This window comes from Triticum urartu, chromosome 2 (genome assembly GCF_003073215.2).
Source record: "Triticum urartu cultivar G1812 chromosome 2, Tu2.1, whole genome shotgun sequence".
Classification (NCBI taxonomy): Eukaryota; Viridiplantae; Streptophyta; class Magnoliopsida; order Poales; family Poaceae; genus Triticum; species Triticum urartu.
Window position 1 is genome coordinate 694,564,403 of NC_053023.1, and position 72,089 is coordinate 694,636,491.

At 43.8% G+C, this 72,089-nt stretch overlaps 2 protein-coding genes across 3 annotated transcripts; one reads left to right on the forward strand and one right to left on the reverse strand.

The window, feature by feature from the left end:
* Positions 1 to 30,161: 30,161 nt before the first annotated feature.
* LOC125537967 lies at positions 30,162 to 43,627 on the reverse strand. The gene is made up of 5 exons (XM_048701287.1): positions 43,605 to 43,627; positions 42,471 to 42,972; positions 40,093 to 40,228; positions 30,612 to 30,671; positions 30,162 to 30,534 (listed from the first exon to the last, which is right to left on the reverse strand). The coding sequence occupies exons 1-4, from the start codon at positions 43,625 to 43,627 to the stop codon at positions 30,661 to 30,663; spliced, it is 672 nt and encodes a 223-aa protein (XP_048557244.1). The 3' UTR covers positions 30,162 to 30,534; positions 30,612 to 30,660.
* On the forward strand, positions 31,748 to 34,030 carry LOC125539823. 2 transcript variants are annotated; one of them, XM_048703339.1, is made up of 4 exons: positions 31,748 to 33,177; positions 33,278 to 33,382; positions 33,476 to 33,529; positions 33,669 to 34,030. In XM_048703339.1, exons 1-4 carry the CDS (start codon positions 33,030 to 33,032, stop codon positions 33,806 to 33,808), a joined length of 447 nt encoding a protein of 148 aa, XP_048559296.1. In that variant the 5' UTR covers positions 31,748 to 33,029; the 3' UTR covers positions 33,809 to 34,030. The 2 variants fall into 2 exon arrangements, with proteins under 2 accessions (XP_048559296.1, XP_048559297.1); XM_048703340.1 differs by having other exon boundaries at positions 33,482 to 33,529.
* Positions 43,628 to 72,089: the final 28,462 nt, after the last annotated feature.

Sequence of the window (72,089 nt, forward strand, 5' to 3'; positions counted from 1 at the left end):
GTCGAACAAATTTGAAGTGTTACTTAATTATTTGCTTGTTTGTTTCCAAAACGATTCAGTCTGGTTTAGTTATAATGAGATCATATGACTACGCCTTTTGGAGTAATATGTGTGAACCCGCAGAGCCAACAATTGGTATGTTGTAGCCTATCTATCCAGTGGTGGGCGCTATGGATCAACCGCCACTTCCACAATGGTTTTTGTGGCGGGTAGGAACTGTCGCCCGCCACAGGAAACCACATACCAGTGGCGGGTGGGCGCACGCCACTGATGTGGTTATAGTAGTGGCGGGAGATCGGTGGCGGGCGGCCCTGGGCGCCTCGCTTGCCACTACTAGCCTTTTTACGCCCGCCACTGCTAGGCATTCCTGCAGTAGTGTAAATCACACATTAACACTGTGTTATAACACCTAACTTCTGATGAATTATCTCAAAGTATAAAAAAACAAATTTGGGTCGATTCAGTATGATCGTGCTTCTAACGTCATACTTTCAATGTTGCTTTAGGACTATCGTTATACTTAGGAATATCCTAAGATCCAAAAAACATGATCACCAACAACATGTGAGCTAGTCTTAAAGGGGAGACTAGGAATCTTATATTACCGTTTATCATTCCACACGTGCATATGAGTTTTCCATCGAATCGCATATTTCAGGATCATAGCAATTATAGCATAGAATATAAACTCTTAATTATGAACAAAGAAATATAATAATACAATACTATTGCCTCTAGGGCATATTTCCAACATAATAAGGTTCTCCCCACCTACCTCTCATCCAGATAATGTGCCCAGCATCCTGAGTGGGCGTGTGGAGGTGTGTCTCCAGCGGATCTGTCCTTGGTGAATTGCTCGGTTATGGTCGTAGTTCGTCAATGTTCGTGTACCTACAAGTTGGACCCTTTCGATCTAGACTACTCTCAAAAGCGGCAGTTGTTATTCTGATGCGTTGGTCCTATGTGGCCCTAGCACGAAGACTTTCTGACTGTCTACTACAACAAGGTTTTCCTAGCTCCGACGATTGAGGGGCGATGATGGCAGCGCCTTCAACTCGCTTTAGTGCATGTAGTCGTTGCTATGTGGTCTACATATATGGATTATTTTTTATTATTTCTGGCATTCGTTGTACTGCCATGATTCAAGATGAATACATCAGAAGTTTTCCTCAAAAAAGGAAGATAGGATAGATTAACTACTCCATAGGATTATCTTAGTGATTCTGCTTCTAGCCCTAAAATTAATTTTAGCCAAATAAATTTGTTTCTACACTCCATCTTTCAATATATTGTTGTATTTACATTAGCATTACAATTTGGTATTTTAGGCTTACATTAAGCATTACACTTCGGAATTTTAGGGAGCCAACTTACACTTCGAAATTTTATAGGCTTAAGGAAAGGAAGGAGCCAACTTGGTCGAGGTTACGCTCCAACTTCCAGTATTTTCCAATATTGGAGGTATAGATAATTACCTTTGCATTGTAACGGGGACATATATATTATAGCAGGTCAAATATGAATCGTGTGTAACATATACCTTTAAGCTTCTGGCGCATATTAGCCTATCCCTTGGTGACTAGGGTTTCTCTTTCCCTACTCCATCATTTGGCAGCTGGGGTTTCTCTTTCCCTACTCCATCATTTAGTCGCTACGGCAAACTCTCCCCTCCAGACTTCGCTGATGAGCCTATGAATTCGCTTGCCCTCTGCTTGCCACTCTGGTGGCAGGGAGGGGAATCCCGGTGCCTCTGCTTTGGTTAATAGTTTAGGTTAGGGTTTTTTAATCCTTGTAGGTGCGGCGCTTGTTCTTTGAGTTTGTGTTCCAGGATGTGATCCTCCTCGAGTTCGTTCATCTAGATGTAGTCGATGGAGCTTCGACATAGATTCTTGCCATCTTCTTGGGGTGGTGAGGTTAGGGTTTCTCGTCGTGTGTCTAGATTTGGTGGCGGTTACTTCAGATCTATTCAAGGGTTCAATGACAACTGCGGCTCCAGGTTGCTGGTCCTTAGGGGCATGTGCATGAAGATTTCTCGGCTGTCATTGACAAGGTAAAGTCGGCTTCAATAGGGGAGCGGCGACAGCGGCACGTTGGCAACTCGTTCTGACAGCGGTAGTGATCGTTCAGTGGTCTCAGTACCTTGATGCAATTTTTATTATGTTTGAGGTGCTTTGTACTTCCGATGAACTTTAATAATAGATATGAATTATCTTTGCAAAAAAAGATTCTGAAACATATTAGGTGGCATTGTGGCTTCTTCTTCTTCCACAACTACCTTTGTCTCTCTGCCATACAAATCGAAGCTTGCAGCCTCTATCAATGACTCATCTATCTTGCAATCCCCCTTCCACTCGCACGTACACACTCCAAATTTGTAACACACACTATGAACATGAGGCAAACTTAAACAAGCATTTTTAAAGCTGCAACAAATCGAATGCCTAAGGATGGTCCTAAGCTGGTAGCGTGCCACACACCGTGCAACTTCAAACATCACCACCAAAATGTGTCATCGACGTGTACCATTTGAAAGAAAGTGTCCATATTGTTGAAAGTAATTGAGAGACAGATCGAGAGAGACATTCAACTGTATTCTTTATTGATGATTGACAAGCTATTTATACAATGGGAACAGTCACCTAACAGGGACGCGATAGTTTGTAAAGGCATCGTTCCAGGAACCGTCACCGTACGTGACGGTTAGGGAGCGGGGATTATCCCCTATAACCGCAAGGGTTATATTTCAACACTCCCCCTAATCACCGCTTGATTGCATTATAGTTTATCATCTAATAAAGTCTCTTCCAAAAACCCTGTGGAAAAAATATGAGGAGTAGTGTTTAATATGTTGCCAAAACTCCTTCAAACCCAGTGGGAAAATAAGGAGAAAATAATGAAACATATAATGGTTATTTCCTCTTTCAACTCAATATGAAGTATATTCATAGAATTAGGAGGACAATAAATATGTCATATATACTTTCCCAAAAACCCCAGTGGGGAAAACAGAAAGTATTACATATGATCTTGTGTCGATATTACCTCATTAAAAACCTTTATGAGAACCTATAAAGTAAACTCATGAAGGGAAAAAGAGTATAATATGATGCTTTGAACAGGAATAATTTAGGAAGATACTCCCCCTGATTCTTGCAAATTCCAAAGTCGTTGATACGTCCATTTTGCATCATGCTTTTATATAGATATTTATTGCATTATGGGCTATTATTACACGTTATGCCACAATACTTATGTATATTCTCTCTTATTTTACAAGGTTTACATGAAGAGGGAGAATGCCGGTAGCTGGAATTCTGGGCTGGAAAAGGAGCAAATATTAGAGACCTATTTTGCACAGCTCCAAAAGTCCTGAAACTTCATGGAAGTTATTTTTGGAATTAATAAAAAATACTGGTGAAAGAATCCACCAGAGGGGGCCCACACCTTGCCCACAAGGGTGGGGGGTGCGCCCCCCTGCCTCATGGGCCCCCTGGCAGGCCTCCGGTGCCCATCTTCTGCTATATGAAGTCTTTCGTCCGAGGAAAAATCATAAGCAAGCTTTCGGGAAGAAACTCCGCTACCACGAGGCGAAACCAATCTAGGGCTCCGGCAGAGCTGTTCTGCCGAGGAAACTTCCTTCCGGGAGGGGGAAATCATCGCCATCATCATCACCAATGATCCTGTCGTCGGGAGGGGGTCAATATCCATCAACATCTTCACCAACACCATCTCCTCTCAAACCCTATTTCATCTCTTGTATCCAATCTTTGTCCCAAAGCCTCAGATTGGTACTTGTGGGTTGCTACTAGTGTTGATTACTCCTTGTAGTTGATGCTAGTTGGTTTATTTGGTGGAAGATCATATGTTCAGATCCATTATGCATATTAATACCCCTCTGATTATGAACATGAATATGATTTGTGAGTAGTTACATTTGTTCTTGAGGACATGGGAGAAGTCTTGCTATAAGTAGTCATGTGAATTTGGTATTCGTTCGATATTTTGATGAGATGTATGTTGTCTTTCCTCTAGTGGTGTTATGTGAACATCGACTACATGACACTTCACCATTGTTTGGGCCTAGAGGAAGGCATTGGGAAGTAATAAGTAGATGATGGGTTGCCAGAGTGATAGAAGCTTAAACCCTAGTTTATGAGTTGCTTTCTAAGGGGCTGATTTGAATCCATATGTTTCATGCTATGGTTAGGTTTACCTTAATACTTCTTTTGTAGTTGCGGATGCTTGCAATAGGGGTTAATCATAAGTGTGATGCTTGTCCAAGAAAGGGCAGCACCCAGGCACCGGCCCACCCACATACCAAATTATCAAAGTAACAAACGCGAATCATATGAACGTGATGAAAACTAGCTTGACGATAATTCCCATGTGTCCTCGGGAGCGCTTTTCTCTATATAAGAGTTTGTCCAGGCTTGTACTTTGCTACAAAAAGGATTGGGCCATCTTGTTTACTTTCATTACTTGTTACCCGTTACAAACTACCTTATCATAAAACTATCTGTTACCGATAATTTCAGTGCTTGCAGAGAATACCTTACTGAAAACCGCTTGTCATTTCCTTCTGCTCCTCGTTGGGTTCGACACTCTTACTTATCAAAAGGAGTATGATGGATCCCCTACACTTGTGGGTCATCAAGACTCTTTTCTGGCACCGTTGTCGGGGAGTGAAGCGCCTTTGGCAGGTGGAATTTGGTAAGGAAAAATTTATATAGTGTGCTGAAATTTACTGTGAGTTGTTACTATGGAACATAATCCTTTGAGGGGCTTGTTCGGGGTATCTTCACCCCGACCAGTAGAGCAAAGAGTTCCTCCTCAACCTACTGAACCTAGTGAAAATGTTTACTTTGAAATTCCTTCGGGTATGATAGAGAAACTGCTAGCTAATCCTTTTGCAGGAGATGGGGCATTGCATCCCGATTTACACCTAATCTATGTGGATGAAGTTTGTGGATTATTTAAGCTTGCAGGTATGCCTGAGGATGTTATCAAGAAGAAGTTCTTCCCTTTATGTTTGAAGGGAGAGGCACTGACATGGTATAGGCTATGTGATGATATGGGATCATGGAACTGCAACCAATTGAAAATTCGAATTTCATCAGAAGTTTTATCCTATGCATCTTGTTCATCGTGATCGTAATTATATATATAATTTTTGGCCTCGCAAAGGAGAAAGCATCGCTCAGGCTTGGGGGAGGCTTAAGTCAATGTTATATTCATGCCCCAATCATGAGCTCTCAAGAGAAATGATTATTCAAAAAAATTATGCTCGACTTTCTCTCAATAATCGCTCCATGCTCGATACCTCTCGTACTGGATCTTTTATGATGAAGACTATTGAATTCAAATGGGATTTATTGGAAAGAATTAAATGCAACTCTAAAGATTGGGATCTCGGCGAAGGTAAGGAGTCAGGTATTACACCTAAGTTTGATTGTGTTAAATCTTTTATGGATACCGATGTTTTCCGTGAATTTAGCACTAAATATGGACTTGACTCTTATATAGTAGCGTCTTTCTGTGAATCCTTTGCTACTCATGTTGATCTCCCTAAGGAGAAGTGGTTTAAATATAATCTCCCCATTGAAGTAAAAGTAGTTGCACCTATTAAAGTTGAAGAAAAGACTATCACTTATGATGATCCTGTTGTTCCTACTTCTTATATTGAGAAACCACCTTTCCCTGTTAGAATAAAGGATCATGCTAAAGCTTCAACTGTAGTCAACAAAAGTAATATCAGGACACACAAACCCCCTGAGCAAGTTAAAGTTGAACTTAAAATTGCTATGGTTAAAGATCTCTTGGCTGATAATATTGATGGGCATGTTATTTACTTCTGTGATGAGACTGCTAGAATTGCTAAACCTGGTGCTAAAGATAAACATAGACCTGTGGTAGGCATGCCTGTTATTTCTGTTAAAATAGGAGATCATTGTTATCATGGCTTGTGTGATATGGGTGCTAGTGCTAGTGCAATACCTCATTCTTTATACGAAGAAATTATGCATGATATTGCACTTGCTGAGATAGAAGATATTGATGTTACCATTAAGCTTGCCAATAGAGATACTATTTCACCAATTGGGATTGTCACAGATGTTGAAGTCTTGTGTGGGAAGGTTAAATATCCTGCTGATTTTCTTGTTCTTGGTTCCCCACAAGATAGCTTTTGTCCCATTATATTTGGTAGACCCTTCTTGAACACTGTTAATGCTAGGATAGACTGCAAAAAGGATGTCGTTACTATTGGTTTGGGTGATATGTCTCATGAGTTTAATTTTGCTAAATTTAGTAGACAACCCCGTGATGAGTAATTGCCTAGTAAAGATGAAATTATTGATCTTGCTTATATTGTCGTACCTCCTAGTGATCCTTTAGAACAATATTTGCTAGACCATGAAAATGATACGTTTATGAATGAAAGAAGGGAAATAGATGAAGTATTCTTTAAATAGGGACCTATTCTGAAACACAGCTTGCCTGTTAAAATCCTAGGGGATCCTCCTCCACCCAAGGGTGATCCCGTGTTTGAGCTTAAACCATTGCCTGATACTCTTAAATATGCTTATCTTGATGAAAAGAAGATATATCCTGTTATTATTAGTGCTAACCTTTCAGAGCATGAAGAAGAGAAATTATTGAAAACTTTGAAGAAGCACAGTGTGCTACCTCTTTTAGCTCTATGTTGGTTTTCCCCGAAGAGGAAGGGATGATGCAGCAAAGTAGCGTAAGTATTTCCCTCAGTTTTTGAGAACCAAGGTATCAATCCAGTAGGAGGCTACGTGCGAGTCCCTCGCACCTGCACAAAACAAATAAATCCTCGCAACCAACAAAAATAGGGGTTGTCAATCCCTATAGGGCCACTTACGAGAGTGAGATCTGATAGATATGATAAGATAATATTTTTGGTATTTTTATGATAAAGATGCAAAGTAAAATAAAGGAAAAGTAAATAGCAAAGCAAATAACTAAGTAGTAGGAGATTGATATAATAAAGATAGACCCGGGGGCCATAGGTTTCACAAGTGGCTTCTCTCGAGAGCATAAGTATTCTACGGTGGGTGAACAAATTACTGTTGAGCAATTGACAGAATTGAGCATAGTTATGAGAATATCTAGGTATGATCATGTATATAAGCATCACGTCCGAGACAAGTAGACCGACTCCTGCTTGCATCTACTACTATTACTCCACTCATCGACCGCTATCCAGCATGCATCTAGAGTATTAAGTTAAAAACAGAGTAACACCTTAAGCAAGATGACATGATGTAGAGGGATAGATTCATGCAATATGAAGAAAACCCCATCTTGTTATCCTCGATGGCAACAATACAATACGTGCCTTGCTGCCCTTACTGTCACCGGGAAAGGACACCGCAAGATTGAACCCAAAGCTAAGCACTTCTCCCATTGCAAGAAAGATCAATCTAGTAGGCCAAACCAAACTGATAATTCGAAGAGACTTGCAAAGATAACCAATCAGACATAAAAGAATTCAGAGAAGATTCAAATATTATTCATAGATAGACTTGATCATAAACCCACAATTCATCGGTCTCGACAAACACACCGCAAAAAGAAGATTACATCGAATAGATCTCCACAAGAGAGGGGGAGAGCATTGTATTGAGATCCAAAAAGAGAGAATAAGACATCTAGCTACTAACTATGGACTTGTAGGTCTGAAGTAAACTACTCACACTTCATCGAAGAGGCTATGGTGTTGATGTAGAACCCCTCCGTGATCGATGCCCCCTCCGGCGAAGCTCCGGAACAGGCCCCAAGATGGGATCTCGTGGATACAGAAAGTTACGGTGGTGGAATTAGGGTTTTGGCTCCGTATCTGGTTGTTTGGGGGTACGTGGGTATATATAGGAGGAAGAAGTACGTCGGTGGAGCAACAGGGGGCCCACGAGGGTGGGGGCGTGCCTGGTAGGGTAGGGCGCGCCCCCTACCTCGTGGCCTCCTGTTACGTGCCTTGACGTAGGGTCCAAGTCTCTTGAGTTGTATTCGGTGAGAAAATAAGTTTCCCGAAGGTTTCATTCCGTCTGGACTCCGTTTGATATTCCTTTTCTTCGAAACCCTAAAACAGGCAAAAAACAGCAATTCTGGGCTGGGCCTCCGGTCAATAGGTTAGTCCCAAAAATAATATAAAAGTGGATAATAAAGCCCAATAATGTCCAAAATAGTAGATAATATAGGATGGAGCAATCAAAAATTATAGATACGTTGGAGACGTATCAAGCATCCCCAAGATTAATTCCTGCTCGTCCTCGACTAGGTAAATGATAAAAACAGAATTTTTATGCGGAGTGCTACTTGGCATAATTTTAATGTAATTCTTTTTAATTGTGGTATGAATATTTAGATCCGAAAGATTCAAGACAAAAGTTCATATTGACATAGAAAATAATAATACTTCAAGCATACTAATAAAGCAATTATATCTTCTCAAAATAATATGGCTAAAGAAAGTTATCCCTACAAAATCATATAGTCTGGCTATGCTCTATCTTCACCACACAAAATATTTAAATCATGCACAACCCCGATGTCAATCCAAGCAATTGTTTCATACTTTTGACATTCTCAAAACTTTTTCAATCTTCACGCAATACATGAGCGTGAGCCATGGATATAGCACTATAGGTGGAATAGAGTGGTGGTTGTGGAGAAGACAAAAAGGAGAAGATAGTCTCACATCAACTAGGCGTATCAACGGGCTATGGAGATGCCCATCAATAGATATCAATGTGAGTGAGTAGGGATTGCCATGCAACGGATGCACTAGAGCTATAAATATATGAAAGCTCAAAAAGAAACTAAGTAGGCGTGCATCCAACTTGCTTGCTCATGAAGACCTAGGGCAATTTGAGGAAGCCCATCATTGGAATATACAAGCCAAGTTCTATAATGAAAGATTCCCACTAGTATATGAAAGTCATGTAACATCCCAAATTTTCAATTTGGAATGTTATACATTAGGTCATCATGCATATCATATTTTATTTTGCTTTTGGTTTTGATCCTAGAAAATCCTAGGCAACTCAAGGACCCACGGAGAGAGTTGGGGATTTCGTTATTTACATATTTGAGTTTTCTCAAATTATGTAAACAGGATCATTTGATTTTATTTATTTTATCATCAATTATTTCTATTACAAAAATATGAGAGAGGGAATAAAATGACTTTCCCAAAATATAGAAATATTGAGGATTTAATAAAAAAATCAAATAAGTTTTTTTCGGAGTTTTTCGGTATTTTTATTTGAATTTAGGAAAAATGCGCGTTTTTCAAAGTTGTAGTTTGGGCCCAGATAAATGTTCACTTTATCGGGCTTGATTTTAGGAACCCGGCAAAATTTATTTCGTGATTTTTGGAGTCCGTTTAGTATTTCTTTTTATTTTTCTTCCGAGCGGATTTATAAAAAAACGGAAACCGACTTCGGGCCGTACCCGGCCAGGAAACCTCCGCCCGGGGCCTTTATATAGCGCCCGAGCCGGCCCGAGAGAGCCGAGCCAGCCCACCCCGCCGCCTAACCCTAACCGTAATCCGCCGCCGTCGCCGGAGCGCGCACCTTTCGAGGTTCGCCACCGCCTCGTTTTCCGTGTTGTTTAAAAAAAATCTGTTCGTCGTTTTTCTTTTTCGTTGGATTTTTCCGCGGTTATTTTCTGATCGCGATTTCCGATCCGATTTTCATTTTAGTATAACTTTTCGCTCGTTTATCAGAATCAGGCGATTCAAGCGCCTGGAGTTTCGTCTCGAAACCCTCTTTCCGAATAATCAACTTAAACAAGTTTTTGCTACTGTAAAATTTGCCCTAGATCCAGATTACTAGAACGAAGTTGTTTTGTTTCGCCGTTTGATCTCTTTTGCTTCGTTCGATTTGATTCTTTTTGCAAACCAGGGTTCTTAAGTTGAACTTTCTGGTTAGATCTTTCTATTTGAGTTTTGCCTGTGCATTAGATGAGTACTTATTGTATGCTTGTTGTTTGTCTGCGATAGAATACCCGAAGTGCGCCGCCTGTTACTTCGAATCTCTAGGTTACGCGGATCATCAGCAAGGCAAGTAACACTTTGACCATACCTTTTCTACAACCCAGTTTTATTGCATTAGATCAATCCTCACACATTGCATGATTAGGATCTAATTAAATTGTGGGATGGGAAGTAGATGAGGTAGTACCTATTACCTGTTTATTATCAAACCTTTGGGAGTTACTTCTACGTTTGCTTATTATGCCATGCTATGCTAGTAGACGTGGATTGGGTGAGTGAAATCCATGACAGATGTGAGATTGATAATTAAGGGTTTAACTAAGGTGGCAACCTAACACACATCTGGGTGGATTGAGGCACCTGGGGTTACCAGGACTTGCCTGTTTTTATTGGACCGCCACCCAGGCTCAAAGGGATCATGAGATTATTCATACTAGAAACTTCCGTGTGCAGCCACAAAGCCATTATGGGCTCTGGCATAGTTGACTAAGTTGTGCGAACTCTTACAGTGGTAGACTAGCAGATGTAGGGGTTGTAGGTGGTACAGTCTACCCGATCGTAAGGTGCTAGCGCTTCTGAAAGACTATGTCTCGGTCATCCGTCTTCTCAAACACCCTGTAGTGCGAGAAACCAAACGGAGGCGATCGAGTCTTGTGGGGAAAAGTGCACAAACCTCTGCAGAGTGTAATAAACTAATCATGATTAGCCGTGTCCCCGGTTATGGACATCTTGAGTATCTAGTACTTGGATTATCATGTGAATCTCAACATGTTACTCTAAATTAATTTTGTGGGATTTTAATGATGTTACCTAATTGGGATTGAGAATGCTGTCAACCATTCTCAATGTTTCACAACCACCATGATAGTAATTACTTTTATTCCTTTGATGTAGGGAAAAATTGGCTTTACGCAAAAACAGTAACCATAGAGCTTTCCACCAGCCAAATATGCATATAGTATAGTTGTTGCATTCCATTATTCTCTATGTGTTACCTTGCCAGCATATTCCATGTGCTGACCCGTTTTCGGGCTGCAACGTTAATGTTGCAGACTTTTCAAACGACGATTAAGGAGTTTTAGGTCATGGTTCTATACTCAATGATGCCGTTGGAGTTGATGGACTCACTTATCTTCCAAGCCTTCCGCTGTTATCGTCACTAGATGGCCTTAAGCCATATTTATTGTAATAAGTTCTCTTTTGAGACACTCGATGTAATAAGTGTGTGATTGCTACTCTGCTATAAATCCTCCGAGTACTGTGTGGTGTCAGCATTACTGATCCAGGGATGACACCGGAGCACAGAGATCAGACTGTTTGAGGTCTGTTCGCTACAAGTGGTAACATGAGAGACTATCTACTATGAAGATCATGGTGCTACTTTGAAGCACGAGTGTGGTAAAAGGATAGTAACATTGTCCCTTCTCTCTTTTTCTCTCATTTTTTTATCTTTTTTATTTGGGCCTTTTCTCTCTCTCTCTTTTTATGGCCTCTTTTCTTTCTCTTTTTTTTCGTCCGGAGTCTCATCCCGACTTGTGGGGGAATCATAGTCTCCATCATTCTTTCCTCACTGGGACAATGCTCTAATAATGATGGTCATCACACTTTTATTTTTCTTACAACTCAACAATTACAACTCGATACTTAGAACAAAATATGACTCTATGTGAATGCCTCTGGCGGTGTACCGGGATTATGCAATGATGCATGGATCATTGCATATTACTTAGAACAAAATATGCAATGATGCATGAGTGACAAGTATGAAAGAATTATGAACGGTGGCTTTGCCACAAATACTATGTCAACTACATGATCATGCTAAGCAATATGACAATGATGGAGTGTGTCATAATTAACAGAACGGTGGAAAGTTACATGGCAATATATCTCGGAATGGCTATGGAGATGCCATAATAGGTAGATATGGTGGCTGTTTTGAGGAAGGTATATGGTGGGTGTATGATAACGGCGCAAGGTGCGCGGTATTAGAGAGGCTAGCAAAGGTGGAAGGGTGAGAGTGTGTATAATCCATGGACTCAACATTAGTCATAAAGAACTCATGCACTTATTGCAAAAATCTACAAGTTATCAAAGCAAAGTATTACGCGCATGCTCCTAGGGGGATAGATTGGTAGGAAAAGACCATTGCTCATCCCCGACCGCCACTCATAAGGAAGACAATCAATAAATAAATCATGCTCCGACTTCATCACATAATGGTTCACCATACGTGCATGCTACGGGAATCACAAACTTCAACACAAGTATTTCTCAAATTCACAACTACTCAACTAGCATGACTTTAATATCACCATCTCCATATCTCAAAACAATTATCAAGTATCAAACTTATCATAGTATTCAACACACTCATAAGAAAGTTTTATTATTAATCTTGCATACCAAGCATATTAGGATTTTAAGCAAATTACCATGCTATTTAAGACTCTCAAAATAATCTAACTGAATCATGAGAGATCAATAGTTTCTATAAAAACAAATCCACCATCGTGCTCTAAAAGATATAAGTGAAGCACTAGAGCAAAATTATCTAACTCAAAAGATATAAGCGAAGCACATAGAGTATTCTAACAAATTCCAAATCATGTATGGCTCTCTCAAAAGGTGTGTACAGCAAGGATGATTGTGGTAAACTAACAAATAAAGACTCAAATAATACAAGACGCTCCAAGCAAAACACATATCATGTGGTAAATAAAAATATAGCTCCAAGTAAAGTTACCGATAGAAGTAGACGAAAGAGGGGATGCCTTCCGGGGCATCCCCAAGCTTTGGCTTTTAGGTGTCCTTAGATTATCTTGGGGGTGCCATGGGCATCCCCAAGCTTAGGCTCTTGCCACTCCTTGTTCCATAATCCATCCAATCTTTACCCAAAACTTGAAAACTTCACAACACAAAACTTAAAGTAGAAAATCTCGTGAGCTCCGTTAGCGAAAGGAAAAAAAATACCACTTCAAGGTACTGTAATTAACTCATTCTTTATTTATATGGGTGTTATAGTTACTGTATTCCAACTTCTCTATGGTTTATAAACTATTTTACTAGCCATAGATTCATCCAAATAAGCAAACAACACACGAAAAATAGAATCTGTCAAAAACAGAACAGTCTGTAGTAATCTGTAGCTAGCGCACGATCTGGAACCCCAAAAATTCTAAAATAAATTGATGGACGTGAGGAATTTATCTATTAATCATCTGCAAAAATAATTAACTAAATAGCACTTTCCAAATAAAAATGACAGCAGTTCTCGTGAGCGCTAAAGTTTCTGTTTTTTACAGCAAGTTCAACAAGACTTTCCCCAAGTCTTCCCGAAGGTTCTACTTGGCACAAACACTAATTAAACACAAAACACATGACCAAGACAGAGGCTAAATAATTTATTTATTACTAAACAGGAGCAAAAAGCAAGGAATATAAATAAAATTGGGTTGCCTCCCAACAAGCGCTATCGTTTAACACCCCTAGCTAGGCATAACACTCAAGAATAGATCTAGGTATTGCCATAATAGTAAGATAGATTATTAAAACTCATTTCATATTCTCTACGTTCAGCAGCAAGTTTTCTTTGAGGCAAGCAAAAGTAATCAAAAGGGCTAAATTTATTGGGACAAAAGTCTCCAAGATCAACCTTGGGAGGTATAGGTTCCTCCTTCGGTCCTTCATATTGCACAACCAATTCATCATTATAAGCATTCTTTTGACAGAACTTTGTGAGCCTATATTCAAGAGAATATCCCAATTCATTATTTCGAATAGCCAAATCATCATTAAGTTCAGAAATTCTATCAACTAAAACATTGGTAGGCACCCTTTTTCTAAGATTTTCATTGAAAGCAACATAGTCTAGAGATTGAAAACGCATTATTTCTTCTTGATCAAAGAGGATGGCCTCTATGGGAGGACGGCAAGTGTCCACCCTATAATGCCCAAAGATTTCTTTGGCCTCTTTTATTATGAATCAAAACTCATGAGCCAAAAAGATAGTAACGGCACGCTTAACAGAAGAATGCTCAATATTAGAAAATTCTAGGAAAATCCTTTGTATGGAAGGATGTATGTGCATGAATTGCCTTTCAAGTTCAACTATAAGCATGGCAATAGCGTCTGCAAGACTGCTAGTTCTATGAAGGATAGAACTACCCATAGAGGGTAAAGCACCGGCACAGGTAAAGAAATCTTGAATAACTCCTTTTCCGATAATATTACCACTACCAACACGGAATCTTTTTATATGTGAGATAGTGGGTTCTTTAGTAGGAGCATTAAAATTATTATTGACAATAGTATCCCCAACTTCAGACATAGAGGCAGAAGGTAATGAACTAGCCATAACGACAAGCAAACAAACTAACACACAAGCAAACAAAAAGCAAGCGGACAAAAGGAGGCAAATAGAGGAAGGAGAGGGAGGATAGAGAGAGAGGGCAAATAAAACGACAAGGGTGAAGTGGGGGAGGGGAAAACGAGAGGCAAATGGCAAATAATGTAATGCGGAAGATAAGGGTATGTGATGGGTACTTGGTATGTTGACTTTTGCATAGACCTCCCCGGCAACGGCGCCAGAAATCCTTCTTGCTACCTCTTTTAGCACTACGTTGGTTTTCCCCGAAGAGGAAGGGATGATGCAGCAAAGTAGCGTAAGTATTTCCCTCAGTTTTTGAGAACCAAGGTATCAATCCAGTAGGAGGCTATGCGCGAGTCCCTCGCACCTGCACAAAACAAATAAATCCTCGCAACCAACGCAAATAGGGGTTGTCAATCCCTATAGGGCCACTTACGAGAGTGAGATCTGATAGATATGATAAGATAATATTTTTGGTATTTTTATGATAAAGATGCAAAGTAAAATAAAGGCAAAGTAAATAGCAAAGCAAATAACTAAGTAGTAGGAGATTGATATGATAAAGATAGACTCGGGGGCCATAGGTTTCACTAGTGGCTTCTCTCGAGAGCATAAGTATTCTACGGTGGGTGAACAAATTACTGTTGAGCAATTGACAGAATTGAGCATAGTTATGAGAATATCTAGGTATGATCATGTATATAGGCATCACGTCCGAGACAAGTAGACCGACTCCTACCTGCATCTACTACTATTACTCCACTCATCGACCGCTATCCAGCATGCATCTAGAGTATTCAGTTAAAAACAGAGTAATGCCTTAAGCAAGATGACATGATGTAGAGGGATAGACTCATGCAATATGAAGAAAAACCCATCTTGTTATCCTCGATGGCAACAATACAATGCGTGCCTTGCTGCCCTTACTGTCACCGGGAAAGGACACCGCAAGATTGAACCCAAAGCTAAGCACTTCTCCCATTGCAAGAAAGATAATCTAGTAGGCCAAACCAAACTGATAATTCGAAGAGACTTGCAAAGATAACCAATCATACATAAAAGAATTCAGAGAAGATTCAAATATTATTCATAGATAGACTTGATCATAAACCCACAATTCATCGGTCTCAACAAACACACCGCTAAAAGAAGATTACATCGAATAGATCTCCACAAGAGAGGGGGAGAACATTGTATTGAGATCCAAAAAGAGAGAAGAAGCCATCTAGCTACTAACTATGGACCTGTAGGTCTGAAGTAAACTACTCACACTTCATCGGAGAGGCTATGGTGTTGATGTAGAAGCCCTCCGTGATCGATGCCTCCTCCGGCGGAGCTCCGGAACAGGCCCCAAGATGGGATCTCGTGGATATAGAAAGTTATGGCAGTGGAATTAGGGTTTTGGCTCCGTATCTGATCGTTTGGGGTACGTGGGTATATATAGGAGGAAGAAGTATGTCGGTGGAGCAACAGGGGGCGCGCCTGGTAGGGTAGGGTGCGCCCCCCTACCTCGTGGCCTCCTGTTACGTGCCTTGACGTAGGGTCCAAGTCTCCTGAGTTGTATTCGGTGAGAAAATCACTTTCCCGAAGGTTTCATTCCGTTTGGACTCCGTTTGATATTCCTTTTCTTCGAAACCCTAAAACAGGCAAAAAAAACAGCAATTCTGGGTTGGGCCTCCGGTTAATAGGTTAGTCCCAAAAATAATATAAAAGTGGATAATAAAGCCCAATAATGTCCAAAACAGTAGATAATATAGCATGGAGAAATCAAAAATTATAGATACGTTGGAGACGTATCACCGTGCTGCTATTGGATATACTCTTGATGATCTTAAGGGCATTAGTCCCACTCTATGTCAACACAAAATAAATTTGGAGAAAGACGCCAAACCAGTTATTGATCACCAACGACGGCTATATCCTAAGATGAAACAAGTGGTAAGAAAGGAAATATTAAAGCTCCTTGAAGCAGGTATAATTTATTCCGTTGCTGATAGTCAGTGGGTGAGTCATGTCCATTGTGTCCCTAAGAAGGGAGGTATTACTGTCGTTCCTAATGATAAAGATGAATTGATTCCGGAAAGAATTATTACAGGTTATAGGATGGTGATTGATTTCCACAAATTAAATAAAGCTACTAAAAAAGATCATTACCCTTTGCCATTCATTGATCAAATGCTAGAAAGATTATCCAAACATACACATTGTTGTTTTCTAGATGGTTACTCTGGTTTCTCTCAAATACCTGTGTCAGCTGATGACCAAGAATATACCACTTTTACTTGCCCTTTTGGTACCTTTGCTTATAGATGTATTCCTTTTGCTTTATGTAATGCACCTGCTACCTTTCAAAGATGCATGATGGCTATATTCTCTGACTTTTGTGAAAAGATTTGTGAGGTTTTCATGGATGATTTCTCTGTTTATGGATCCTCTTTTGATGATTTTTTGAGCAACCTTGATCGAGTTTTGCAGAGATATGAAGAAACTAACCTTGTCTTGAATTGGGAGAAGTGCCACTTTATGGTAAATGAAGGTATTGTCTTGGGGCATAAAATTTTTGAAAGAGGTATTGAAGTTGACAAAGCTAAAGTTGATGCTATTGAAAAGATGCCGTGTCCCAAGGACATTAAAGGTATAAGAAGTTTCCATGGTCATGCTGGTTTTTATAGGAGGTTCATTAAGGACTTCTCAAAAATTTCCCGGCCTATGACTAACTATTACAAAAAGATATACTTTTTGTCTTTGATGATGATTGAGTGGAAGCATTTGAAATACTTAAGAAAGCATTAATTTCTGTGCCTATTGTTCAGCCACCTGATTGGAATTTACCCTTTGAAATTATGTGTGATGCTAGTGATTATGTTGTAGGTGCTGTTCTAGGACAAAGAGTTGATAAGAAATTAAATGTTATCCAATATGCTAGTAAAACTCTAGACAATGCCCCGAGAAATTATGCTACTACTGAGAAATAATTTTTAGCAGTTGTATTTGCTTGTGATAAGTTCAGACCTTATATTGTTGATTCTAAAGTAACTATTCACACTGATCATGCTGCTATTAAATACCTTATGGAAAAGAAAGATGCTAAACCTAGAATTGTTAGATTGGTTCTCCTACTATAAGAATTTGATTTGCATATTATTGATAGAAAGGGAGCTGAGAACCCCGTTGCAGACAACTTGTCTAGGTTATAGAATGTTCTTGATGACCCACTACCTATTGATGATAGCTTTCCTGATGAACAATTAGCTGTCATAAATGCTTCTCGTACTGCTCCATGGTATGTTGATTATGCTAATTACATTGTTGCTAAATTTATACCACCTAGTTTCACATACCAGCAAAAGAAAAGGTTTTTCTATGATTTAAGACATTACTTCTGGGATGACCCACACCTTTATAAAGAAGGAGTAGATGGTGTTATTAGACGTTGTATACTTGAGCATGAATAGGAACAAATCCTACGCAAGTGTCACTCCGAAGCTTATGGAGGACACCACGCTAGAGATAGAACTGCACATAAGGTATTGCAATCCGGTTTTTATTGGCCTACTCTCTTCAAAGATGCCCGTAAGTTTGTCTTGTCTTGTGATGAATGTCAAAGAATTGGTAATATTAGTAGATGTCAAGAAATGCCTATGAATTATTCACTCGTTATTGAACCATTTGATGTTTGGGGCTTTGATTACATGGGACCATTTCCTTCCTCTAATGGGTATACACATATTTTAGTTGTTGTTGATTACGTTACTAAGTGGGTAGAAGCTATTCCAACTAGTAGTGCTGATCGTAACACCTCTATTAAGATGCTTAAAGAAGTTATTTTCCCGAGGTTTGGAATCCCTAGATATTTAATGATTGATGGTGGTTCACATTTTATTCATGGTGCCTTTCGTAAAATGCTTGCTAAGTATGATGTTAATCATAGAATTGCATCTCCATATCACCCACAGTCTAGTGGTCAAGTAGAATTGAGTAATAGAGAGCTCAAATTAATTCTACAAAAGACTGTTAATAGATCTAGAAAGAATTGGTCCAAGAAACTTGATGATGCATTATGGGCCTATAGAACTGCATATAAAAATCCTATGGGTATGTCTCCGTATAAAATGGTCTATGGGAAAGCATGTCACTTACCTCTTAAACTAGAACATAAGGCATATTGGGCCATTAAAGAGCTCAACTATGATTTCAAACTTGCCGGTGAGAAGAGGTTATTTGACATTAGCTCACTCGATGAATGGAGAACCCAGGCCTATGATAATGCCAAACTGTTTAAAGAAAAAGTTAAAAGATGGCATGACAAAAGGATACAAAAGCGTGAGTTTAATATAGGTGATTATGTGTTGCTATTCAACTCTCGTTTAAGTTTTTTGCAGGAAAACTTCTCTCTAAATGGGAAGGTCATTATATTATCGAGGAGGTCTATCGTTCAGGTGCCATAAAAATCAACAACCTCGAAGGCACAAATCCGAAGGTGGTGAACGGTCAAAGAATAAAACATTATATCTCAGGTAATCCTATAAATGTTGAAACTAATATTATTGAAACCGTAACCCCGGAGGAATACATAAGTGACACTTTCCAGAACGTTTCAGACTCCAAAAAGGAATAGGTATGTGGTACGCTAAGTAAACCGACTCCAAAACAGTTCTAATGGCAATTTTTCTCCGTTTTGGAATATTTATAAAAATAGGAAAATAAGAAGTAGTTCGGGAAGGACACGAGGCTTCCACGAGGGTAGAGGGCGCGCCCTACCCCCTGGGCGCGCCCCCTGCCTCATGGGCACCCCGTGTGCTCTCCGGACTCCTTTTTCTTGCACGATACTTCTTTTGGTCGGTAAAAATTCATTATATAATCTCCCAAAGGTTTTGACCACTGTACCACGCAAATATCCTCTATTTTCTTTTCAAGCTATTTTCTGCCAGGGTTGTAAAGGCCAGGCATCATGTCGTCCCCCTCCCCCAACAATGGTGACAATGATGCTTGGCTAATGAAGATAGAGCTGAAGAGAGAAGAACCTGGGAAGATCAACAAGGATGATGGGATCAAGAAGGCCATGGAGGACCAAGTTCCGGCAGCGGGCGACATCCTTCAACTTGATCACAATCTTCTTACCCCAACTGAGATCGAAGCTTTCAAGATGATTGAGTTAGATCGTATACAAAACAAGTATCTCACGCATGAAAATATTTTGTTGAAGGAGCATATCATCGCACTCAAGGGCATTATCCGTAAATTGGAGGACCTCCTACACTCGATGTGCGACTATCCATCATCACCTCCATCTCCATCACCGACAAGGGATACATAATCACATGGGTATGGGCACTCCCCTTAGCAACTACCAAGCTTGGGGGAGGTGCCCCGGTATAGTATCACCATCACACCCCTATCTTTACCTTTTTCTTAGTTTGATCCTTTTAGTAATATCTTGATCTAGTAGAATAAAGTTTTACTATGATTTAGTTTTGAGTTTTTCCTTATGATCCTTCTATGTAATCGAGTCCATGAGCTATATATAATAAAAATTAGTGTTGAGTCAAGGGCTTGATTACTTTGCTTTGATCTTCAGGGAATAAAAAGAAAAAGGGGGAAAGAATAAAAAGAAATAAAGAGATCATATTGATCTTATGGAGAGTAATGACTTCACATGTAAAGAGTATGATGATTCAAAGTTGTTGAGAGTTGATAAACTTAGTTTTGGTCATTGTTGCAATTAATAGGAAGTAATAAAGAAAGAGAGGTTTTCACATATAAATATACTATCTTGGACATCTTTTATGATTGTGAGCACTCATTATAATATGACATGCTAAAGAGTTGATGTTGGACAAGGAAGACAACGTAATGGGTTATGTTTTCTTATACCTGAAATAAAGTATATTGTCATGGATCATCCAACCATAAAAGCACATGACAACCTCTGCTTCCCTCTGCGAAGGGCCTATCTTTTACTTTTGTCTTATTCCTTATGCAAGAGTCATGGTGATCTTCACCTCTCCTTTTTATATTTTATCCTTTGGCAAACACATTGTGTTGGAAAGATCCTGATATATATATCCAATTGGATGTAAGTTAGCATGAATTATTATTTTTGACATTACCCTTGAGGTAAAAAGTTGGGAGGCAACACTATAAGCCCCTATCTTTCTCTGTGTCAGATTAAAACTCCATACCCATAAGTATTGCGTGAGTGTTAGCCATTGTGAAAGACTAAATGATAGTTGAGTATGTGGACTTGCTGAAAAGATCTTATATTGACTCTTTCCGATATTATGATAAATTGCAATCGCTTCAACGATTGAGATTATAGTTTGTTGGTTCTCAATGAAGTTTCTGATTCATACTTGATGTTGTGAATAGATTATCACTTGAGCATAAGAAATAATATGACAATATCCATATATGTTGCTGTTATAAGTATGATCATGATGCCCTCATGTCCATATTTTATTTTATCGACACCTCTCTCTCTCTAAACATGTGGACATATTTATCGGTATCGACTTACGCTTGAGGACAAGCGAGGTCTATGCTTGGGGGAGTTGATACGTCCATTTTGCATCATGCTTTTATATCGATATTTATTGCATTATGGGCTGTTATTACATGTTATTCCACAATACTTATGCCTATTCTCTCTTATTTTACAAGGTTTACATGAAGAGGGAGAGTGCCGGCAGCTGGAATTCTGGGCTGGAAAAGGAGCAAATATTAGAGACCTATTCTGCACAGCTCCAAAAGTCCTGAAACTTCACGGAACTTATTTTTGGAATTAATAAAAAATAATTGTGAAAGAATCCACCAGAGGGGGCCCACACCCTGGCCACAAGGGTGGGGGCGCGCCCTACCCCCCTTGGCGCACCACCTGCCTCGTGGACCCCTTGGTAGGCCTCCGGCACCCATCTTCTGCTATATGAAGTCTTTCATCCGAGGAAAAATCATAAGCAAGCTTTCGGGAAGAAACTCCACCGCCACGAGGCAGAACCTTGGCAGAACCAATCTAGGGCTTCGGCAGAGCTGTTCTGCCGGGGAAACATCCCTCCGGGAGGGGGAAATCATCGCCATCGTCATCACCAACGATCCTCTCGTTGGGGGGTGTCAATCTCCATCAACATCTTCACCAGCACCATCTCCTCTCAAACCCTAGTTCATCTCTTGTATCCAATCTTTGTCCCAAAGCCTCAGATTGGTACCTGCGGGTTGCTAGTAGTGTTGATTACTCCTTGTAGTTGATGCTAGTTGGTTTATTTGGTGGAAGATCATATGTTCAGATCCATTATGCATATTAATACCCCTCTGATTATGAACAGGAATATGATTTGTGAGTAGTTACGTTTGTTCCTGAGGACATGGGAGAAGTCTTGCTATAAGTAGTCATGTGAATTTGGTATTCGTTCGACATTTTGATGAGATGTATGTTGTCTTTCCTCTAGTGGTGTTATGTGAACATCGACTACATGACACTTCACCATTGTTTGGGCCTAGAGGAAGGCATTGGGAAGTAATAAGTAGATGATGGGTTGCTAGAGTGACAGAAGCTTAAACCCTAGTTTATGAGTTGCTTCGTAAGGGGCTGGTTTGGATCCATATGTTTCATGCTATGGTTAGGTTTACCTTAATACTTCTTTTGTAGTTGCGGATGCTTGCAATAGGGGTTAATCATAAGAGGGATGCTTGTCCAAGAAAGGGCAGCACCCATGCACCGGTCCACCCACATACCAAATTATCAAAGTAACGAACGTGAATCATATGAACGTGATGAAAACTAGCTTGACGATAATTCCCATGTGTCCTTGAGAGCACTTTTCTCTATATAAGAGTTTGTCCAGGCTTGTACTTTGCTACAAAAAGGATTGGGCCATCTTGTTGCACCTTGTTTACTTTCATTACTTGTTACCTGTTACAAATTACCTTATCATAAAACTATCTGTTACCGATAATTTCAGTGCTTGTAGAGAATATCTTACTGAAAACCGCGTGTCATTTCCTTCTGCTCCTCGTTGGGTTTGACACTCTTACTTATCGAAAGGACTACGATAGATCCCCTACACTTGTGGGTCATCAGCCGTCACATACCAATTCCATGAACACATTTCTGGAACATAGAAGTTGGTAGAGACCGGGTGAACAAATCAGTCGCATGATTTGACTTGCAAGATATGCAATATAGTGATATTGCTTATTATGTAACCTGTTTGCATCCAGGCAACACAAGAAACATTATCTTGAGATAATGGTTGGTGGATGTAGCCATGAGGTCAGTTTCGAAAACTCTTCATGAGAGGGCTACCACACCTAGTAGGAAGACTAAGCTTGTCTACGATCTAACATAGTGGGGATCTGATCGATGTATCCAATGATATGGGTGTTCACATTTTTGTGAAACTAAAAACCAGGACAAGATGTTTAATGCCTTGGAGATATCGGAAGATATTCTTGAGTACCAACCAGTTGTGTTTGGTGGATCCAATGGCATTATGGAACGTTGAGTCCCAATATCTCATTTCCATCATCTCATGGTCTATATAGATCTTTCTCTATGTCTAGAGAATGAACTACCATGAGAGTTATGGATGGATAATATTTGTCCACAATGAATTAATCAGTATATTTTGGATATAGACAACATAGTATACCATAATGTATGAATGAAGCTGCTCAAGTTGTAGTAACGAGCGATATTTTGGTTTACCCGAATCCTTCATTTTAAACTCCGTCACTTAGATGATTACATGTGTCGTCATTGCAGACAGGCAAACATGGATAATCATCATTGTAGGAGTAATCCTTGTGTATAAGGAACTTACTACGTCGGTTATACCAAATGTACCGACAACAATAAGCCATATGGTGACTTATTGATTTTACACAATGTATGTTGCACTATGTACTTCGATTCAGAATTGAGATTACATCAAAAATCAATCATATATGTATGAATCTAGTGAGCCACATGTATATGTGATCACTACATCTATCAACTATAGAAATAGATGATTTTGTACTACCAATGATATAAGTTATCGAAAAGAGATTCCACCTCTGGAGAATAGTTGGGTATCTGCGTGAACCCTTGTGCTACAATACTTGCTCTATGTTTAACCACCTCATTGTTCTCAATTCTGTTTCAAGAAGACAACTGGTGTAGGTATTGCTTATGAATACCTTCCCATTATTGAGCAAGATTATTTCTACCTAGATTATACCCTTTGCTTGAGTCCAGTCTGAGTGTTGTTCACACTTTGCCATGGCCATGGTCTTTGGATCTGAATCACTTGAAAGGTTTTGCAATCTAGTTGAGAAATGTATGTCGACAATTGTAGACTTTTGGTTATATGTTCCTCCAGAATCTATATATCAATATAGAGTTGATGGAAATATCGTTACCCATGGTGACTGCTCGCGATTTCCCAATGCGGCTTAGTCGGGTATTCTGATGTCCCGGTCATTGTGTGCACTATGACCTGGGTTGGTGGAGGTTTCCCATCCACTGGGTATACTACCCATCAGGTGTCTGTCAATGTGAAGTTGGCCTGCATTTACTAATTCAGAGGCCTTGATATCCTTGCTTGCAAGAAGCTGAATCCTGATGTACTATTGTGGTACTTCTCCCCCTGTTGCTTTGAACGAGGAGTTGAGTGGTTTTAGTTGGTACCTCCACTATTTCCGACATATTTTTGCAGGATTGTAGGATTGCATGACACCTTTATAGTTAGTAAATGAATCTGGCAGGTTATTTGCAATGTCTTGCAAATCTTCTGAGCGCATGGTTCAGATCTTTGACTACGTGGATTTAAGACAGAAATGTGTTGAACATTCCACTAATTTCCTGGCATTCTCTATGGTACTTGAAATCTCCCCCTAATGCCTGGAAATGTTACTCATTGAATTAGCATACTGGCCTTAAATAACTCCCCATGTGAGGGGCTTGAAGTATTGACGGTAATACAGTTATTCCTCACATAGATCCCAACTATATGTTGAGGGGCCAATCATGTATGCCAGGTGGTGATATCGGTATGCAACCGAATTACCGTAGATAGGAAATACTTGGTAGATATCCACATATCAAAGATAGAGGGGAATAATATTATGTAGTTCTGTCATGAGCGTGTAAAACTGCATGGCTCCAACCTAAAGTTGGTAAGTTGCAATTCCAAAGTAAACATAATGCAATGAGCTTAACTCTTTGGATAGAATTCTACCAAACCATTTTGAGTCTAGACATTAGGACAAATTGCTAAAATTCAATCCAAAAGCCATAGAGAAGGCACTCAAGGAGAATTTTGCAATGTTATCCATTCGATTTGCTTGAAATCGATGTCAGGATAATGAGCCAATGGTTTTGTGCGAATAAAGCACGGACTTAAGACCATCATGTAGATATGTCTTTTAGAATCATGGAATACCTGAATAGTCTAGTCAATGGATGGGAAGAGCCACTTACCTCGACTTGATGCATTCAAGGAGTCTGGGTGGTTCAGCGTAGACTTTAAGGAGTGTGGGCCTTAAAATTAGCTTCCCTGTATCACTTGTAGTGCACATAAAATCCAAATGTTGTTAGAATTTAGCATCATAATAATCATAAACTATTGGAATTGCTGATAGCTTCGGTTTCAACCCAATGTCTCGATGACCAAGGAGAGTATGCCAAGTTTGTCATGTATAAGACACTCTGGAAAACTATCTTGTACGCAACATGTGCTACAGGTTGTGTCGTATGTGTAGTACAATCCAGATGATACACAGAGAATGTGCTTGCCATATCCGTTGCATATGGTAAAGAGAAGTTATTTCTCTTTGTTGTCATCATAAGTTTCTCTATGGAAACTATTTTAACGGATACCTCCATAGTTTAGTAGGGTACGAGTTAAACCTAGGAAGCAATAAAGCATCCCGATGTTACTCGAATACCCACATGGATAGTAAATATGACTCGAGTTGAGCCAGCAAATACCTCATCGTGCCTAGCAATTTTAAAATATATCCTTTCTCTCAATGAGAGTGGAAACATTGGACTTCCCTGAGTATAGAGTTTGTGGTGCATATCTCCACAAGGCACATATCATTTTTCATTGGCTTACTCCCTTAGAAATCTATATATAGACCTGAAGATTCTCAATATGAAAATCACTGTCAGATATATAGAATACATACAAATGTATTTGTATCAAAGTGCTGATACAATATACTGTAATATACAATATATAATGACAACAATACTTATGTTATTGTTACAACATCGTAAATGGACATTAATTATATTGACCACTCAGAAGATTGAAAGACTATTCATAGTCTCCAAACATGTCGGTTGAGGCATATTCAACCATCATATTCTCCGTGCCCATAGGGTCCCGTCACAGCTGGTGATGTCGGATTGAAGGTTGAAGTAAGATTCAAATCTTTCACTTGAGGTTCATTGTATCCCAGGAATTGCTGATACATAATAACTAGATGCTGAGATCTGAATCTAATACCTTATGATATATAAGACACCATTTTTCTGTTACGGTGTGATCCTGACCAGAGGTGAATCCAGGATTCCACACATTATCCCATGGGACACAAGAGCAATCATGATGTCCATGGCCCAGATAGAGCAGTGGTGGCCATTGAGGGCGAATGGCTCAAACTCTATAGCCATATGTTACCTCGATGGTTAAACCAGAGATAATTAATTTACAACCAGTAAATTAAAGACCATCATGGTTGATGTTGTAATGAACTTAGCAAAATCAATGGGTATTTCAAGAAGTTATCTTGAAACTATTAGTGTGAATCTCAAATTGCTAAATATGACACCTTGAAGATAATCTCCAAAATGGTGTAGATCTCGCAGCACTAGAGAGTATAATATGATGAAATCAGTAAATACTCACTCGTAATGCCTTATGTCATGACTTAGTAAAATGTGTGGGGTAGCACTTTGTAAAGCAATTATAACATCAAAATGACAAATTATAAGCTTTAACAGTAGTCATTGATAATCTGCGAAGGCAGTAGATCCATATGACTATGTGCCACACCACTGAAACCGCACATGGATCCCTGACTATCTTGCACGTAGTCCGAGCACCTAGCATGGTTGCACACCTGTTCTAGAGAGAGAAATTAAGGAGATGCAACCACAAACTTCATCATAAAATTTGTTTCATCTTCACCACCAATGAGATCATCATGCTCGTAATTTCTTGTTCACACTCAAGAAGGTCTTGTTCGCAACATTAATTTGTTGGATTATTGGCATCATAATTTTAAAGAAAGAAATTGTCTATCCAATAAAATATCATTGCACATTGCAATGTTATTCATTATAAAAAATACGATCGTCACGCTTTGGAGGGCTAATGGTACCTTTGCGTCTACCAATAACGGGCTACGGGGCATGGCGCGCACGTTCTACAGTGAGCTATACTCGACGGAACAAATATGGAAGCAATTTTGCAACATCTTAAAGCTGCGGTGACACTGGAGATGAATGCAAGACTTATGGCTAGATGGACAAACGAAGAGATCGAGCATGCCCTCTTTCAGATGGGCCCGGCGAAGGCGCCGGGTCCGAACGGCCTGCTGGCGTTATTCTACCAAAGACACTGGTCTTTGGTGAAAGATAAAGTGTGCGCTGCAGTTATAGGATTCTTGGACGGAAAGGATTTTCTAGACGACTTCAACAACATTGTATTGGTCCTGATCCCCAAGGTTACAGCACCGGAGCTGCTCTCACAATTTAGGCCCATCGGCCTATGCAATGTACTCTATAAGATAGCTGCAAAAGTTTTGGCGAACAGGCTGAAGACCATTCTACCGGTGCTGATTTCTGAGGAACATAGTGCCTTTGTCCCCGGTCGGTTAATCACAGATAATGTCCTTATAGCTTACGAGTGCACACACGCCATTTGGAAGAGGAAACGGGGAAAGGCATTTTGTGAAGTCAAGCTAGACATGATGAAGGCGTACGACAGGGTTGAATGGGTCTTCCTTGAGAAGATGATGGAGCGAATGGGCTTTTCTCTAAATTGGATTCAGACTATTCTGCGTTGTGTTAAATAAGTTAAATTCTCAGTCCGTCTTAATGGTGACACTTCTGAGTTGTTCTCGCCATCACGAGGTTTGCGGCAGGGGAACCCTCTATCCCCCTACCTCTTTCTCTTTTGTGTGGAAGGCTTCTCCACACCGTTGAAGAAAGCCCAAGAGGAACAATGGATTAAGGGGGTCGAGTTTGGGAGGGACGGTCCTCACATTACTCACCTTTTAGTTGCGAATGACAATGTTGTTTTTCTTGAGGCGACTGAGGATAGTTTGCTTGAGCTCCACAGTATACTGAATGTTTATGAGTCCGCCTCAGGGCAGAAAGTTAATTTTGATAAATCTTCCATCTTCTTTGGGAAGGGGTACGATGATACGAGGAAAACTACGTTAAGAAGTGTGATTGGTATTGCAAATGAGGCTTTCAATGAGAGATACCTAGGGCTACCAACACTGGTTGGCCGCTCGAAAGACGGTTGCTTTGAATACGTGACAAATCAGTCAGCTGCCAAAACTCATGGTTGGAAAGGACAAGGCCTCTCCAAAGCTGGCAGAAAAGTGCTTGTGAAATCAGTTCTACAAGTGACTCCCACGTTTTCCATGAGCTACTTCCAGTTTGCCAAAAAAAACGTGCCGGAACCTGACATCTATTTTTTCAAAATTTTGATGGGGAGCGGAGCATGAAAAACGTAAGGTTCATTGGATCGGATGTTATAAAATGTGTCATGGCAAGAGGACGGGGTATGGGTTTTCGGGATTTTAAGGCTTTTAACCAGGCCCTACTCGCCAAGCAAGCATGAAGGTTACTCATCACTCCGGAATCACTTTGTGCTCAAGTACTAAAGGTGCGCTATTTTCAGAATACTGAGTTTCTTCACGCAGGCTGCCCCAAAAATAGCTCTTTCACTTGGAAAAGCATTATGTTTGACCGAGAACTGCTACAGTGCAGGCTGGTGTGACGCATTGGGGACGGCATATCAGTCGACGCGTGGATGCATGGATCCCCAAGGCCGGGTCTCGTCGGCCGCTGGGCGCACTTGACAAAACGAACATAGCTACAGTGGTGGATCTGCTTGATGGATCTGCTTGATTACTCTGGAAGGACATGGGATGTGCAGACACTTGAATGGGCGCTGTTGCCAGCTGATATAAGCGACGTCCTAAAGGTCCTAGTAGGTGGTAAGGCCAACTCTAGCAGACCCCGCATCTGGCCGGTCCGCAAAACACGTTTGCAGTTTGCTGAAAAACGACTTTGCGGACCGGCGCAGACGGCCGCAGATGCAGACCCCACATAATAGATTCATAAAAAAAGATATTCGCGGAATATGCTTTTTTACAGGTCAACTTTGCGGGGTCTGATCTAGCGCAGCTCCTCCCGACCCGAAAAACCTAAATTTGCACCTTAATTTGATCCAACATAATTCATTTCTTTGCTTTTTCAACAACATTGGATACATAAGACATCACCAAATCTTTGCTAGAATAGCAAAACCAAAGAAAACAAGAACAACAAGTATGCATTTTAGAAGATTTCCAACTTCCATAACTGCTCCCACTGGTTCGAAAGAAGTAGAGGGGAGGCCCCGTGCGTGTGGCGGCCTTTCGGCATGCTCCCGCTGGCTGCTTTCGCCAGAATCTTGGGTGGCGGCCCGGCGACGGGGCGAGGGGGAGAGGGAGCTGGTTGGTGGGGAAAGCGCGGGCCGAAATGCCCCCCCCCCCCCACCACCACCAATCGCTTCCGCTTATATGCAGGGCACCGCAGCGGCGAAGGGAAAACCCGCATTTTTGCGGGTTAGGGCCGAGATTTTGTCGCGTCCCTCAAAAAATTTTGCGGGCTGGCCGCCTTTGTGGCGTCTATTCGGCCGGGATTTTCCGCACCGACCCGCATTTTGACGGTTATTTTACGGGTCGGGGCTTTTTGCGGGGTCTACTAGAGTTGCTCTATTGGGCGTGCTGACTACCCACCATGGAATAACACTAAAAATGGGGTATTCACAGTACGCTCGGCCTATCATCTTGCTATGGAAATTAAACGCTTGCGTTCAGGTTCGCCGGAGTCCTCATTACAGCGCACCAGGGATGGATTGAACTATGGGAGACCAACGTCCCAGGCAAAGTTAAAATACACGCCTAGAGATTGACCCGGAATGGTCTGGTCGTAGGGGCCGAGCTGCAGCGACGTCATATTAAACAAGGAGTCACGTGCCCGGTTTGGGGAAGGGAAGAGACATCCATCCATCGGTTTTGGAAATGTCCCGTGCTCGGCACGTGTGGTCAATTGTTAATGCAGATAGAGGAGATGACATGTTCTCAGTGCTAGAGACAATACATTTTCGAAAAGGGGTGCTTTATCTCTATTCTTAATGGAGTAGTTGGTAGTCTCCGCCGGTCAATTTTCGTTCCACCAACGACGGGTTTTTTTCGTCCTTGATCCCACCTCCCGCAACTCAGCAATTCCCTCCTTCCGCCCTCAAGACCGACAAAAAAAAACGATGTGGTACCACGAGGCTCGTTGTGAAACACTACGGTTCATCGACAGAAAATCATTCTAAAAAAATCTACGACAGTTAACCTACGAAAATTAGCCAGGCGCTCGCACCCTCGTTCCCTCGATGCAATTGCCCGCACAAGTCGTCGCAGTCATTCGTTCCTACATCGCTCAATCCCTTCGCCGCCGCCCAAACCCTTCGCCGCCGCCCAATCGCTTCGCTGCTCAACCCCTTCGCCGCCGCCCAATCCCTCCGCCGCCGCTCCTCCACCCATCTGCACCTGAACCCGTAGGATCCGTCGCGGATCATCGGATCTGCGGCCGATTCCGTTGAGGGCCCCAGATCCGGCGGCGACCGCTTGGGCCGCGAGGGAGACCGGTTCCAGGGCCCGGCGCCGACGTTCCAGGCCCCGAAGATGATCAAGATATCCAACTCATACATCCAACGCATGGTCATACATGCAATAAAAATTTACATCCAACGCATGCTCAGCTCACCGCTATACTTTTAAGCAGTTCAAAGCTTGTGTCAACAGCCCTATAAACTTTAGGATGTCATTTTCCTTCAGAGCAATCAACACATGTCACTGACCAATTCGGGACTCCGGTTGGATCAACCATCTGCAGGCACGACAACAGTATATATTAGTGGTGGCTAAAGTGAAAAAGAACACGGTTAGGAGCTTCTGAGTGCTTACATTAAATAAGGTTGGCAGATAGTGCTCATCAGAATAGAAGTTATGAGATTCATTCCCAGGCTGCAAAGTGGCGACACACAAATCAGGAAGAACAACAAACTGATTTCCAACAAAATACAGAAAAAGAAATCAAACAATCTTGTAGGTCATGGCAAACATAAAACAGCTATATAGGATCGGAGGGAGTAATAACGTAAAACAGCTATATAGTACTCCCTCCGTAAACTAATATAAGAGCGTTTAGATCACTAAAATAGTGATCTAAACGCTCTTATATTAGTTTACAGAGGGAGTATTGACTCGCCCCCTCTGTGTTTTCCACTTTATATGAACAGCTAGGTTGACAGTAATATTGACAGGAGGACTATATATAGACACATACATGCAATAAAAATTTACATCCAACGCATGCTCAAGGTAATGTGCAGTATCAGCGCTAAATATGAAGGTAATGCCTGTTAATTGTTTCTGTGTATGAAATTTTGTTTCAGCTGCCTCTTGAACAATAATTTAGGCAAACAGGGTGTACTTACTTAATCTGATGTAGCAGCTTCTAGAAAGATGCAGCTTCTATGGGAAACAGAACAACTGCAAGAAGAATAAAAAATTCATGCAAGATGCAATTAACAGTAGAAAAGCATCTACAAAGTTACATCTAGGTAGTAGCGTGCTGCTAATTAACTAATAGGTAGTATAGTGGTTCCCAAAAATGTGGACCGAGATCACAATAGTTTAGTATGATAAGTAAATTATTTTGTCTATTATGACTCGCTAAATCGACCTATAACTTCAAATGTGACCTTGTGGTTTTTGTCTTTCTTTAAGCAACTACCAACTCTCTATCTGTAACCAACAATAAATGCTGAGAGTAACAAAATTGTCATTCTTTTGAGGCAAAATTAAGAATGTCTTGCAAATTAACAGCAAAAGTAAGTGTTTTTTTGAGGCCTACTGTACATAATTTAGCTGTTTTGCACACATATATGTAGAAGTAAGTGTTCAAATCAGATGTCAATTTTATTTCTTATGAGGACTGAAGGGTTAGACTACAAAACTGCGACATCAATAAATTTCTTGTGGCAAGGGCATCAGTTACAAACCGTAAAATTACCAACAACGTTTTGTTTTGGCCTAACCTGACAAGCAGACCAGTAGTCGATCACTGCATGCAGACCAAGCAAGGAGTAATTTTTTCACTTCATTGAACCTTCTTCTGGCCTCATCCTTAGCATTTTGTGCAATGCAAGACCTTTACAAGTCTGATTGCATTGCATTTCAACTATGCTTCCTTTTTTGTTCCATCCAAAAATTAAACATCTTATAAAAACTTTGTCAAACTGAGCATCTACAAAGTTGATTGTCAAACTGGAACATAGCTAGCTAGGTATCCAGGACATGTAGACACTAATTTTGATCTTCAATTTTGCGCAACAAGATTTGAGCTTTAAGAAATGGAAAACACTATCCTGTTTCAGAAGGCTTGTGCAATAGAAATCTTGTTTCAGAAATAAAAAAATGATTCGGCTGTGTAGTTTTTTTTCCAGCAACAGGATGCCAAGAGGGTCCTGCAAGGTCCAATATGTTGTATGCACATGAAAACTACCCCAAAGTTGAAGCATGAATAGTACAGGTATATGAAGTACTCTACTACCTACCCTAGGCACCGCATGCGCGCGCACACACATGGGGAGTATTTGCGGTGCCATAACTTCATACACAAAGTTTCCACATGGCAATAAAAACTATAAACGCCCTCGTGGAGATAGTGAGGGTTGCAACTTCGCATAGCTTAGCTAAATATAGATTGGTCTCTTCAAGACGCTACGTGCAGAATTTCATGGAAACAACAAAACAACAGTTATGCAAATATGTTTATAAGATCTCAAATATTTAGCAAAGTGAGGCTCGGTAATCTTTTTATCTCAAATATTTATCAAAGCATTGCTAACTGAATTCCAGAATACAACCCCTGTTTGTCATATCATAGCATTGCTAAGATGGAGACAGGATGACTACATATAGACACATGCAAAACATCTAGAGGACATCATGCATAGTATAGTTATCTTGCTACTCCCACCCCTGCTATTTCAAATATTCTTGCCATCAGGCAATTGTCATTTAATGTCAGTGAACTGCCATTCCATAGGTGCGTATGAGGAATTCGAAAAGCAAGGCAGGTGCACATCATCCAAAAGAGGACGTTACTACGGGTATGATGCACTCCATCATAAATTCCTACACATGCGTTCGGTTCATTTCTGGCAGTGACAAGCTTTATGCATAATGTATTGCAGGCCTTACGAGCGGGGGAGATGATGAAGAACATAATGCAAGCATGACGATACTTACACAACGGTTCCAGGTATAAGATTGTATGAAGATTGGTGAGAATGCTGCCTGCATAGTTTGTCGCCTATGTATCATCGGTCTTATTTTCATCCTGGTTATAACTCTACAGATGGATCAAGATCGCTACAGGTTGGAGACCATCATGATGCTTCGTTGTCGGCTCCAAGTAATCTAACAGTGGATTCTGGCACATTTGAAGCACAAAATGAATATGGTACCGACTCATCCTCATTTCATATGCCAAGAATGTTGCCTGCATAGTATGTCGCCTATGTATCATTGGTCTTATTTTCATTCTGGTTACAACTCTACAGATGGATCAAGATCGCTACGGGTTGGAGACCATCATGATGCTTCGTTGTCGGCTCCGAGTAATCTAACACTCGATTGTGGCACATTTGTAGCACAAGATGCCCGTGGTACTAACTCATCCGCATTTCATATGCCACAATTTATAAATATGGGTGTTCACCTTCATGTACAACATACCACATTTTTTTTTGATTGGTAAGCTGTAGGCTGTGAACCTTCAAACAATGAGATGGATGGTGCGGCAAAGCTACAAGGTATTCCCATGCATGCTTATCCACCATCCAAGCCGACGTATATTCCCATGCATGCTTATCCACCATCCAAGCCGACGTGTTCGGTAGCGGATCAGTCAGGTTTATGGGCTTTTTGGGTTTTACTTTTGACATGATGCAGACGACAGAACTTGGGAGCAGCATGCAACAGGAGCTGTATATAATGAAAGCAAAGATTACGCTGACAAAACAAGGGAGCAGTTCAACGCACAAAGGCGTGCGGCTTATCGGAAGAAAAAAGAGGATAAGGTCAGGTTGTGATCTATAAATGGGTTATGCATATTTGATCTCATTAGCAGTTTAAGAAATAAAATGGAAAAGGAAATTACTATATATATTGACCTTTTTAGAGCGAGTGAAAAAATAGTGCAGATAAATATTGATAGTTATGGAATTTCCTAAGGTGGTTCATATGAACATACCTGGAATATTAAGAGTTTAACGAAAGAGGACACTAAACCACCAAGCGTAGATGAATGAGGTGACAACCCTAAGAAACAAAGAAAAACATGCCCAGAGAGAATCAGTACTCAGGTATATTGCAGTGCCAACTAAATTGGCATTACTAACACATCTGTTTTTCGAGGTTTTGACATTGTATAAATACTCGGTGTGTGTGCTGGAAAGCTATAGTGATATTGTGTAAAAGGCAAGAGAAATAACATCCATAATTCAGCAATAAATAAAATAAAATTTATTGCACAAAATGATCCATTAATCATAACTGGAACCAGTACTTTTGAATGCGAAGTAGCAACGCACGGGCCTTCCAAAGCCGGTGTTTAAGAAATGGAAATAGTAGCAGCATCATCGTGTTGAGGTTTTCTATGTTCTCCTTGTTTCTGGCATAGCCATGGTCAACTCGTGGTATGTGTTAGAGTTATAATATAAGTCATGTACCCCTTTGTATTTATCCCATTGTATAAGGGGTTTCCTGCATATGTTCCACACCTGTACATGTATATATATATCGGCCTATGGCCTCATGGGAATACAAGTTGCTTATTCCTAACATGGTATTAGAGCTAGGTCAATTTTTTGCACGCCGCAACTCGTGCTGATTGATCCGCCTCGCGACGCCACCGTCCTCTGTGGCCGTCGCTCTGTTCTCTATCGCCGCTGGCTCTCCCCGCCAGGCTGGGCCCAACCGTCGCCGCCGTGTGGATCGCCAGGCTGGGCCGCTGTCTTCGCTCCCGCCCGTGCGATTCCTCCCTCACGATCGAGTCAACGACGTGCGCTGGTTCGCTCCCGATCGAGAGTTCCCTCTCCTCCCGATCGCGTCCACACCATGCTCCCTGATCCGGATCAAGCCGCCAGCCGTTCCCCTCGCTGGATTCTACCGCCGTGATCTCCCTGGTTCTGATCCAGTCGCCAGCGTTCTCTCCAGCGGACGCCCGCCCGCCCGATCCGGTCGCCCGATCCACCAATCGCCAGCGCCCTCCTGCCCAAGCTACTCCCGACCCCGATCTCGCGCCTGATTCTGCTGGTCGCCCGTTCCACCAGTCGCCAGCGCCCTCCCTCCCAAGCTACTCCCGATCCCGATCTCGCGCCTGATTCTGCTGTTCTCGATTCTGCTGTCGCTGGTGCTCTAGTCGGTTCTAAAAAAAATGTTTGCTGCATCGGGCTATGTTGCTGTCCCTCGCTGTCCGGTGATCTTTGATGGTACTAACTACACCGAGTTTACTGGCTTCATGCGCATTCACATGCGTGGCATCCGTCTTTGGGGTGTTCTTTCTGGCGAGGTCTGTTGTCCGCCACGTCCAGTTCCTCCGGTGGCCCCTACTCCGCCAACTCCATCGGTTCTTCCTATGGATGCTAATCAGGTCGCCAAGGATGCGGCTAAGCTTGCTGATGAGGCTGCTGATCGTGCTTATGATGAGAGGGTTTTAGCTTATGAGGAGGCTCTTCAGACATATCATGGTGCTCTGTCTGTTTACACCCAGTGGCTTGATGATGATGCTCGTGCTGCAGCTGTTCTCACTGCTAGTGTTCTGCCTCAGTTTGCTTCTGAATTTCTGGGTCTTCCTACTGTCTTTGAGATGTGGACCCGTCTTCGTGAGCGCTATCAGCCCTCTGGTGATGCCTTATACCTCTCTGTGATCCGTCAGGAGCATGCTCTTCAGCAGGGTGACTCTACTGTTGATGACTTCTATGCACAGAGTTTTGCTATCTGGCGCCAGCTTGATTCTCTCCGTAGTGCTGGGTGTCGTACCTGCCCCTGTTGCCAGGCTGTCCAGGCCAATTTGGAGTTTCATCGCGTCTATGAGTTCCTGTCCCGGCTCCGTAAGGAGTTTGAGCCCCGGCGTGCTCAGTTATTTGCTCGTGGCCGTATTTCTCTCATGGAGGCGCTTTCTGAGATTCGTGCTGAGGAGACTCGCTTACGTGGTGCTGGTTTGCTGGCGGTTCCCTCTGTGCTCGCTACTCGTGCTCCTACGCCACCTGCTGCACCGACCCCTTCTCGCTCGAGTGCTCCGCCGCTCTTGCCCACTCCTTCTGGAGGCTCGGGTCGCCCCCGTCCACATTGCGACTATTGCAACAATGATGGTCATCTTGAGTCTCAGTGCTACACGAAGAAGAAACACCTGCGCAAGGCTCGATCATCATCTTCAGGGACTTCGTCATCTACCTCGACAACTTCAGCCATTGCTTTGACTGAGCAGGATATTCTGAGACTTAAGCGTCTGCTCGCGGCTTCAGGTTCTTCCTCGACGGGTACTGCTGGTTCTGTGACTGATGCTTCCCGCACTGAGCAATCACCCTCTACACAGTCAGGTACATCCCCATGGGTTCTGGACTCTGGAGCTTCTTTTCATATGTCTTCTCATTCTTCCACTTTGTCCTCTCTTCGATCACTGGATTCTCCTGTTCATGTCTTCACTGCTGATGGTACTCCACTTTCTGTTGCTAGTAGAGGCAATCTTACTACTCCTTATTCTGTTCCTGATGTTGCTCATGTTCCTCGACTTACCATGAATTTGTTTTCTGCTGGTCAACTTACGGATTCTGGTTGTCGCGTCATCCTTGACGTTGACTCTTGTTCTGTCCAGGACCGTCGCACGCACACTCTGGTTGGGGCTGGCCCTCGCCGCCGTGATTCTCAGGGTCTTTGGGAGTTGGACTGGCTTCATGTTCCTTCCGCTGCCACCACCATCGCCAGTTCTTCCGCTTCTGTCGCCTCCGTTACTGGTTCCTTCCAGCAATGGCATCATCGACTTGGTCATCTGTGTGGTTCTCGGTTGTCTTCTTTAGTTCGTCGAGGTCTTCTGGGGTCTATCTCAGGAGATGTCTCTTTAGAGTGTCAGGGTTGTCGTCTTGGCAAGCAGATTCAGTTACCATATTCACATAGTGAGTCAGTGTCCAAGCGTCCTTTCGATTTAGTCCATTCTGATGTATGGGGTCCGGCCCCTTTCGCTTCGAAAGGTGGTCATAAATACTATATTATTTTCATAGATGATTTCTCTCGTTACACATGGCTTTATTTCATGACTTCTCGTTCTGAGGTGTTGTCTATTTATAAGCGTTTTGCTGCCATGGTTCATACTCAGTTCTCTTCACCCATTCGTGTTTTTCGTGCTGACTCCACTGGCGAGTATATCTCTAAGATGTTGCGTGGTGTTCTTGCTGAGCACGGGACTCTCTCTCAATTCTCTTGTCCTGGTGCTCATGCTCAGAATGGTGTGGCTGAGCGAAAGCATCGACATCTTCTTGAGACGGCTCGTGCATTGATGATTGCTGCCTCTCTCCCGCCTCATTTTTGGGCTGAGGCCGTCTCCACATCCACCTATCTTATCAATATACAGCCTTCCGCTGCTCTATAGGGTGGTATTCCTTTCGAGCGACTTTTTGATCGTTCTCCCGATTATTCGATGCTTCGCTCGTTTGGTTGTGTTTGCTATGTTCTTCTTGCCCCTCGCGAACGCACCAAACTGACCGCTCAGTCTGCTGAGTGTGTCTTCTTAGGCTACAGTGATGAGCATAAGGGCTATCGTTGTTGGGATCCTATTGGTCGTCGGATGCGTATCTCTCGAGATGTGACTTTTGATGAGTCTCGTCCCTTCTACCCACGCCCATCTTCCTCGACTTTTTCAGTGCAGGATATCTCTTTCCTCACTTTTCCTGACTCACCTATCACCCCCGTCGAGACTGTACCTCTCCGTTCCACTTCCTCTCCTTCTCCACATCTAGTTGATTTGCAGCCACCATCCTCCCCGGTCTCCTCGCCTCGCATGTCACCGGGTTCTCCACCTTCATCTCCGGTGACTTCCTCCCCGGTCTCCTCTCCCAGCCTGTCACCGGACTCTACACCTTCATCTCCGGTGACTTCTTCGTCGCCACCCCCTGATTCTACCTTGCCGATTCCTCCTTCTATTATTCCATCTTTTCCTCAGCATTACACTCGTCGTCCACGACCAGTCGATGCCTCTGTGGATGGGTCGTCATCTTCCTCTCAGCCTACTTATGGCTTGCGTTCTCGTCCTCGTCCGCCTGTTGATCGCTTTGGATTTCCCACCGCTGGTGCTGCTGTTCTTGAGCCGACTTCTTACCGTCAGGCTGTTGTTCATCATGAATGGCAGTTTGCGATGGCAGAGGAGATTGCTGCTCTTGAACGCACTGGTACCTGGGATCTTGTTTCTCTTCCTCCCGGAGTCCGTCCGATCACTTGTAAGTGGGTCTACAAGGTTAAGACTCGCTCCGATGGTTCTCTTGAGCGTCACAAAGCTCGTCTTGTGGCTCGTGGTTTTCAGCAGGAGCATGGTCGTGATTATGACGAGACTTTTGCTCCTGTGGCTCATATGACCACTGTTCGTACACTTCTTGCCGTTGCCTCTGCACGCCACTGGTCTATATCTCAGCTTAATGGTGAGCTGCGTGAGGAGGTGTACATGCAGCCACCACCTGGGTATTCTGTTCCTGATGGCATGGTATGTCGTCTTCGTCGCTCTCTCTATGGCCTTAAGCAAGCCCCCCGCGCCTGGTTTGAGCGCTTTGCCTCTGTGATCACTGCTGCTGGTTTTTTAGCAAGTGCTCATGATCCAGCATTGTTTATTCACCTTTCTCCTCGTGGTCGGACTCTTCTTCTTCTTTATGTTGATGACATGATCATCACGGGGGATGACCTCGAGTATATTGCCTTTGTAAAGGCCCGTCTTAGTGAGCAGTTTCTTATGTCTGATCTTGGACCTCTTCGCTACTTTCTTGGGATTGAAGTCTCTTCTACCTCTGATGGCTTTTTTATATCCCAGGAAAAGTATATCCAGGATCTTCTTGCTCGTGCTGCTCTTACTGACGAGCGCGTTGTTGAGACTCCTATGGAGCTCAATGTTCACCTCCGTGCTACTGATGGTGATCCTCTCCCTGACCCGACGCGTTATCGTCATCTTGTTGGCAGTCTTGTCTATCTAGCTGTCACTCGTCCGGACATCTCTTATCCGGTTCATATTCTAAGTCAGTTTGTCTCTGCCCCCACCTCGGTTCACTATAGTCATCTCCTTCGTGTTCTTCGATATCTTCGAGGCACGATCTCTCACCGTCTATTCTTTCCTCGCTCCAGTTCTTTACAGCTCCAGGCCTATTCGGATGCTACGTGGGCTAGTGATCCTTCCGATCGCCGTTCACTTTCTGCTTACTGTGTTTTTCTTGGTGGTTCTCTCATTGCCTGGAAGACGAAGAAACAGCTTGCAGTTTCCCGTTCGAGTGCTGAGGCTGAGTAGCGAGCAATGGCTCTTTTGACGGCAGAGGTGACTTGGTTACGGTGGTTACTTCAGGATTTTGGTGTTTCTGTCACTACACCGACCCTGCTTTTATCTGACAGTATAGGTGCTATCAGCATTGCACGCGATCCTGTGAAGCATGAGCTCACCAAGCATATTGGTGTTGATGCTTTCTATGTGCGCGCTGCTGTGCAGGATCAGGTTATTGCTCTTCAGTATGTGCCTTCCGAGTTACAGTTGGCGGATTTCATGACGAAGGCTCAGACTAGAGCACAACATGGCTTTTATCTCTCCAAACTCAGTGTTGTTCATCCACCATGAGTTTGAGGGGGGGTGTTAGAGTTATAATATAAGTCATGTACCCCTTTGTATTTATCCCGTTGTATAAGGGGTTTCCTGCATATGTTCCACACCTATACTTGTATATATATATCGGCCTATGGCCTCATGGGAATACAAGTTGCTTATTCCTAACAGTATGGAGAATTACTTGTAGTTTAGATTATTTTTCCTTTTGGTAGATTGCTTATGTATATTATTCTTTTGCTTTGACACTGAACACTGGAGATGTATTATTCTACCGCGATCAAGATACCAGCTTATGATCATTTTGCAATACAACATGCACCAATTTGTGGATAGTTGTTTTGTAATCAATCTTCTACTACATCTAAGTATAACGTTGTTGCATACATGTAACACACTCCAGCCTTCATTCTTTGCTTAACATTAGCAGACGGTGTGAAATAACCAAGCTCACAACACTCTGAAGCGATCTATTAGCTACTTCAATAGACAACAGACAGAAAGGAGCAACAGGTGATTTGCTCATACCAGTGGAGGCAGCAAATTCTGCCCAAAGTTTCTCGCAGCACTTGTGGTTAGCGGCGAGGATGAGCACCCACACCCGCTCCTTGTTGCCAGCCTCTGCTTCCTCCTCCCTCGACGTGGGTCTATGCGGGGAGTTGATCTAGAAAATCCTCCTGTTAGATATAACAAATAGGTGACACTCCTTGAACATGCACTGAAAACTGTTGTTTACAGTTTGATTTCTGAACCTGATGAAAACCCCTATTTTAAAAAGGATGTAATAGAATTGGTTGTGATTAATTTGTCAGAATGATAATATATTGCTTCTTATGCTTGATGGTTTCTGTTTACTATGCTATTCCCTTATGCATAATAACTCTGGGTGCTTGATTCGGTCCCTGGAGAAATAAGAACATATAATGGTGATGTCGGAGTTGAACCGATTTTACAAAAAACTAGCAAGTCTTCCTTCGTTGCCGCGCAAGTACTTCTCTTACATTCCCTGAGATATAGAGTATATACTATCTCTACTTCCTAATCAATTTGAAAGATTTGTGTATAATTACAAGTAAGCATGCTCCTGAGAAGGAGAAGTTCTTTATTATCTTGCATGTACTTTCACCAGAATGATTATTTTCATTATACCTCACTCAGCAATGATAAAAGATATTGAGCATTGCAATATTGTATTTTCCTTCTCCCTTTTATTAGTTCATAATATGTTCATGGACATAATATGACCAAAGTGAATATCTGATCGATCGCGATCATGTCTCGCATCATATACTTCTTCGTATCGTACAACTCCGTCCTAGAAATTATATTTACAGTACATCAAACTACAAGATTAGTTGCTTCAGAATTCCAAATTGAATCTTTATGTATCTTCACCTGATACTTTGATTAATGTTTCGACGCTTATAGTGGTTGTATAGGTGGCTAGAACATACCAATTTTGTTCTAACTTCTTATATGCTACTAGATTATTCTCTTTGTACCATCTACATTACCTGCGTAGGTGCTCGAAGGTGTTGTCTTCATTTTATATATTTGAAGATGCTGGATAAAATCATGGTCATGTTGCTGCCTAGAGGAGCTAATAGAATAAAAGGATATGTAAGAAGCCCATTCTACAAATGTACTGTGGTGTTCATGCATGTGGATTTGGTTGCACCTTGATGTGACTCATGTATTGTATGGTTAACATGATTTGTCCATACCGTGATAACCTTATAACCTTTTTTTCATTCCACGATGCAGATAATTTTTCTTGCACATCCCACAATCGCACAGCAATCCATTTGTGCATCATGGTAATTTATCAGGGTAACATGTTCAATTAAGATGAGATTTGTTAGATTATTTTATGAACTCAATCGGTTCTGAAATAGGTTAGTATTTTTGATGTGCTTAAAATGAACTTTGAACTAATATGCAATACACTTGTTCGCTTCTACGGGAAGAACCAATATGCTTTGAAGCCAGCAAGAATGTTATTCGGTCTCTAGATAATATATATGTACTACACTTGTTCGCTGCTAAGGGCAGAACCACTATGATTTGCACGTCGATAGATCTTCCGTGTGTACAGCAAGATTGTTATTGATAACAAATTATAGCACATGCCTAAATAATAAATATGTTTGAAACAAAAGCGACTAAAATGTTATGCCGATCATGATGCATGTACTGGACTTTGCCACTTATCCGAAGTGACACACATAGGGAAGCTCCGTCTAGACACACACTTAAATATCTAGCGTGCTGATCCACTGATCGATCTGCTATATTAGATGACACCGGAATTGATTTGTGCTGACCTGCTTATTATCTTTCTTCGTTTCTTTCTTTTTTATAATAAAACAAGCCAGGGGTAAGATAAGGTTTTTGGCGGCGAAGTGGAGCATACACATGTGTATGTATATGTGTAAAGCTAGCTGTCCAACTTTATGATGACTTTCATTCCTATTCGAAATGCTCGTGTAGCACATGCAGATCATCTAACATGATGGATTTCAGTTTTAGTTACAACCAATCAAGCTAACATCAGTACAGAGGTTGATTTCCCAGTTCAAAGGAATAGTTAGTCGATTTCCAATTAAATTATACTCCCTGCTTCGCAAACTGAAACTATGACTATCCTAAATCCTACTTCTAGAGTTGTTGCAGATTAACAACTGATCTGAGTACAAGAGCACTCCCCCTATCTGCAAGATCAGCAGTACAAGCAGTACATTTTCTAAGCGTATTTTCAGAGTACTTCGAGCAAGAGTACTGAAGTTACTGAAATTTTAAAAACTGTGCCTACGACTACATCCCCTACTCCTAATCTGTACCCAAGCAGTACTCCAAATCTGAACCAAATCCTGCAACCGTAAAGGGATGAGACAGCGGAAGCTCACCACGCGTTGGAGATGTTGGCGAAGAGGAGCATCCTCGAGTAGGATGTCCTCGAGCAGATGTTCGTCGTCGGGCATCACCTCGTTCGCCTCCCGGTCCTGGCCGTTGTAGGCGTAGGCGGGGACGCCGGCGTGCGCGCGAAAAGGGCTAGGCGCCGGCGGGGTCGAGCACGTCCTTGTGGAGCCACGGCCACGCCAGCACAAGCGTGTACCGCCTCCGACCTCCGTCGTCTGTGTGCTCGGAGAAGACGCCGCGGGAGGCGAGCAGGCGACGGACGGGTGCGGTTGGCCCGGCGGGAGCGGCTCCTCGGCCGAGAGCAGCGCGTTAGTGCCGCCCGCCCACACCGCGGTTGTCGCTCGATCTGCCACGAGAGGAGGGGATGAGAGGGGGCGGCGGTCAGAGGCAAAGTCGCCGGTTGTGGCGGCTGTGGGGGTGAGGGCGGAGGCCGGCGGCCGGCGGCGTTGCGATTTTTTTTCAAAACTATGACCTTTTTTATAGCTAATTCTGAAACTATAGTACCCATTGTCAAAATATCAAAAATATGACCCTGTCGGCCTTGTGGTGGCCGAAGTGGTAGTTTTCGGCCGGAACTAGGCCGAAAAGGCCTTTTCGTCCAGCATTAGGCCGAAATGAGCCTCAGTTGGGCCGAAGAGGGGTGGGGTGGGCCGAAAATAGTAGCTTCGGCCAGGCCTAGACCAAAATGGGCCGTTTTCGGCCAGGCCTAGACCGAAAAGGTCTGGATAAGGCCGATCCCGTCGTCGCCTTCCTCCTCTTGCTCGGTCGCCCCTGTTCTTTCTCGTTCTTCTCTGTAGAGCTCGCGTCTCCTCCCTGATCTCCTCCAATTTGCACTCATTTACACAACCAAGGCATAGAATAGATAGATCATAGCATTCTCCACCGGCCTATGGTTTTTTTTTTCGTTATGGGTTAGTTTTTTGTGCGCTTGGGGGAGGAGCCATGGTGGGGTGGAGGAGGTCCGGTTGGGAAGGAGGTGGTGGTGAGGAGGAGCAGCAGCTGTGGAGGAGGAGGTGGTGAGGAGGAGCAGCAGCTTGTGGGGTGACCGGAGTTAAACCTCCGGCCGTCGAGTGGGCGGCGCTGCCGTTGTCCGGTGGCCGGTGCCGGTGACCGGAAGAGACGCACGCTTCGAAGGTATAACCATGGCGTCACAAATTTTCTCTAAATTGTATAGTTTATTAGTTAGAGTTAATATGTTTGTGGTGGCATTTTAGCGCGTAGTTAGTGTAGCGGGTAATATTAGTGTTCATTGTGATTAATGAGAAGATGACAATGTCTGACAGGTGAAAATGTCTGAATCAGTAAATTTGAATGTTTACTACGGCGCTGGTAACGTTCGATATAATGAGTTGGGAGTTGATCTTAGCGAGTTTAAAAATGGCGTCATGACACTAGCAGACCCGGACAGACTGGACATTAGACAATTGAAGTACTGGTTAACAACTAGTTTCGGGCTGGATCCTGAAGTATGTTCCGTCAGTATTCACGCATTGTGGATCAAATCTTGTAAAAATGTCAAGTGGGAGTTGATGCCAGTAGATAGGAGCCAACATTGGTTGTCCGTGTTAAGACGCTGCCGAGACCGAAGAATCCACCCATATGCACTTGTGCAACCTGTACCGAAGGAGGAGAATGCCGTACAACTCCACAGGGGGTATGAACCCGGCCAAGGCAGTGAAGTGGCTAACGAGATTGTTTTATCCGGGTCACAGCCACAAGATGTGGATGCTAGCCAACCCGAGAAAGAGTCAGACTACGTGCCACACAATGTTTGTGGTCCTGATACTGGGCAGAGTAGCCAGTCGATAATATTAGCTGGTTCTGGTTTTGCTGATGGGGATGAGGAAGGGGATGAAATGCAGAGGGTGATGGAGGAAGATGACGAGGATGGATTGGTGGAGGAACTGGATTCTGAAAATTCTGAGGATGAAGTGGAGGTACCAATTCCTTCTGCATGGGAGCAGGACATATCCACCGGCCTTACGGTGAACGATGGCCATGAGACTCCATGGCAGTATAATCTGAACCAAGTACAGATAGGGGCTATGTTTGATACAAAGAAAAAATTGAAGTATGCGGTGATAAAGTGGGCTATGTCTACACAGAGGGTTTTCCGGACACACATATCAAGTCCAACAAACTATACCGTGAAATGTGTTGAAACAAGTTATCCTGGGAAGGTGCACGGGCACGTGCCGAAGTATGACATCCATTGGGTTGTCACCATTGTCGTCCCACATAATTGTGTGAGGAAGAACCTGCTGGTGAAGCATCCGAACCTGACTTCAAGTCTCATTGCGCAACTCATGTATACTGAGATAGTAGAGAAGAAAGATATGGAAGCAAAACACATCCAGACAGCGGTGAAGGTCAGATGGAATTATGTCATTCCTTATGGGAAGGCTTGGAGGGCTAAGCAGAAGGCTATGGAGGAAAGGTTTGGGACGTTCTTCGACTCATATGATAATGTTGTCCGTCTCCTGGGCATACTGAAGGAGAGGAATCCCGGCACTTATGTGAACGTACAACACATGAGGTTGCTGAGTATACCAGATTTCAAGGTGTTGAAACGAGTGTTCTTCTCTTTTGCTATGTGCATCGAAGCTTTCCGGCATTGTCCTCCTGTTATATTTGTGGATGGTACATTCCTGACCGGTCAGTATAGAGGGCAAATCCTGACTGCTATTGGTGTGGACGGGAACAATCAAATCATCCCACTTGCCATGGCATTTGTGGAGGGTGAGAACTTTCTCAGCTGGGTATGGTTCTTCCGCCAAGTGAAAATTGCCATCGTGAAGGACCGACCAAACGTGTGTGTCATTCATGACAGACATGCTGGTATACTGAAGGCCGTGAAGACACTTCGTAATCTAGCAGATGACGAACCAACACCTTGGAGGGACTTGCAGAGCCGGTGGTGCATGCGCCATCTTGGGGATAATTTTTTCTCACAGTTCAAGAACAAGCGGTTGATGAACTTGTTCAAAAAATTATGCAAGCAGAGCCAGCAGCGGAAATACGAATTTATTTGGTCAAAACTAGATGAGTTTACTAAGAAGCAGGTCCGTGCAAGGAAGAAAATGGAAGAAGATCAGGTTAAATTAGCAGCACTCGTCGCGGAGCTAGAGGAGCCAGTTGGTCTTTGTGACTTGCCAGCAATTGACCCTCCTAATACTAAGAGAAAGAAGGGAAGGGCAATAAAGAATTTTTCTGAGTGGATAGAGAAAGAGCCTCCAATGAATTGGTCTTTGCTGCATGACACACATGGAGCTAGGTATGGCCACATGACAACCAATCTTGCAGAGGTGTATAACTTTGTGCTGAGAGGGAATAGAGCATTGCCACTCACAGCTATTGTGGAGGCTGTATTCCATGGCACTTTGAGATATTTCAGAGAAAGGCACGAGTTAGCAAAGAAGCATATTGAAGATAATCAGAACACACCTTATTGTAGCCGTGTCATGGAATACATGGCAAAGAAGATAGAGAAAGCAAAGAAGTACAGTGTCAGACTCATAGGGAATCAAGAAAGGAGGTATGAGGTTCAGCTTCCTACCGATGGTTTTGGTTCTGGAAATGAGGTGAAGACACACGAGGTAAAAATTGGAACAGAATTTTATCCAACGTGTGAGTGTACATGCAACAAACCGAAGTTGTTGCACCTACCTTGCTCTCATGTGTTGGCTGCCTGTGGCCAGATTCAGTTGGATGCTATATCCTTCGTGTCCCCATACTATTTAAAAGAGGCAGTGCTCAACACCTGGACAGGCGAGATGACAGGGTTTAGAGTCGTCGGCAATTTCAACAAGGTAAACGACGGTGAGAGAGTATACATCCCGCATCCAAACCTTCGGCGAACAAGTAGGGGCAGACGAAAGGCCCGTCGCATCCGGAACGATATGGACCAGTCTGAAGCTGGTGGAGCAACCAGACAATGTTTGTTATGCGCGGCTTATGGGCATAGGATGAAATATTGTCCCGACCTGAACAAAGATGGTGCTTCCGCATCGACGAGTGCTTCCACATCGACGGCTGCGACAACAGGAGCAAGAGGCGGACGTGGTCGTGGCAGTCGAGGCCGAAGGGGCGGACGAGGAAGAAATAACTCACAAGCTATATAATGTGCCGTGGTGGGTTTTAATATGTAATATGTCAGGACTATGTTTTAATTTGTAATATGTGAGGACTATGTTTTAATTTGTAATATGTCAAGACTATGTTTTAATATGTAATATGTCAGGACTATGTTTTAATTTGTAATATGTGAGGACTATGTTTTAATATGTAATATGTCAGGACTATGTTTTAATTTGTAATATGTCAGGACTATGTTATAATTTGTAATATGTCATACTATGTTTTATTTGCACCTAAGATTTGTTGTTTGAATTGCAGATATGTCGTATCTGTTGCTTAATGGTAACATCGATAGAAAGCACCGGGGCGCTCTTACGGAAGCGGGCAACAACTTAGACGTGTTGGTCACTCGTACCCCAAAGACTAACTGGCTGATACACGATTCATGGGTTGATAGGTATGTGTGCATATAATGGAGACCATATAATGACTTACTATGTTTGACATACTTTTCATAACCGCTAACAATCACTTTATTTTGTAGGTTAAGTTGGGCTGGACTTCTACCCTTTGGCACGGCTGGTTGAGGGTACATTGGATGAGTGGATTGATGGTCCGGACTTAGATGAGGCAGGTGAACCATTGCAGTTACACAAGAGGCAAGTGAGACGTTTCTCTTACGACAAGTCACTCCTTACCTGCTTAGTAGATAGATGGAGACCAGAAACACATACGTTTCACTTTCCTTGGGGAGAGATGGCGCCTACTTTACAGGATGTGTCTTACTTGTTGGGATTACCTCTGGCCGGTGCTGCCATAGGTCCCTTAGAGGCAGAATCTGGGTGGCAAGCAGCGATGCAGACCCGTTTTTTTGGCTGCAGTCCCGACTGCTAGGGCTATAGACAACGATCCTCATGGACCTCTTTTTAGATGGTTGAGCCAGTTTCAGATAACCATCACGGCCACTTAAACAAATGTTGTTTTTTAGTTGTCTGATGTTCATACAATTATTACGTTTCTATGTAGATTGTCTCGTTAGGACATCCCGACGTTCAGTTGTCGGAGGCTCAGATTGACCGGTCCCTAGAGGCATATATTCTTTGGCTATTCGGCAAGACAATGTTTACGGAGAACCACGTGACCACTGTTGATGCACGACTCATCGGTATTGCACGAGAGATAGCTGACGCACGTTGCCCTGCGGATATTCTACAGAGGAGTTTTGGTTCTGCTGTGTTAGCGGCTACGTACAGAGGCCTGTGCAAAGCTTGCTTGTTGAAGTCTAGAAAATCTAGTCTTGTTGGATGTCCATTATTGTTGCAGCTTTGGTCATACGAGAGGTTCCCTATTGGACGACCCTATGTCTATATTGATAAACCTTTTGGTTTGGAGGACTTAGCTGGGACTTATGTGCCTGCTATCGGCGACTTACCTACTATGGGATCTGTTTGGACACGGCGAGAGGTACTTTTATATTAAGTAACAATTAATTCAATTATTTCTTGCCATTCAATAGTATTACTAATGCTTATTTGTTGTCATGCACAGAGACAGTTTGCGCATACTCAGGTTAGGGGATGCTACCCGTCCTTCATGGCGCAGTTTGATAGTTTGCACGAGGATCAAGTTATTTGGGAGCCATACTCGCCTCAGGCTATATCATCAAGGTACCCAGTTGGGATTTCTGGATTGTGCACTAGAGATCGGCACTTTTGGATGACCAAGGCCAAGTTGGTGTTCGACGTGACGGTTGAGGAGATGTCTCTTCATAGGGTGATGAGACAGTTCGGTCTATATCAACAGCCTGCGATTCCAGATATTCCACACTTGCCAGACCACGTGCACAAGTACTAATACTATTTTAGTTGGCAGCTCTGCATTCATAATATACCTAATCATGTATCGCGCATGTCAATCTCAGGGACAGTCGCCTAGGAGGAAACAAGTCCATGGCTTATTGGCGAGAGAGCATTACCCCTTACGTTGACGAATGGACTACCGCTGCGACAAATATCTAGGGTGAGGTTCGGCCCTTTAACTGGGAAATGTTCGGGTTGTATCTGCAGCGTTACCGGCATACAACGAGGATCTACTTGGTTCCATCAGCTGCTACTGATCAGATCGAAGCCCCTCTCACCAGCGATATGTACCCAACTGCCTCTGTTGTGGGAACCAGACACCACGCGGTAAATGCCTTGGTTCTCATATGTTAAGTCTTTTGTTAATCTGGACATATTCGCTTGGTTGTCTATTCGTGGTGTCTATCATACAACGAGCATATAATTGGTTCATTCTTTGTGTACAGGGTGACTTGACACTACAGGCGCAAGAGGAGGTTTCCGCTTTAATGCGGCGCTTTCAGAGGGGAGAAACTATCCCACCGCGAGAGGGTGTCTCATGGTTGAGGCGTCTTGATGACAAGCTACGCGGGATTTACGCAGCTGTTACGTGTAGACGGACTTCGGATGTTGCACTTCCTCCTCCAGCACATCGTCCGCCACGTCCCTCTGTACAACATTCAGAACCACGACCCTCTGTGCATCGTGCAGAACCTCATCCTTCACAGCCAGGGAGATCTTCCTGGCATGAGCCACCTCCTTCACAGCCAGGGAGCTCTTCCTGGCATGAGCCACCTCCTTCACAGCTAGGGAGTGATTAGTGGCATCAGCAAATGAATCTAGGTAACACTACTCACTACATTCTTTTGAACAGTGTAGTAATCGTTCTTGCATTCTCAGCAGTCACTGATGCTTACTGGTGGTGCTTCGTTCATGCATTTGTATCAATTTTACTTTACCGCAGGCGGCAACCAGTCGCAACCGTTCATGCATTCAGAGCAGTCACCGATCCTTAGTGGTGGTGCTTCGTACTTTGAGGGCGACCGCGAGGATGATGACCAAGCTACAAACATTTATGGCTTCTCGCAGACAGTGTTTCACACTCCACCACCACCACCGACGCAGGAGACACAGACCGTGACAGACAAGGTTAACTATGGTCGTGGTTATCGCGAGCCTCGTCCACCGCCTCAGCGCTTATCGCCTTCGGGTCCTCGCCCGAGGAAGACCCAGACTCGTCGTCGTCCCCCGCAGTGATATGCTTATCTATCTATATATGACTCATTATCTATGTTAGTTTCAGACTATTCGCAGCTGTGTGTCAGTATTTATGTATGAGACATGCTTCATGTATGTGTTACTATCGCACTTGCTTCTATGTGATCAGGAGACATATATTGTTTTATGTATGCGAGACACATATTACTATTAATTCGCATTCTTATTTCAGTTACATTTCCAAATAGACTACAACCGATAATTAAGATACAAGTACATCTAAATTAAACGGTGCGGCTGAACTTGTGCAATACATCTTACATACTACAAAATGAAATTCACATAGAACATAATGCCCTACAATAATACAATACAAACTAATAATGCAAATACATCTGAATGAAACGGTACAACTAGAATACATCTTACATACTACATGAAGTCATCATCGTCATCCTCCGTTGATGCAGCCCTCTTGCCCTTCGACGATGCGCTCCTCTTGCCCTTCGTCGATGCAGAACTCTTGCCCTTGGTCGATACAGAACTCTTGCCCTTCGCGGATGCATAACTCTTTCCTTTGGACGATGCAGAACTCTTGCCCTTCGACGATGCAGAACCCGGAAGCGGCGGCATGAAGATATCATCGTCGTCCTCGCTCTCCTCAGTCCATAAAAATGGATGCTTTTCTGCAGTCCTTCTGAAAGTTTCACTCTTCGGCTCCACCACCTTCTTCCACCTTTCATGCAACCTAAGAAGCTCTTGACGTACCTCCTCATAGGTCCTTTCAGGCCACCCAGACCTACATAGTTGGTGAGCCAACTCATTCATTATGGTGTCACTACCGGTGAGTTCGTCCCATGGAACTATCCTATTGTCCATCCTGAAATCGGTAGCTAGACTCAGCAGAGTGCTGCTCATCTCAGGGTGAAAACTACGATCGAATGGATAATGGGACATCTCGACTACACTACACTGGAATGCTTATCCACCTCCGCCTGAAGGGGGTTTTATAGATACAGAGGAGAAAATGGCGGGAAAGAATAACTGCGGTATGGCGGGAAAGGGTTGGCGGGAAGGGATTGGCGGGCAAATAAGGCGGGAAGGGATTGGCGGGAAAATAAGGCGGGAACGGATTGGCGGGAAAATAAGGCGGGAAGGGATTGGCGGGGAGGGGTTGGCGAGAAACGGGTGGCGGAAACATATGGCGGGAAGGGGGTGGCGGGAAACGGGTGGCGACAAAATACAATTCAGCATGAGCCATGCAACTTCGGCCTAGGGTTGACCAAAAAGTGACTTTTCGGCCTAGACTTGACCAAAAAGTACTACTTCGGCCTAGCTGTGGCCGAAAAGTACTACTTCGGCCTAGCTGTGGCCGAAAAGTACTATTTCGGCCTAGTTGTGGCCGAAAAGTACTACTTCGGCCAAAGAATGGCTGACGGGCTATTAGTTTTGGTTTTTTTGCATTACGTCAATTGCTACAAAAAATAACATAGTTTTGAAAAAAATCCGGCGTTGCGGGGGAGAGGATGATGGGGTCGACGCAGGGGAGAGGAGTGGACTGGATGTAGGCTGTGTTTGTTTGGGCTTCAGTTTCAACAGATTCAGCTGTGGGCTTGCTGTGCTGGCAAAACAGCTATACTGAGGAAACAGCTGTAATGAACGTTAGCTGTTTGGCAACGCAGCTGTGAAAACGACTGTGAGCTGATGAAAAGCCCGAAATGCCCTTAAAGCACTGAGATCAGTGTAACTTGTTGATTCAGTGTTAATAGATTTTTTAAATGGTATTTTGACTGAGAGGGAATGATTTGTTCTATGTTAATGCATAAAATATTTCATAATAATAATTTTCTCACTTTCTTGCTCATATATACATTTGCCCATACAATACAAAAGATAGTCCATATAATTAATAATCCGTACAAAAGAGAGCTAAAGGATTAGACCGTTCATATAACTAATAATCCATACATATAATTAGAGGTCCGTACAAATACTAATCTATGTAGCTTGTCGCGCAATAAACAAAGAGCTCGCAATCCTATCTCGCGTGTTGTTCATGTTGCCTTCATCAGATGAAGTGGGAACGACATCGCCAAGCAAAGGTGTTGACCGTGAGGTTGCAGGCATGTAATTTTCATTATCATCACATTTATCAAACTCTTTATCGCGTAGCTTGCTGTCCTTGATGAAATTGTGAAGCGTCATACAAGCACTGATAATCATCGTCTGACTTCCCACCTTGAAGTGTGGCCCATCCCTTAGGATGCGCCATTTCTGCTTGAGCACACCAAATGTGCGTTCAATCACGTTCTGAAGAGAAGAGTGAAGATAATTGAACGCCTCAAATTTATCACTCGCTGGGTGGCGGCCAGACCGAAATTCGGCAAGGTGGTAGGTTGTCCCTTTGTAAGGAGCTAGATACCCCACCCGGTTAGGATAACCAGAATCAACAAGGTAGTACATATCTACATCCATCGAGAATAAATTTGAGCACATGTACAAATTAATACAAACAATCCGTACAAAATTAGAACACTTGATTTGTGTACCTTCAGGAGGTGCAGGATAAGTACTAGCATACTTCAATATACTGTGGTGGAAAATCCGTGTGTCATGTACCGACCCCGCCCAACCGGCAACGACAAAGGTAAATTTCATGTCAAAGTCACAAACTGCCAACACATTTTGACTTGTGTAACTATGTCGACCCATATAGTTGCAGGTCTCTTTAGCGGGAACTATAACGGGAATGTGAGTTCCATCAATTGCACCAATACAATCTTTGAAGTGAGGCCAGAAACGTTTGTCCCTAATTTTTGGATGCACATCTGCGAATGTAGGATCTCTAGGTTTGATGATGTCTCCTCCTAGAGAATTTACACAGTGCAACACATGATTGAACTTCCTATGGATTGTTTCAGTTGACCGAACAAACCGATCTTCAGCTTGGCGAAATGATTGAGGGCCTCCAAGCATCCACAAGAACATGCCTAGACTTTCCAATGAGTTCATCTCGCTAGTTGACTCCAAATGGTAGTCACTCACTAAAAGACCATGCAAACTCAAGAAAACATCTGGATACATTCTAAACATTTTGTAGCAAGATTTAGGACGTGCCAACTTTTCCATAACCCATTCATGACCAGTTTGTACTGCAATCCTCCTAGGCTGCCTACGTTGCTTATTCAAACAAGTTTTGCTGTAGTGCATAGCCATTTGGCCCAAGGTTGCAAGATCAGTACTTAACTTGAGCAAGTTTTGAAGTTGCACTGTCTTTATGTTAGCATCATCATCGTTACCACCTCCGCCGTCAATTCCATCAGTCTACAAATGGAACATGACAACAAGATTAGTTGTCATATCCATTATTCATACATATGGGAAAATAGCATTCAAATAAGCAAATGGTTCATATCCAGCAAAGCCAATAGTTCACACACGAATGGTACAGACCAACAATATAGCATAATCCAAGCATTCAAATAAGCAAATGGTACAGACCAACAACATAGCATAATTCAAGCAAAGAACTAAGCAATTATTCTAAACGAGAAGTTACATAGCATAATCATGGCTCTCTCGAGCCAATCAAACCTTCCTTCCTTGGTCTGAACCGATGCAAACATTTCTCTATACTCAGCCTTCATAAATAGCATGCTCGAAGAGAAAAAGAGAGGAGTTCCTTCCTCAACTCCACATTCACGAACCATCTCCATTGCCGGCCAACCGGAGTAGGGGGAGGAGCAACCAAAGGAGGGGGAGGACGAGCCATGCTGGAGCTATATGCTTCTTTTATACTTTCAGCTGTTACACATATCGCATCACTAGCCTTCTTGTACATCCGAACAAATGGGTTCTTCTCATCTTGAGCAAAAAAATCATCTTTACAGGACTTGGTCTTTCGCTGCTTCTTTGGTTTTGCTTTGATGACTTCATCATCATCCTCTGCACTATCAGTGTCATCACTAACATCCTCCTTGTCCAATGGTATCTCACCGGGGATAGCTGACTGTAACGCCCCGAGACCGATGTGCCAGGTGTCGTCCAGTTATTCGCTGACATTGTCATGTAATTTGCTTGCATGTCATGCATTGCATATCATGTCATCATGTGCATTTCATTTGCATACATATTCTTCTCATGCATCCGAGCATTTTCCCCATTGTTCGTTTTGCAATCCGACGCTCCTATGTCACCCGGTGGTCATTTCTACCTTTCTTTTGTGTGTGGGGATTAAACACTTCCGGATTGGACCGAGACTTGCCAAGCGGCCTTGGTTTACTACCGGTAGACCGCCTGTCAAGTTTCGTACCATTTGGACTTCGTTTGATGCTCCAACGGTTAACCGAGGGACCGAAAAGGCCTCGTGTGTGTTGCAGCCCAACACCCTTCCAATTTGGCCCAAAACCCACCAAAAACCTCTCCATCTTCTAGAGCGTTTGATCACGATCGCGTGGCCGCAAACCGCACCTCATTTGGACTCTCCTAGCTTCCTCCACCTATAAATATGTGTGCCTCCCCGAATTTTGTCGCAGTCTAAACCCTAGCCTCTCCTCCCCGTGCCGTCGGACTTGTCCATCCCGCCGCTGGACGTGTCCGCCGCCGCCGCCACGTCGCCCGAACCAATCAGGGGCCAACACCTCAGCCGGCCACCGCCCTCGCCCAACCGGGCGCCGCCACGCGTCCCCGCGCCCACTTCCCCGCCGCGCTGGCCCGCCATGCCCAGATCCGTCCCGCGCCGGGCCGAACCGGGTTCGCTTCCGCGCGCTGGGAGCCCGAGCGCTCCGCCGCCACCGCTCAAGCTCCCGCCGGCCACCTGTGCCTCGTCGGAGTCCGTTCCCCTCGCCGGCCTCCGTTCCTCGCGCCTTCGCTTCTACTGCACCAACCCTCGCCGCCATGAAATCCATGGAGCCGAGCTCCCGATCTTCGACGCCGGCGTCGCCGAGCCCCGCTGACCTCGGGAATGGGTCCCGCAGCCTCGGCCTCCGCTCCCCGTGCCCGGATCTGGCGGGTCTCCGCCGTCCCTCGCCGGCATCGCCATCGGGCGCCGCCGCCCTTGCCTCCTGGGATCCAATCGGGATCGAGGGAGACGAGCGCGCCTCCGTTGACCCTCCGCGTGGGCCTCGCAGGCCGCGATCTCACTGAGGCCCGTCTCCGTCGGCCCGCTTGCCTCCTCTCCATGTCTGGGCCGAAGCCCATGGTGAGCCACCACTATTCCCCGCTCGTGCGCACGATAGCTATCCTGCGCCCATGTTTTTTCCACCAAGTCCCCGAGATTTCCATGTTTCAAGTGCCCATGTTCATCGCCTCGTAACTTTGCATCCATAGCTCCGATTCATGCATATAGCATATCAAAATGTTCGTCTCAGAGAGTACATCATTTCATCTCATTGCATCATTTTCATTTGAGTTCACCTTGATGCCCTAAATGTTGTTAGAAGAGTGCTACTTGAGATAATTGTCAGATCTGCTGCTCCATCTAGATATTTGTCATTTTTGCCATGATTATTGTGTGCATGATATGCCCATGAGCTCTACATATGTTTTGTTAAGGGTTTTGCCATCTTTCCAGAGGTGCAACCCATGTATTTTTGTGATGTGTGTGGTGACTAGCACAAGCTTGCAAAGTGAGGCACTTGGTAATGCTGATTTCAGGGACTTAGCATTTCCACCAAGTCCTTGATCTGTTTATCTCATATGGCCATATGTTCATGTTGTTTCCTAGTGATCCGTGCCTCTTTTGAGGATGATCAGTAAGGATGTTTTGTTAATCTTGTAGTGCTCTATCCATCCATGTCTTTGTTTGCATTTATGGAGCACCCTAGCTTGAGTCAATCGAGTTCTACTTTTGTCATTTCGTGAATCTGGGCAGATTGTCTACTTGTTAGCAATTTTGCCGAGGATGTTGTAGTTGATCCGTGCATGCTATGCTATTGTTCTTGCCATGTCTAGATTGCATTTTGTGTATTCTTAATGGGTGTATGCTTAGCTTGTCATGACTTGCTCTGTAGGGAGTGCATCGAGCTCGTAAATATGCCTACTTGATATCTGTTTTCAGCATGCTCCAGTTTTCACTAAGTCTGAGAACTGATTATGTTTTTGCCATGTTCACATGCTTGCAAATGTATTTTCTGATCTCTTTTGGCTCAAGGTCACTAAGGGACTTTTGTTAAGCTCTTTGAGTAGATCCATGCCATGCTTTACTTTGCCATGTTCAGGTCCTGTAGCATATAGTTTTCATGCTCCGAAGAGTGCTATCTGATCTGAAATTCCAGACAAGTGTTAATTTCACTAAGTCTGAAATCTGTTTACCATATGCATTTTTGCCTTGCTTGTTTGAACCTGTTAATGTATGAATTGGCCGTAGCTCAGTGCTAGACTTTTGTTAAGCATCTTGAATGGATCCCTACCATGTGTTTTGATGCCATGTTTGGGTGCTGTAGCATGTTCATCTTGTTGCATTTATATGGCTACTTGCTGTTTATCACAGACCGGTGCCATATTTGAATTGCTTGCCATTTTCAAACCGTAACTCCGATTCCGGTGATCTTTATATCATTTTCAAGTGATTTCATCTCATCTTTCTAGTGGCACACTTGTATTTCCAAGTTGAGGCCAGGTTCATTCATTTCCCTTGCAAATCATGCATATGCATCGCATACTGCATCCCGCATATCATACCATGTTCTTGTGTTGGTTGTTTACTATGTTGTGTGCTTCTTTTCCTGTGTTTGCTTCTTCGGGTTGGTTCCGATAACGTCGCGTTTGTAAGGACCCGTTCGTCAACGTCCGTTTGTCTTCTTCATGGACTCGTTCTTCTTCCTTGCGGGATTTCAGGCAAGATGATCATACCCTCGAAATCACTTCTATCTTTGCTTGCTAGATGCTCGCTCTTTTGCTATGCCTATGCTGCGATACCTACCACTTGCTTATCATGCCTCCCATATTGTTGAACCAAGCCTCTAACCCACCTTGTCCTAGCAAACCGTTGTTTGGCTATGTTACCGCTTTGCTCAGCCCCTCTTATAGCGTTGTTAGTTGCAGGTGAAGATTGAAGTTTGTTCCATGTTGGAACATGGAGATGATGTTCCTTGTTGGAACATGTTTACTTGTTGGGATATCACAATATCTCTTATTTAATTAATGCATCTATATACTTGGTAAAGGGTGGAAGGCTCGGCCTTATGCCTGGTGTTTTGTTCCACTCTTGCCGCCCTAGTTTCCGTCATATCGGTGTTATGTTCCCGGATTTTGCGTTCCTTGCGCGGTTGGGTTATAATGGGAACCCCTTGACAGTTCGCCTTGAATAAAACTCCTCCAGCAAGGCCCAACCTTGGTTTTACCATTCGCCACCTAGCCTTTTTCCCTTGGGAGTCGCGCATCCCGAGGGTCATCTTTATTTTAACCCCTCCCGGGCCAGTGCTTGTTTAAGTGTTGGTCCGAACTAGAGTCCTTTGCAGCGCCACCTCGGGGAAACTTGAGGACTGGTTTTAGTTGTACGGAGCACTCATCCGGTGTTGCCCTGAGAACGAGATATGTGCAGCTCCTATCAGGATGTCGGCGCATCGGGCGGTCTTGCTGGACTTGTTTTACCATTGTTGAAATGTCTTGTAACCGGGATTCCGAGTCTGATCGGGTCTTCCCGCTAGAAGGTCTATTCCTTCGTTGACCGTGAGAGCTTGTCATGGGCTAAGTTGGGACACCCCTGCAGGGATTTGAACATTTGAAAGCCGTGCCCGCGGTTATGGGCAGATGGGAATTTGTTAATGCCCGGTTGTAGATAACTTGAACCTTAACTTAATTAAAATACATCAACCGTGTGTCTAACCGTGATGGTCTCTTCTCGGCGGAGTCCGGGAAGTGAACACGGTGTTGGAGTTATGCTTGACATAGGTTGTTCTAGGATCACTTCTTGATCATAATTTTATCGACCATGCTTTGCCTTCTCTTCTCACTCCCATTTGCGTATGTTAACCACCATATAGGCTAGTCGCTTGCTGCAGCTCCACCTCATACCTTTTACCTTACCCATAAGCTTAAATAGACTTGATCGCGAGGGTACGAGATTGTTGAGTCCCCGTGACTCACAGATACTTCCAAAACCAGTTTGCAGGTGCCGATGAGACCGTGCAGATGATGCAACCAAGCTCAGGAGGAGCTCGATGAAGATCTTGTCCTTTGTGTTGTTTCGTTCTAGTTGATCGGTAGTGGAGCCCAGTTGGGCTCGATCGGGGACCTTGTCGCATTTGGGGTTCTTCTTTTATTTTGGTTCCGCAGTCGGACCTTGATTGTATTTGGATGTTGTAATGCTTTATTCATGTAATTGTGTGAAGTGGCGATTGTAAGCCAATTATGTATCTTTTTCCCTTATGTATTGCATGGGTTGTGTGAAGATTACCTCACTTGCGACATTGCTTTCAATGCAGTTATGCCTCTAAGTCGTGCTTCGACACGTGGGAGATATAGCCGCATCGAGGGCATTACACTGACTCGGCACCGGTGACATGACGGTCATCAAACATGAGGTCCATTTTAGCCAAGTTGGGTGGTCCTCCATTCCTATACTTTGCATGCTCCGGGTTTTTCTGAAATATAGCAAAAGAACAAACGGTCAGCTAAATGGATAATTAAGATAATATAAACCCAATGTAAATGCTATGAGTAACATGAACTTACTATTAGGTGAGTGTTCCACCAATCAGTATCAGCATCAATGGTTCCTAGGTTAGCATTCCATCCAAGTCCAGATGCGTCAATTTGTAGTTGTTTCCATTGATAATACATAGTTTTGAGATTTTCCCATCTATTCTTGAATTGCATCCTCACATAACTTTTCTTAGTTATCTGCAACCAACTCTCCCCTAAATTCTTATATCATCTAGGACTCAAGAACGCCCCCGGCCTATTGCCTGCTTCAACTTCCCTCGCACACAACTCGCAAAATACCCTAGTATGGTATGCATCCCAAATTGCCTTGTCTGTCTTGTCTGCCTTCTTCACTGCCTTCTTCGCTGACTTATTCGCTGCCTTCTCCATCTAGTTCATTTTCACCATAATTTATACCAGAATACATCACAAGGAAGAACTATGTATAGCAAACAAGCATGTCCAGCAAGCAAATAGAAAAAGATATGTCCATCATGAAACAAGCATAGCCATTTGACCCAAGCAGAGCATCTACATGTACATCCAGCAAGCAGAGCATCCACAACAAGCTTCAAATATTAATTTACCCATCAATGAAAAACAACTATGCATCATATATCAGCATCATGTATGAAGCCTCAATCAACCAGAGCATCCACATCAAGCAATATGCACCATATCAATCAAGCAGTGCATCCACAAAGAACAGAAATTTCTGCCAAGAAAATCTCACCCCAACTGACAACGACATCGTTGCTCGAGGGAGTGGGCGTCGTTCTCCGGCGGTGGATGAGAAGGCCAGGCGTTGGCCGGTGAAGGGGACCGGCGAAGACGGCGAGTGGAGGCAGCGACGGCTCTTGCCGCGGCGGTGGCGTCTCTTGCGGTGGGCGAGGACGAGTGGAGGTGGCGGCTACTGACAGCGAGTGGAGGAGGCGGCGGTGGGCAACGGCGAGTGGAGGAGGCGGCGGCGGGCGACGGCGAGTGGAGGAGGCGGCGGCGGCTCTTGCGGCGGGCGAGGATGAGTGGAGGCGGCGGCTACTGACGGCGAGTGGAGGAGGCGGCGGCGGGCGACGGCGAGTGGAGGCCGCGGCGGCAGCTCTTGCGGCGGCGGCGGAACCCTAGGTTCCTCTCCCCCTCATTGTCTCTGTTCGTGCGTGGGCTTGCGATGAGGGAGACGAGACGAATGGATCGATTGAAACAGGGCTCAATGGCATTCCTTTCGTAATTGCGCTGAACTGTCAAGGGCGTCGATGGAAATTTGACCGAGGGAAATCAGTTTCCTGGTGAAAGCACGACTGGCCTCGCTTCGCCCTATACCACGTAAAAAGGCCTGAAACCGTTTTTGACTATCAGCCGAAAACTGCCCCGTTTTAGCTGTTTGTTACAGCTTTAGCTTATTTCTGCCGGAAACTGCTCTCTAAAACCAAAACAAACACAGCCGTAGTGAGGGAGAGGAGTGGACTCGATGTAGTAGTTAGGAGACGATAAGGTTAGGTGCAAATCTTTCCAAAGAAAATTAGGTTTTTTACAAATTAAAGCAGCTGTGTTAGTTTCACTTTTATTTTTATTATATATTATATATGTTTATATGATGCAGTATAAAATATTATTTATATTTTAAATCTTCCACTTTCATTATATCATGCAGTATAAAATCGGTTTTGAGGTACGAGAAAATGTGCATATAGCTAAGTATGTTATACATGATAATACAAAAAGTGCATTTTTATATATTTTTCTTTCAGAATATAGCAGAGATAGATATGGATTTTGAAGATGTACAAAAGGAACCCATCGACAAGGGTTCTGAACCGACATCGCTGAAAGCAGTGGCAGACCTAGCCCACTGGGCCAGGGTGGGTCAATAGTGTAATTTACATATATATTTATCTTTTCTTCTATTTTTTGGCCTTTATGCCACAGTACTATAGAGGCTATTTCCATATCTCGGGGTGGGCCGTGGCCCACCCTGTCCACCCCCTACCTCCGCCATTGGCTGAAAGGGGCTGAATATTCACCGAGTGTTTTACAACATCATGATGTGGAACTGATGATGTAGATCTTAATATTTGTAACACATTTTTATTTAGTGCATCGTTTTGTACGTATATGTCGTTAAATTGAATTTTTGTTATCAGTTTACTTTACAATTATGCAATTGTGTCCATGTTATATTTTCTTCACCTCTAAAATTTAACATGCATTATTTTTATATGACTTCAACGAAATATTTCAGATGCCCATGGCAACGCACGGGCCTTTTACTAGTTACTTAAAAGGTTTAAGCATTACACATGTTCTCTGCATAACTAAGATGCACACAGTCAATGCCAGAGGCAATACATACACAACATCAGCTAGGCCGGTGACTGCTGGACTGGTTTGGCAAAGCGTCTGAAGCGAATAAGGCCGTCTTTATGATGGTGCTTTATCACATGTTTTTTTAGAAAAGGAGGATGACCCCCGGTCTCTGCATCTGGGAGATGTATACGGCCACTTTATTGATTATTCTCGAGGACCTTACAAAGTATTACAAACAATATATCTGAATCCACCATCTTGGCAACATATACCGCTACTCCTATTCATATGATGAAGGGATGCTAGCTAGGCCACTACCCAAACCACTCACCTAAACCTAACATCAAAAGCTGGAAGCCCCAGCCGAGCCACATACCGGGTCTGGGGCACAATCCGGTCAGACGCACTCGTGTGTCGTCGCAGCCATCTTCCACAGGTCCGTCTTCAGATTATATTGAGGCTTCTACCTTGTCTGGCCACTCTGCCATCGACGTCACCATGACGCCAGACAGCTACCTCCTCCTGCACGAGTCCATCTCCGTGCATCGGACGCCGAGCCTCCACTGCGCCAAGCCGCCGATCTCCGCCGCCATCAATGTGTGAGATGAAGTACCGCTCCACCACGGTAGGTACAAGGTAAGGAAGGGCGAGGTCCCCATCGGAGACACGGCCGGACGGGCCGCCACCAGGAACCAGACAAGCTCGGCATACACGCCCAGCATCCCCATGCCCAAGACGGTGCCTTTAAGAAGGTGACGACGCTGTGGCGCCGCTGCCGCTTAGCCACCGGGGCTAGGGTTTTCACCCGCGCGCATGGGAAGGGGGAGGCAGGGGAAGTTGAGCCTCGGCGCCGCCACCAAGGAGGGAATGGCGTCCGGTACGCCATCGACGCCGTCACCGCCACCGGCGGCCAAGGGTTTCCCCCGGCTAGACACCCTGCCGCCACCTATGAACCAGCCACGGCATCAGCAGGCGCGTGCACACCGGAGATCCAGGCCGGCCGGAGGTCATGCGTCACGGGCGGACCAGAACGCCTCAGATCTGACGAGGGGAGCCCGGGGCCTCCCCGCGCCACGACCAACGCCCACCGGGACCTCGCTACCCGCGCAGCCGAGGGGACCCGGCCAACCTCACATGTGGTTAGCAAGAACTGCGACAAGATACGGAAAGCTCATTGAGGATTCTAGATCCCTTGTTGATCGTGACTGGGCACTGCTAGATGAATGGGCTAATGTCCATGCTTCACCGGTTACCACACAAGGAGGAACACCAACGTAGGAGTAGCGCCCCCCCGGACCAAGGATGGCTGAAACTTAATGTCGATGGAGCGACAACGAAGGTGGATGGCTCAGGAGGCGCTGGAGCGGTCGTACGAGATCATCATGGTGTGTTCGTGGGAGGTTCATGCCATTTTTTTTCCATCCATGAAGAACCCAGAACATGCAGAGCTATTGGCTTGTCGGCGCGGTGTCCAGCTCGCCATTGAGGTGGGCGCTCGGAGGATTGTCTTGGAGACAGACAATCTGGGAGTCAAACAAACATTATGTTTGATGGAGCTAGCTAGATCCCGGTATGGCCCCTTCATAGAAGAGATTAAGGAGCTTCTTGACTCTCGGGATGAATTTCGTGTGTGTTGGGCTAGGCGTTCCGCGAATCGCATGGCACATAATCTAGCTAGGGATGGTTGCCTTAATAAGTTGTGCAAGACTTGGTTTTCGATTCCTCCTTGTATTCATGACATTGTTGTGGCTGAGGCCACTTAGTTAACTAGAAGATACCTCGTGTGTTGCTGCGGAAATCATGATAAAACCAAGCAAAAAATAGCCTTATAGAAATATCTTTTCAAAGAAAAAGAAGAGTTACGAAACTTGTAATATAGATACATGAAGCAATTTAGTAACCCTCCTCAACAGTAACAAAAGAAGTCATATTCTCATAAACCATCTCGGCGACGAGGGAATATCTACAAACTAATGGGTCAAAGCATAAAATGAATCAATTGTTGTATGTACCTTGTATATATCGATACATTTGATGAACTTTGCAATGAACGGTGACAAACCAGAGATATAGGTTGTATCAGTACAACCATTAACTTATAACATGTTCCTGTTTATCCCCAATTAAAGAAATCACTTGTATGTAAGAGGATCCATAGATATGATCCCTATAATGAAAATAGTGACAATTAAATTTATGCAAACAGTGGACCAAAATGTTACTTTTGTGAAGTCAATTAACGTATTTTTTCTCACAAAAAGAAAATAAGTTTTTTTTAGAAAATTAACCCAATCGGTAAGAAGGTTTGTATGGCGCAATAATATTATCCGATAGGTTAGTAACACATGTAAGAAATCAAATGATTTTGCTATCTAAGACATCCAGAATCAAATGCAAAGTGCATGATAGTGCAAATAAAAATTTAAAATAAATGGTAAAAGATGGGGCTCGTATGTACCAAACCTGCCAGATGGTTACGTATGAATTTCAGAATTAGGATTAGGTTGCAGATCAAGAAGCTTTAATTCATTGTTAGACCCTTACCTATCCAAAGAACAACATAGAATTGGTCTGCACATGGGTTGCAGCATGTACATCTGCAGGAAAAAAATACAGTTCAAGAACGAGGACTTGACCTTAAACTGCAGAAGCGTTCTTGCCGTAGTCTGTAGGCCTCCGTCTTCGCCCAGTTGAAGCTAGCAAGCACCTCGGAACAAACATTATGTTTGATGGAGCTAGCTAGATCCCGGTACGGCCCCTTCATAGAAGAGATTAAGGAGCTTCTTGACTCTCGGGATGAATTTCGTGTGTGTTGGGCTAGGCGTTCCGGGAATCGCATGGCACATAATCTAGCTAGGGATGGTTGCCTTAATAAGTTGTGCAAGACTTGGTTTTCGATTCCTCCTTGTATTCATGACATTGTTGTGGCTGAGGCCACTTAGTTAACTAGAAGATATCTCGTGTGTTGCTGCGGAAATCATGATAAAACCAAGCAAAAAATAGCCTTATAGAAATATCTTTTCAAAGAAAAAGAAGAGTTACGAAACTTGTAATATAGATACATGAAGCAATTTAGTAACCCTCCTCAACAGTAACAAAAGAAGTCATATTCTCATAAACCATCTCGGCGACGAGGGAATATCTACAAACTAATGGGTCAAAGCATAAAATGAATCAATTGTTGTATGTACCTTGTATATATCGATACATTTGATGAACTTTGCAATGAACGGTGACAAACCAGAGATATAGGTTGTATCAGTACAACCATTAACTTATAACATGTTCCTGTTTATCCCCAATTAAAGAAATCACTTGTATGTAAGAGGATCCATAGATATGATCCCTATAATGAAAATAGTGACAATTAAATTTATGCAAATAGTGGACCAAAATGTTGCTTTTGTGAAGTCAATTAACGTATTTTTTCTCACAAAAAGAAAATAAGTTTTTTTAGAAAATTAACCCAATCGGTAAGAAGGTTTGTATGGCGCAATAATATTATCCGATAGGTTAGTAACACATGTAAGAAATCAAATGATTTTGCTATCTAAGACATCCAGAATCAAATGCAAAGTGCATGATAGTGCAAATAAAAATTTAAAATAAATGGTAAAAGATGGGGCTCGTATGTACCAAACCTGCCAGATGGTTATGTATGAATTTCAGAATTAGGATTAGGTTGCAGATCAAGAAGCTTTAATTCATTGTTAGACCCTTACCTATCCAAAGAACAACATAGAATTGGTCTGCACATGGGTCGCAGCATGTACATCTGCAGAAAAAAAATACAGTTCAAGAACAAGGACTTGACCTTAAACTGCAGAAGCGTTCTTGCCGTAGTCTGTAGGCCTCCGTCTTCGCCCAGTTGAAGCTAGCAAGCACCTCGGAACAAACATTATGTTTGATGGAGCTAGCTAGATCCCGGTACGGCCCCTTCATAGAAGAGATTAAGGAGCTTCTTGACTCTCGGGATGAATTTCGTGTGTGTTGGGCTAGGCGTTCCGCGAATCGCATGGCACATAATCTAGCTAGGGATGGTTGCCTTAATAAGTTGTGCAAGACTTGGTTTTCGATTCCTCCTTGTATTCATGACATTGTTGTGGCTGAGGCCACTTAGTTAACTAGAAGATACCTCGTGTGTTGCTGCGGAAATCATGATAAAACCAAGCAAAAAATAGCCTTATAGAAATATCTTTTCAAAGAAAAAGAAGAGTTACGAAACTTGTAATATAGATACATGAAGCAATTTAGTAACCCTCCTCAACAGTAACAAAAGAAGTCATATTCTCATAAACCATCTCGGCGACGAGGGAATATCTACAAACTAATGGGTCAAAGCATAAAATGAATCAATTGTTGTATGTACCTTGTATATATCGATACATTTGATGAACTTTGCAATGAACGGTGACAAACCAGAGATATAGGTTGTATCAGTACAACCATTAACTTATAACATGTTCCTGTTTATCCCCAATTAAAGAAATCACTTGTATGTAAGAGGATCCATAGATATGATCCCTATAATGAAAATAGTGACAATTAAATTTATGCAAACAGTGGACCAAAATGTTACTTTTGTGAAGTCAATTAACGTATTTTTTCTCACAAAAAGAAAATAAGTTTTTTTTAGAAAATTAACCCAATCGGTAAGATATGGCGCAATAATATTATCCGATAGGTTAGTAACACATGTAAGAAATCAAATGATTTTGCTATCTAAGACATCCAGAATCAAATGCAAAGTGCATGATAGTGCAAATAAAAATTTAAAATAAATGGTAAAAGATGGGGCTCGTATGTACCAAACCTGCCAGATGGTTATGTATGAATTTCAGAATTAGGATTAGGTTGCAGATCAAGAAGCTTTAATTCATTGTTAGACCCTTACCTATCCAAAGAACAACATAGAATTGGTCTGCACATGGGTTGCAGCATGTACATCTGCAGAAAAAAATACAGTTCAAGAATGAGGACTTGACCTTAAACTGCAGAAGCGTTCTTGCCGTAGTCTGTAGGCCTCCGTCTTCGCCCAGTTGAAGCTAGCAAGCACCTCGGAAAAAAAGCAAGCACCTCGGAACTACCAGCAAGTGCCAAGAAACATGCAAACACCATATGACAACACAAAATCAAGCCAATCAGAAGAATGCAAACAAACCAGGACAGATTGGAGGCTCGAGCTCACCATTGATACCGATCTTGATCAGAGTTGTGCAGACCATGAAATCAGAAAAGCAGAAGATTAATCATCATCCAAAGCACCACCAGAAATCGAAAACTGCAACAACTAATAAGTGCATGAAGTGGTAGACTGGTCTTGGAGCTGTGCAGACCACGAAAATCCATAAAATAGACACAAGATCAATCATCCAAAGCAGCACCAGTAATCCGAAACTACAACAACTAATAAGTGCATGAAGTGGCGGACTGGCTGGCCAATCATGAGGAGAAGAGACGCTCACGCTCTTCTTCAGTTGGGCTTGCGGGCTTTCATATAGACGTCGAGAAGGCAGGAGGATGCCAGCGAGCTTCTCCTTCCTGAACTCATCCGCTGGGACCGGGGCCATGACGGGGATGGTCGTGGTACGTCTGAGGCCATCGACGCGAGAAGGGCATGGAGCAGAGCAACGCGTGCGCACATGTTTACTGGGCATCACGGGGCTGGCCGCGTCAGGGGCGTGTTGGAGTTAAACCCGACGTAGTCGCCGTATCCGGATCGTATACGGAACAATCGCCTAGATGTACACGTGCATGTATGTGAGCCCGAGTAGGACTAGTGTTAGATACCGATTCGGTTTGCTAGTACTAACTAGGCTGATATATATATATGTACGTATACCCCTGTAAACTTGTACCGAACCGTGAGTTGAAGCAATAAAGTAATCACCAGGGACGATACGTTCCTATGGCAATACATCGGTTATACGCGTGCGTGCTTCCGGCCGGCTGGCCGTTGTGTATATGCGTGTGCTGTTTTGTGTTGCTTGCAGCAACTACGACGCTTGATCGATCAAGAGCAAGATTAGCTAAAGGAGGCTAGCTTTGCACTGCGGTTGATCGGTGCATCTCGGCGTAAAGCACTTCGTCGAGTTCGTCAGCGAACTCCGTTCATCATCGTCGTTCGTCCTTGGTCGTATCACCGTTGCCGGAAAGTACTTGATGTCGTCTCGGCCAACAATTGATATCAGAGCAAGGTTGATCTTCTAGTAACGGAGGATCATGGCGGACGACGAGAAGACCAAGCAGCTGGCGAAGTATTCCGGTGCGGCTAAAGTAATTGCTGCTCCGGCGAGTTCGTCGTATCCACGGTTTAATCGCGAGAACTTCGCGGTCTGGAAGCCCCTCATGGAGTGTGGTCTCCGCGCCAACGAGCTATGGGACGCGGTCGATCCAGGAGACGACGCGTTCAAGAAGGAGGGAGCCGAGCACCGGCAGGATCGGCAGGCGGCGTCGGCGATTTATTCGGTGATGCCGATGGATGTCCTCCAGCACCTGATCGCCAAAGCAACAGCGAAGGAGGTGTGGGATACGCTGAAACTCATGTTCGCGGGACACACCCGCGTTAAGCAAGCCAATCTCCAAACTCTCCTAAAGAACTACGAGACTTTGGTCATGGGCGACGATGAGTCCGTGGATGCGTTCGCTTCACGGGTGGCTACTCTCGTCAATCGGATCCGCGCGCTTGGAGAAAACCTCATGGAGGCCTCAGTTGTCCGGCGGTTCTTGCATGCGGCCCCTCCCCGGTACCTGCAAATTGTCACGGCGATCGAGCAGTGCGTCGATCTCGCGACTCTCTCCATCGACGATCTTGTCGGACGGTACAAGGCTCACGATGAGCGGATGCGGTACAGTCTTGGGGACGGGAGGAACGACGAGCTTGTGATGCTCACAAGGGCGCAGTGGGTCGCTTTGTCAAAGGAAAAGTAAGGCGGATCCACGAGCAGCAGCAAAAAGAAGGGGAAGCAGCGTTCGACGAGAAAGAACTTCGCCGACTCGGACGACGACTCAGATGGTGAGGCTGCACCACCACCAAGGAAAAAATTTGACATCAGAAAAGTGAGGTGTTATAGTTGTGGCCTCCTCGGTCACTTCAAGGCTGACTGCGAGAAAGCACCGAAGCAGAAGGCGCTCATAGCCCAGCAAGGAGATGATAATGACATGATGTTGATGTGTGAACTCGTGGACAAGCAGGATCCAGTTCTTCAACTGTCGGCTAAAGAAATGGTCGCGCTCGTGAAAGAAAAAGTTTGCCATCATGATCGTGGTCCGGAAACCTGTGTCGAAGCTACAGATGCGGGAAGTGATTCCGAAACTTATGTCCGTGCTATGAACGTAAGTGCCAACTTTGCTGAAGCGGATGAAGCGATAGCTACATGTACTCGACCGTGGAGAAGCAGCCCTGTTACAAACCTGATTGGTATTTTCAAAACTTGTGCCGAAGCTACTGGCGTGGGACGTAATTCTGAAATTTGTGTCGATGCGACGGACACGAACGTCAATTTGGCGTACGTGGCACCTCAAGACCACGTATCAAAATATGCTGATGCAAAAGTAGACACGTATGCAGCAAATATGGCCGTGCCGGAAGCCGGTGCATCGAGTCGTGCGGTGACTTGCACAAGTGAAACATGGACGAGGAGTTCTGAAAGCATTAACGACTCGATGGAGTCCGGTGGCACTTGCGCAGCAGCCGTGCCACGCTGGCTAGTAACAGGCAGACGTGCAGTCCAACCAGAGAAGAGGTCTGTTCGACTGGAGGAACGCAGCCCAGCAGGAGCATTTTGTGGCTCAAGTGGTGTGCTAAGGTCGTCACCTAGTGACTCACCGAGCGGAAGTTGCAGCACAGCAGATGGGCAAGGCCCACCAGTAGTGGCAGCTGGAAGTCCAGCTTGGGAAGTCACGCACGATGACCATGCTAGCAACCGAAGGAATGTTTCATGCGAAGCATGTAATGGATTTTTTGCTTTGCCAAAAGAACAGTGCATAGCAGAAAATGAAACATTGTCTCCAAAGACACAGGAGACGAGGACAACTTCATCTACACCCATGCATCTTAAACCGGTGTTACACCCATATTCGGAGAAAACTCTTCGGACGCTTGACCCGGAAAAGGTGAAAAGGAGTGGACGACGGTGTCTAGCAAGCGTCGAGGAACCGGCGGATTTGGAGGACGCAAATACGAAGGAATGTTGGCGTCAGGCAATGGAAGAGGAGTTGAGGCCGATTCACGACAATAATGCATGCAAGTTTGTGGATCTTCTCAACAATGAAAAAGCCATGGATTTCAAGTGGGAATTTGTAATCAAGAAAGATGCCGAAGGGTCCGTGAAGCACAAAGCGAGGCTAGTAGCGAAATAATATGTGCAAGAGAAAGGTGTGGACTTCGAAGAAGTGTTCATTCCCGGTGCAAGGATGGAATCGGTGAGACTACTCATCGCTCTCGCGGTTCGGGAACCATGGAAGATACATCACATGGATGTAAAATCCATGTTTTTGAACGACGAGTTAGAAGGAGATGTGTATGTTAATCAACCACCGGGTTTCATCAAAGAGGGAGAGGAGTACAAGGTACTGAAATTACACAAAATCTTGTATGGGCTATGGCAAGGACCTCTAGAGTGGAACGTCAAACTTGATCAGACCTTAATTTCTTTTGAATTTGAGAAAGCCCCGCTAGAGCATGCAATGTACAAGAGAGGTGAAGGAAGGGATCGTCTACTAGTTGGCATCTACGTTGACGACCTATTAATTATTGGAGCAGATGAAGAGGTGATTGCAAAGTTCAAGCTACAAATGAAAGAGCTTTTCAAGATGGATGATCTAGGTCTTTTGAGCTGCTACCACCGGATAGAGGTACAACAAAAGACGGAGGGGATCACATTATGCCAGGAGGCATACACAAGAAAGGTACTTGAAAACTATGGCATGAAAATTTGCAATCCAATTGACGCTTCAATGAAACATCGTGTTGAGCTAATCAAGAAGGGCGAAGCACCTGCAATTGATGCAATAGAGTATATTGCAGCTGCAGCTGCGATGTGTCAAGGTGTGTGGCTAGGGAAGCTACACGGTGATCTCATGGATCGAGATCCGGAACCAGCGGTGCTCAATGTTGACGGCGATTCTATAACTTTTCTACGCGAGGATCCAGTGCGGCATGAAAGAAGCAAGCACATTGATACGGTGTATCACTATATAAAGGACTGCGTGGAAGAAGAGAAGATGAAGGTTAACTACGTTTGCACTGATGATCAACTGGCGGATATGCTAACCAAGACTTTGGACCGAGAGAAGTTCTTGGAGATGTGAAAAAGGATCGGCGTCGAAGCTGTGACGTGACGACGTCGTGTTTAGGGGGTGATTGTTGGAGTTAAACCCGACGTAGTCGCCGTATCCGGCTCGTATACGGAACAATCGCCTAGATGTACACGTGCATGTATGTGAGCCCGAGTAAGACTAGTGTTAGATACCGATTCGGTTTGCTAGTACTAGCTAGGCTGATATATATATGTACGTATACCCCTGTAAACTTGTACCGAACCGTGAGTTGAAGCAATAAAGTAATCACCAGGGACGATACGTTCCTGTGGCAATACATCGGTTATACGCGTGCGTGCTTCCGGCCGGCTGGCCGTTGTGTATATATGTGTGCTGTTTTGTGTTGCTTGCAGCAACTACGACGCTTGATCGATCAAGAGCAAGATTAGCTAAAGAAGGCTAGCTTTGCACTGCGGTTGATCGGTGCATCTCGGTGTAAAGCACTTCGTCGAGCTCGTCAGCGAGCTCCGTTCGTCATCATCGTTCGTCCTTGGTCGTATCACCGTCGCCGGAAAGTACTCGATGTTGTCTGGGTCAACAATTGGTATCAGAGCAAGGTTGATCATCTAGTAACGGAGGATCATGACGGACGACGAAAAGACCAAGCAGCTGGCGGAGTACTCCGGTGCGGCTAAAGTAATTGCTGCTCCGGTGAGTTTGTCGTATCCACGATTTGATCGCGAGAACTTCGCGATCTGGAAGGCCCTCATGGAGTGTGGTCTCTGCGCCAACGAGCTATGGGACGCGGTCGATCCAGGAGACGACGCATTCAAGAAGGAGTGAACGTTAGAATCTATCACACCCGATCATCACTTGGTGCTTCGAAACAACGAACTGTCGCAACGGTGCACAGTTAGGGGGAACACTTTCTTGAAATTATTATGAGGGATCATCTTATTTACTATCATCGTTCTAAGCAAATAAGATGTATAAACATGATAAACATCACATGCAATCAAATAGTGACATGATATGGCCAATATCATATTGCTCCTTTTGATCTTCATCTTCGGGGCTCCATGATCATCATCGTCACCGGCATCACACCATGATCTCCATCATCATGATCTCCATCATCGTGTCTTCATGAAGTTGCCTCGCCAACTATTACTTCTACTACTACAGCTAACGGTTAGCAATAAAGTAAAGTAATTACATGACGTTTATGTTGACACGCAGGTCATAAATAAATTAAGACAACTCCTATGGCTCCTGCCGGTTGTCATACTCATCGACATGCAAGTTGTGATTCCTATTACAAGAACATTATCATCTCATACATCACATATATTATTCATCACATCCTTTGGCCATATCACATCACATAGCATACCCTGCAAAAACAAGTTAGACGTCCTCTAATTGTTGTTTGCATGTTTTACGTGGCTGCTATGGATTTCTAGCAAGAACGTTTCTTACCTATGCAAAAACCACAACGTGATATGCCAATTGCTATTTACCCTTCATAAGGACCCTTTTCATCGAAACCGATCCGACTAAAGTGGGAGAGACAGACGCCCGCTAGCCACCTTACGCAACTAGTGCATGTCAGTCGGTGGAACCAGTCTCACGTAAGAGTACGTGTAAGGTCGGTCCGGGCCGCTTCATCCCACAATGCTACCGAATCAAGATTGGACTAGTAACGGTAAGCATATTGAACAAAATCAACGCCCACAACTACTTTGTGTTCTACTCGTGCATAGAAACTACGCAATAGACCTAGCTCTGATACCACTGTTGGGGAACGTAGCATAAATTCAAAATTTTCCTACGTGTCACCAAGATCTATCTATGGAGTCATCTAGCAACGAGGGAGGAGTGGATCTACATACCCTTGTAGATCGCGCGCGGAAGCGTTCAAGAGAACGGGGTTGATGGAGTCGTACTCGTCGTGATCCAAATCACCGATGATCCTAGCGCCGAACGGACGGCACCTCCGCATTCAACACACGTACGGAGCAGCGACGTCTCCTCCTTCTTGATCCAGCAAGGGGGAAGGAGAGGTTGATGGAGATCCAGCAGCACGACGGCGTGGTGGTGGAAGTAGCGGGATTCTAACAGGGCTTCGCCAAGCGCTGCGGGAGGAGGGAGAGGGAGGCGCCAGGGCTTAGGGTGGTGCTGCCCTCCCTTCCCCCCACTATATATAGGGCCAAGGGAGAGGGGGGGCGCAGCCTTGGCCCTTCCTCCAAGGAAGGGTGCGGCCAG

Bases quoted from the DNA above. Each gene is read 5' to 3' on its own strand.
- LOC125537967 (XM_048701287.1), bottom strand. From the start codon at position 43,627: ATGGTTATACCTTCGAAGCGTGC. The intron at 42,973-43,604 runs GTCTCTTCCGGT...CTATAGTTTCAG, and splicing joins GTTATACCTTCGAAGCGTGC to AATTAGCTATAAAAAAGGTC. The intron at 40,229-42,470 runs GTGAGCTTCCGC...AGGATTTTCTAG, and splicing joins GCCAACATCTCCAACGCGTG to ATCAACTCCCCGCATAGACC.
- LOC125539823 (XM_048703339.1), top strand. From the start codon at position 33,030: ATGTATCATCGGTCTTATTTTCATCCTGGTTATAACTCTACAGATGGA. The intron at 33,383-33,475 runs GTACTAACTCAT...TTGATTGGTAAG, and splicing joins TGTAGCACAAGATGCCCGTG to CTGTAGGCTGTGAACCTTCA. The intron at 33,530-33,668 runs GTATTCCCATGC...GACATGATGCAG, and splicing joins TGGTGCGGCAAAGCTACAAG to ACGACAGAACTTGGGAGCAG.